The sequence below is a fragment of the Diorhabda carinulata genome, chromosome 11, assembly GCF_026250575.1.
Source record: "Diorhabda carinulata isolate Delta chromosome 11, icDioCari1.1, whole genome shotgun sequence".
Classification (NCBI taxonomy): Eukaryota; Metazoa; Arthropoda; class Insecta; order Coleoptera; family Chrysomelidae; genus Diorhabda; species Diorhabda carinulata.
The window spans coordinates 17,474-89,562 of NC_079470.1; the positions used below are offsets into that span (position 1 = coordinate 17,474).

The window sequence follows — 72,089 nt, forward strand, 5'->3', positions numbered from 1 at the left end:
TATCAGAATGGCTAAAGCGAATATGCAAATTTACGTCAATATTTTTGATATTAAAACTTAAGGCAAAAAATGGATCTCTATAATATTTAAAGAAAGAAAAGAATTTTCAATTCATGCATACATTGTAGTACAAGCCTAAAATTATGAGAATATCAGATTCGTTATCGTCTGAACCTATGAATTTGTAATTTACTGTATGAAGAGAGTGCCTACATGATTTCATAGTTCGTTAGTTTCGAATAAAACTGACTCTCGATATATATCCACCAGTATTGAAACGCTGTCAAATATATTTATTTTTCCTTATTAATGGGAAGTAAATTAACAAACATAAAATGACTGTCGTATCCACTTAGATTTTGAATTGGAATTTAAATTGCACGCTTGGTGCGCAAAACCTTTAAAATGACCGGTAAAATGATCATGATCTCTAACAAATGCATTTGTGGCTGAAAAGTCTTTTTCACAAATATGACATTTTGTTTTGTCACAAGTAGAAGAAGAAGAAGAAGACTTTTGAGCCATTGGTACATACGTTTTAATTTGAGAATGAATGAATTTAGAAATTTTAGCCATTTCATCAGCACACCAATCCATCTTTTCTATAGCTATTAAAGTACGATATATTATCATCATATGAATATTTTACGTAGTAGCCTACACTAAACGGTACATGCTTTTGATATTTTATTGTTTTTTAATGGTTTTAATTCATGAAATTGGACATGCTCTCGGCTTGGGACATAGCAGTGTCAAAACAACCCTCATGCATCCTTGTTATCAAGTAGATACTGGATAAAAACGATGAAAACGCTATGATAGCTTTGTATAGGAAGCAGAGAAAATAATAAAAATTACCTACTTTGATTACTACGGCGGCGGTGACGACTACAGGAAAATCAACGTTAGCACCTACAATACAAAAGTTGGATTTGGACGATATACATATTCCAAAAACCTCAGAATCAATTGTCGATTACCTACCTAAAGAATTGAAACACTCAAATGTCTCTCACGTGTTCCCAAACTTTGTGGGGGATTTAGTTACGTTCAACAAAAATCAATATTATACACACACACACACACACACACACACACACACACACACACACACTTTCCCGTGAGACGAGCCCGTCACTCTAGGCATCCACCCCCGGATAAATCCACGAGTGAGTGCGAAGAAGAACATTCCACCACCCCCTGTCATTTCGACAGGTCCTCATCCTCTTTCGCGTCGCAGTTTCGCGCGTAGACTCCTTCCTCTCCCCTGAGGTCTATGGGAGATTCTGGGATGTCTTATCTTTTTGTTAAGAGATTAGCCTGTTGGCTATACACTCTTGGCTTCTTGGTCTAGACGTCTTCATGTGTGTGTGTGTGTGTGTTTCGCTGCCTCGGGTAAACCTCTTCCTACCTCCTACCGGTAGGAAAAGATCTAATCCGAGTGGTCCTTCGCCTTCTCTATAGCTGTCCCCGATGTATAACTCTACATTTGCTTATGAAATGCAGAGTTACCGTGTCGGGTAATTTCATACCATATCCTTTGTATGGTGTTGAAATCTGCAAGAAGTGGTTGCAAAAGCGGTAGAAACTCACCTTTTTTAGGTGATCGAATTATACATTTTTTCTTGTACCATTTTAGGTTTGCCTTTCATAATATTTCCAAGCATCTACTTTTGCGTCCTTGGAATTGTTCAGCTTTCTAAAATTTTATTAGTAGCGTTGGCTTTTGGAATATGTTATATCGTTTTCTTGCGTGTCTAAGCGATTGATCTGGATGTAGCTCAAGAGGTAATTCATCAATGAATTCTTCTTTGGTGTTACGTTCTCTTTCAATTGACCATAGTCTGCCATTTATATATATATATATATATATATATATATATATATATATATATATATATATATAAATTATGACTAAGATTTATAATATTGAAATTATTAGAAATAATCCGTCCCGGAACATTAGCAATTATAATTGCTGGTCATCTATTAATAACCTTATTAGGAAATACTGGACCAATTAGAACAATTACTTTAGTGAATTTATTAATTATTCTCTCTCTAGGGGAATCAAAACCTTGTCGTTGGTGAGAGGGCTCAGCAACCTTATATCCAGGGAACGATGCCGGCGGTAGCGTAGCTACCGGTGGGGCCACCCATGCCAGTAAGGTCTCGAAGTGATGAAGATGAAGCTAAGAAGATTCTCACGCAGCGTCTGACCCAGAGTGGGAGGCTGCAAACAGCCCAACAGAACCACATGGATACATTCGAATCAAAATTTTCCGGAGTTTTAAATAGTCCCCCGATCGGATCTCCGGGGGGGACTGACTTGAATGTTTCAGAAGAAAGACTTAACTTACGTATAACTCTAAAAATTGAAACTTGGAACATCCAAAGCCTTTTCGAAGCTTGGAAATTGGCAAATCTCGTGCAGGAAATGAGCAGGCCCAAGATAGATATTCTAGGAGTTGCAGAAACTTGACCCGACTCTGGAATATGTCCTGTCGAAAATGGTGTCTTTTATTATTCAGGAAACCAGGACAGAAATCATAGAAAAGGGGTAGGAATGATAATATCAAAAAACCTGATAAAATCTGTCTTAGACTTCGTCCCTTACTCCGATCGTACTGTTTTAATAAAACTTAGAGCTAAACCTGTCGACCTAAATATAATTCAGCTGTATGCACCAACAGCCGACTCAAATGACCAAGACATAGAAGAATTTTACAATGATGTGAAGGGTCTTCTAAAATTAACTAAAAAACATGAAGTTAATATAGTCATGGGCGACCTGAATGCCAAGCTAGGAAATGGCAAATACGAAAACATCGTTGGGCCCTTTGGTCTGGGAATAAGAAATGAAAGAGGGGATCGTCTCTTGCAGTTCTGTCAAGAAGAACATATGATAGTAACCAACACATGGTTCCAACATCACCCTCGCCGCCTATATACCTGAAAATCAACCAGGGAACGTTACCCGTAACCAGATAGATTACATCCTTATAAACTCCATATTTGCTTCTTCAGTAAAAACGACATGCACATATCCTGGAGCTGATATACCCACAGACCATGTACTACTATCGACCGTCATAAAAATATCCCTTTCAAAGGCTAAAAAGGAAGCACCAAGACGTACAATAGCACTATGTAAACTGTTTAGTCCAACCATTAAATCCGTATTAACCAACCGATTAAACTCTTAGATACAGAAGAGGGCGACCCGTCAAAATCATGGGTAGAAATAGCAAGTGTTTTAAGAAATACCTCACAAAGTGTTCTAGGATTCAAATCTAGAAATAAAAAACAAAAAATGGATGACCGATGAAATTTTGCTCTTAATGGATGAGCGCAGAAAACTATTAAAGGACATAAATAAGTACAGAACTTACAGAGACTCATAAGAGCAAAAATTAGAGTTACAAAAAATGAATGGCTTAAAAACGAGTGCAACGAAATAGAACAACTGCAACGAAGACACGATGATTTCAACCTCCATAAAAGATTAAAGGAAGTCGCTGGTATATTTAAAAAACGAAGTCTAGGTATAATAACCAACCAGGACAACCAGATAGTTATGGAAGATCAGGAGAAATACAGGATATGGGAAGACTATGTAGAAAAATTTTTTACGTCAATACACCAGACCAGACCAGAGAACTCGATGCAGAAGAATGTCTAACTGGACCTTCTATTACCAAAGAAGAGGTAGAAAAGGCTGTACTAGTCGCTAAAAACAATAAAGCAGCTGGTCCAGATGAAATACCATCAGAAATACTGAAACCACTGGACGAAAGGGGCATTAGAGTGCTTCACAAGCTGTTCAACAAGATACATATATAATACTGGTCATTAACCTGAAGAGTGGCTATCTTCAGTTTTTATTCCTATCCCAAAAAAATCGAAAGCAAGAAAATGTGAAGATCATAGGCTAATTAGCCTTATGAGCCACTCCCTAAAAATATTCCTAATATTGCATTAAAAGAAGAAGATTAATTATTGTTGCAATTATTCAATCTCATGTTTTTGCTATTTGAAGAACTTTATATCTTAGAGAAGTAAATTAATCTCGATACATAAAAATCACCCATTTCATTAAGTTGATATTAGTCCATGACCTTTATCAGGAGCATTAGGAGCTATAACAACAATAAAAGGATTAATTAAATGATTTCATTTATATAACAATAACCTACTCATAATTGGTTTATTAATTATAATAATTATTATACAGTGCTTTTCAGATAAAAGTATCCACCTTTAATAACTTTTGTAATACTGGTATTTAGAAAAAATCCAAAAACACGTCAATTTATGTTGGAAGGGGCAAGCATTATGGCTTATTTAAACTTACTGGAAAAGCCACCCCCTCACCCCTAGCAGCATCTCCTTTATTTTTTTAAATTACTTTTCATATTTTTTATGTAAAATTTGGATACTCCTCTTTGAGCTGATTTCAAAAATGTATAATACTTGTAGGTTAAAGTGGTTAGTTTATGAGATAAAACAATTTTTCTTTTAAGAGCACAAATTTTACTTATTATTTACTTTCACCTTATTTGCCTGTACTAAAATGGGTTGTACAACAGTTCAAACTCTTTTTAACTGTGCTATTTATTATGAAGTTACAATAAGTTTTCAAAATGAGTACCATTCACTTCCATACAATGGTATAATCTATTTTGAAATGCCTCTCTGACATTGCTTAATACGGCTGGATTTAATTGTCGACATTCATTTTCTATCCTCTCTCGTAAATCATCCAGAGATTCTGGTTGGGTAGCATAAACTTTTGTTTTTAAATACCCCCATAAAAAGAAGTCTAGGGGTGTTAAATCCGGTGACCTAGGTGGCCACTCCATCATCTGCCCCCTTCTACCTATCCAACGAGCGGGGAATGTTTCGTTTAAAAATTGTCGGACAGGCATAGCATAGTGTGGGGGAGCTCCGTCTTGTTGAAATACCAGTAAATCTTCGGAAAGGTTTTCATCATTTTCTATTATTGTTGTAATACGTGGGTCAACCCCTTCCCTGAGTAACTCAAGATATGATTCACCATTTAAATTTCCGTTGATGAAGAAAGGTCCGACAAAGTGGTCACCTAGGATACCACACCAAACGTTTAACTTTTGGGGATGTTGTGTATGGAATTCACGCATAATATGTGGATCACTTTCAGCCCAATACCTACAATTATGCCTACTTACTAAGCCATTTAATGACCATGAGCATTCATCAGAAAAGCAAATATTGTTTAACAATTGTGGATTGTTATTGATAATTTGCGTCATTGATTTGCAAAACTCTAGACGACGATCAAAATCATCTTCATTCAACTCGTGCACCAACTTAACTTTGTATGGGTGGTACTTGAATTTATGTAGAACTCGGAAAACTGTAGAAGATGAAACACCGATCGCTCTACTTGTTGTACAACCCATTTTAGTACAGGCAAATAAGGTGAAAGTAAATAATAAGTAAAATTTGTGCTCTTAAAAGAAAAATTGTTTATCTCATAAACTAACCACTTTAACCTACAAGTATTATACATTTTTGAAATCAGCTCAAAGAGGAGTATCCAAATTTTACATAAAAAATATGAAAAGTAATTTAAAAAAATAAAGGGGATGCTGCTAGCGGTGAGGGGGTGGCTTTTCCAGTAAGTTTAAATAAGCCATAATGCTTGCCCCTTCCAACATAAATTGACGTGTTTTTGGATTTTTTCTAAATACCAGTATTACAAAAGTTATTAAAGGTGGATACTTTTATCTGAAAAGCACTGTATATCAATGATGACGAGACATCGTTCGAGAAGAAACCTATCGAGGATTACATACTTTCTTCGTTACAAAAGGTCATCGTTGAGGAATAATTTTATTTATTACATCAGAAGTATTTCGTTATTTCCATTTAATCAAATTGAAATTCCCCTTCTAAATACTTTAATTTTACTAACATCAGGATTAACAGTAACATGAGCTCATCATAGGTTAATAGAGAATAATTTTACACAAGGATTCCAGGAATTAATTTTTACAGTTATTTTAGGAATTTATTTTACAATTCTACAGGGGTATGAATACATTGAAGCCCCTTTCTCAATTGAAAATTCTGTTTACGGATCTTCTTTTTTTATAGCAACAGGTTTCCCTGGATTACATGTTATTATTGGTACATTTTTATTAATTCGTACCATTCGTCAATTTTTAAATCATTTCTCCTCTATTCTTCTAATCAAAAAATCTAGATTCTAGTAAATTATATGTTAAAACTTCGAATTTGGATTTTTAAAAACAAAAATCACAATTACAATATATGTTTATTAAGTAAAGTTAGAACAGAGAATGAATTATTAACAGAAATGCAGTTTTTATTATCTTCCACGTTTCCGCGAAGTCATCACATTTATTATATGTTATCAGCTGTTACTTCATATGTAACTCCTCCCCTCTAAGATGAGAACAATACGGAGTGGTGTTCGATTTTGGACTCTTCTGGGTACTCTTCTATTGAATTTTCTTTCTTTTTCTGGTTTTTGCAGCATTTTTGCAGGGTTTTCTTGATTTTCTTCTTAAAAATCCATCCCAGTATAAATAAAATTATGGCTAGTAAAGATAAGCTACCAGAAATTTTGGGATAGTGGTTGGATATTGGGATTTTTAGTGGTATAAGTTGATTCGTCATCCTGCTTATTTCTTGAATGTCTTCTAAATTGATTTTTTCCATTTTGGGTGTTTCGTATTCTGCAATCGTATCGTATTCTTCCGTAATTGGTTTGGGAAGAAGTAATGGTTTTCCTAGTTGTATTTTGACGTCGTTGAAGAATTTTTTCGCGTTGATTTCTATTTGACATGACTTTGGTATTTTTATTAGTGTAGGTTTTTTTACTTCTAGATATTTGTCTGTGTTGCATTTGGAAAAAACTTTTTCCGTTTTTGCTGGAATGATAATTATCTCGTCTTGTGTGATTTGTTCAGTAAGTGATTCTTCTAATTTTGAATTTATTTTTTGGCAACCTTTAGTCGACTGGTTTTCGAGGAGCTGCAGGGTGCAATTGTCATTAGGAGAGTGGTCTTCGATGCAGAAATATACATTTTCTAGTAGTGGACAAATTTCTTCTATAAATTGATTATTTCAGTTGTTTCGTGCCAGATAGGAGTATTTTAGGGAGAATATTTGATTGTTTTGAATGATGGGGAAGAGGTGATATAATTTAAGGCTTTGATAATTGGTATATGTATAGCAAAAATTAATTTATTTTTAGCAACCGAAACTTGAGTGCCTAAAAATTGGTAGTATGTTAGAATGTTTTTAAATTTTGTAATTTGGTTGTCAGGGTAAATTTTCCTTAAATATTCTAGTGTTTTTTGTAACTCTTGACTAGGGATAATAGAAGGATGAAGTGTATTTAGTTTTGCGAAAGCTATGGAGTCTTCCAAATTATCTAAGAATGTGATAATATTTTGACAGTCTAAATTTATTTGTGAAATGATTGCTTGAAAGGTTAAATACTCGTATGATTCAGTGATTGATTTTTGCACGCTGATTTGAAATTTTTCGAGAGAAGTAGCAAATTTTTCTTGATTTTTTGATAAGGTGTGAATTGTTACATTGTAATTTCTTATAAGATTCTTGGAATGTGAACTTTGTAAGTTTATTTCCGTAATCATGTTTTGTTGGTTTGTTTCTAGAATTTTTATTGCGTTATCATATTTATTACCGTCATCGGTATCAAGTGTTCCAAACAACCATTTTTGTAGTTGACCGACCCCGTCAAATAAACTTCTTTTATTACGTATATGAGGTTGTAAATTATCAAGTTTCGTACGTGTAATTTTGATGAGAAATTCTGTTCTCAACAACATGTCTTGAGATAAGGCATGATATGAGATTTCATTAGTTGCATTTCTTACTTCTAAATTATTTTTTATAATGTAAAAATGTTTTTCAATGTTGAACAATTGCTTAATAATAGGTTCTAAAATTAAATAATGTATAAAGGTATGTTTACTATATATGAGACGGGAGTCTCCTAATTGTATCGGTAGTAAAGGATTATCGATAGTAGTTTGGTCTATGTCTTCCGTAGCGTTACTCTTGTGCAGTTTTTGTATTGCCAGAAGTGCTAGGAATATTATTTTCATCTGCCCCATCTTCCTGAAAAATTTGTTTTTTATTAGTTTTGGGTTTTCTTGCACTTGCTTTGTGATAAATGTTTTTATCTGTTATTAATTTATTTTTTGTCTGAGCTAATATTTTCAATTTTTCGAATTTTGGAAGTTTTTTTTTTCTTGTTTTTGTACGAATATAGGCTACTTTTTCGTTTTTGTAGTCAGGGGCTTCGGTGCGCTTTTCGTTCCTATCATTAATAATCTTTTCTTTTATGGTTTTATTAGTCTCTGTTATGTTTTCGTAAAGTCTTGTGGTTGCTTGTTTATGAGCTTGTACATAGTCTGATATTATTATGTGATCATTAAGGTCAAAAGGGTTTGTTTCATTTATGTGTCCCTTTATTACCTCGAACGGTGTATATTTGGTGACACTATGAATTGAGTTGTTATACCCAAGTATGGCCCGTTTTATCAATTGATCTGATGTGAGACTTCGATTTTGTTCTCTTAAACATCGTACATGTTCAATAAGTGTGGAATGAAACCTCTCCACGGGGCTATTTGAATTGCTGTTTCTAGCGGTTGTGAAGTGAAGTTCAATTTTGTAAAGTTCACAAAAGTTTTCAAGATCTTTATTTTTAAATTCCGTACCGGAATCTGCTGTTATTTTTATGGGCAATCCATGGTGTGTTATAAAATTAAATAGGCATTCTACTATAGATATTCCGTTTACAGCTGATAAAGGGTAGGCTTGGCCGTATCGAGAAAATGTATCTATTACTGTTAAGTAAGTGTTTCCTGAAATTTGAAAACAGTCAATATGGATATGTTGAAAAGGACGTGAAGTGTTTGGTGTTAGGTTGAATTTTACTACTGGTGGGTTTCGATCGTATTTGTTTTTTTGACAAATTTCGCAATTATTCACGTATTCTACAATGTCATCGGACATTTTTGGCCAATAAAATCGTTTACCAAGTGCTATTTTCATTTCGTTACTACCGCGGTGGCAAGTTTTAGTTTCATGATAAAATTTGAGTTTCTCTACTTGTGCTTCTTTAGTTTGTAAATCCTCTAAAACGGTGTTACTTTGTATAATTTTAAAAGCAGAATTTTTGAAGTACGATTGCATCGTAGTCGTGAATATTCTAGGTAAATCGCGGTGTTTGAAATAAATAGCGTATCTTTTGTTTGGGGCGGATGTGTTCTTTTACGAAATTTATTATATGAAAGGAAGAAATGTTTGAAGGTAGTGTAACATATAATCTAGTATTGTCGAAAATTTTGGCAGTTTTACATTTGATCGATTCTATTTCTCCGTTTGTTATGAATATTTGGTTCTTGTATGTGTTTAACACTCTCTCGGTAATTGGAATAGAAAAGATAGGATTCTCTCTTGATGTATGTTGAGTTTCAATGTCAGATTCTGAGTTTGAATCTTGAGGTCTATCTGATTCTTTTTGTATGTCTCGAACTATATTTGTTTCTTGATTTACGGTGTCAGTGGGTCTTATATTATTCAGTATTTCCTCGAGGTCAAGGCTAGAGAGTGGAGGAATTTCGTCAGGATTTTGTAGGAAGTTTTCTATTATTTCGTCCGCATCTCCTACGTTATTTATTATTGATTCATTATCCATAGCATTCAATTCTATGTATGGATTTCTACTTAGGGCATCTGCGGCTGTGTTCGACGATCCTTTTTTATATTTGATGACGTAGTCGTACTCTTCTAATTTCAATCTCCATCTGACTAGCATAGAATTTGGGTCTTTCATGGAGAAGAGCCATTGCAGTGGCTTGTGGTCTGAATATATTGTGAATTTCCGGCCGAAAAGGTATGGGCGAAAGTATTTGCAGCTCCATACTATTGCTAGGAGTTCTTTCTGAATCGTTGAATAGTTTTTTTCGGCTGGATTGAGAGTCCTTGATGCATAGCATATAGGGTGGTTATTTTGTGAAAGAACTGCGCCTATTGCGTAGTTGGAACTATCTGTAGTTACTTCAAATTCTTTATCGAAATCCGGATAAATTAAAACTGGTTCAGACGTTAAGATATTTTTACATGTTTCAAAACAATCTATAAATTCTTTTGTATGTATTACTTTTTCGTTTTTCTTCAGGCATTTAGCCATGGATTTTGTGATTTTAGCAAAATTTTTTATAAATTTACGGTAGTATCCTAATAATCCTAGAAAGGATTTTATTTCTTTTTGTGTTTTTGGTAAGGGAAAGTTCTTAATAGCTGATATTTTTTTTGGGTTGGGTTTTATCCCGTCTGTTGTTACTATATGACCTAGAAATTCTACATCTTTTCGTAGGAATTCTGATTTGTCTAATTGAATTTTAAGTTTCGCTTCGCGTAGTTTCGAAAAAACAAGTTTTAAATTTTGAAGGTGTTCTTGAAGTCCGGTACTGAATATTATTATGTCGTCCATATAGACCATACACACTTTATTTTGGAGATACTTTAAAATTTCATCCATAACACGTTGAAAAGTGGATGGCGAGTTTCTTAACCCAAACGGCATTCTAAGAAACTCATAATGGCCGTTATCGACAGTAAAAGCTGTTTTTGGTATGGAATTTTTGTCCATTTGGATTTGATGAAAACCAGCCCAAAGGTCAATAGTTGAAAAATAGTTTGATCTTCCCAGTTTATCGAGAATCGAATTAATATTTGGTATCGGATATCGATCTGGGATCGTTTTTTCGTTGAGTTTCCGATAATCGATTACTAGACGATATTTTTGTTTCCCCGATTGGTCTTCTTTTTTATTGACTATCCAAATAGGGGATGACCATGGTGAAGTTGAGGGCCTTATTATGCCTTTATCCAGCATTTCATCTATCTGGTTATTTATTTCTTGTTTATGAATATAGGGATATCTGTACGATTTACAATGTATAGGAATTTCGTCGGTCGTTTTAATTTCGTGTTTTGTTCTTGGCGTGAAGGATAATTTATCACCCGGTTTAAAGAAGATGTCTGAAAATTTTCGAATAAGCTTTAAGATTTCAGCTTTTTCTTCCGCGTTCATGTGGTTTGTCCTAATTAATTGTGATATATCGATATTTTTTTTTGATTTATTATTGTCTTCGTTATTTAAATTTAGAAACGAATTAACATTAAAGGTATCATAACTAGTTTTTTCAAATGACTCTACTTCTAAAGGTTCTTTAAGATTAACTGAAATTTTTTGTTGTGGTTCTACTGAGAATAATATATTTGAGTTTTCTTTCCGTTTATATCTGAGAGGTATCTCAGTATTTGGTCCTATTAATTTGTTATTTATAAGATCAATATTAAAGTTCATATTTCTTAAATCATTTAGTCCTATAATACCATCGAAATATTCGGGGAAATCAAATAATAGAAAGGAGATGAAATAGTTTGGATTCTGAAATTCAGGAAATGCTCTAAGTGTTGATTGATATACAATATCTCGACTACCCAAAGCTGTCTTAATTTGTGCATTGATTCGATCAACGGAATTTGGATAAGTTTTTTCTATAATATCAGGTTTAATAATTGAACGTGAACTACCGGTATCTATAAGTAATTTTAATTTGGGATTATTAATTTCTATGTAAGGTAATGCGTTTTCTGTTGAGATGTTAATTTCTACTAAGGTATTCCTTGTTGTTGGCTCGTTTGGATAAAATTTTCATTTTCTGTCTTGTCATAGTTATAGTACATTTGATTTTGGTCATTATCGTCCGTATTTTGGTTCTGATAGTAATGTTGTTCGTCTGATTGGTCGTAATCGTTTGTGAATAGCTCTTCGGAAGTAAAATTTGAATTCTGTCCAGAATTTCGAAATTGTTGATTTCGATTATAATTGTTATTATTTGGCCATCTTTGTCTTTGTGATAATGTGGAAGAATTTCTTGAAGTCGTTGACATAGGTGTTGGTTTAGGAAGTTGGTGCATGGGTTTTTGGTTTGGTCTGAAAACGTTTTGTAGAGGTCCGAATACTTGTTTGTTCGTCGGGTATTGTCTGGGGGGCATTTGTCTAGGTTGGATGTTAATAGGTTGACTGGGGAATTGATTAACTGGTTTATTATTGTCAACGGAATGATAGGGTTGTTGGAAAGAGGGTTGTGTTTGGTTTTCAGGATAGTATCTTGGTTGTGAATAAGGTTGTCGATAATTACTATTAAATCTGGACGTCGTTGCTCGGTTATTGTCATTTAGATTGCCATATAATTTTTCAAAGTTTTCAAATTCGTTCAGATAGGCCATTGCATCTTCCAGTGAGGCTGGATTTTTAAGATGCAAGTTATTTCTTAAGGTACCACTACAACCTGCTATAAAAGTACTAAGTGCAGTTTTATCATAATGGTTTATTTGGCACACTTTTTCCGCGTTAGTTATGTTAGGATTATTACTAATTTTCTGTGCTATACTACTTCTTAATAATTGAATTCGACTTCCAAAGTTCATCAATGGTTCGTTCCTAAATGGTTTCATTCTAGTGAGTTCTTGTACTAAACAGTCAATATTTCTACGATCAGCGAAACACTGAATCAGGGCTTCTTTCAATCTCGGCCAATCTGTTAACTCAGCACGATTACCTACTAATATTTCTGCTTTATCTATAAGTTTTTCTTGAACTGATTGGAATATGTGTTTAGATAATTGTGCATCATTAAATTGCCGATAATCATTAATAAGGTCTTCACACCTAATTAGAAATTTATTTAACGTGTTACTGTTACCGTCATACGGTTTAATATTATCAATTCTAGACTTTAAAAGATCCCAGTTCATCTCAGGCATATTTAAAGTTGAATTTATTGATTTGAAAGAATTAGTGAATTGTTTATTAATATTCCGTTGAGTGTTAATATTATTTTTGTTGTCTAATCCTATATTTGAAATTCCGTTAATTATTTCATCAATATCGCTCATGAAAATAAATTAAAATTAATTATTATAATAAGCAATTTATTCGCAATGAACAAAATTTAACTATCTTTACCAAAATCCTTATACAGAGGGGTTTGGAAAGGTAAAAAGGAAAAGGCACTTACAGATTGTTCGTCGATTCGAGCGCTCTGCTTTCCTGCTCCTTTTCTTGATTCCCTGCTCCTGTTGCCACAACTTCGAAAGTTTTTAAGTTCGTAATACGCACTTAAGGTGTAGAAACTTCAAGGTCCCGAATTTCACTTCCGGCACAATGCGAAACTGTTCACTTCCGAAACCCGTGCGTATCCTTCTGACTGCGCCAATTATATGTTAAAACTAAAATCACAATTACAATATATGTTTATTAAGTAAAGTTAGAACAGAGAATGAATTATTAACAGAAATGCAGTTTTTATTATCTTCCACGTTTCCGCGAAGTCATCACATTTATTATTTGTTATCAGCTGTTACTTCATATGTAACTAGTATAAATAATTAAAATTTAAATTAGATTAATAACAATAATTTGTTTAATTTTTATATTATTAACAATTAAAGTTAATTTAGAGTAAAAAGAAGATCATTTGATTGTGGATTTGATCCAAAAAATTCAGCTCGTTTACATTTTTCTTAATTGCAATTATTTTTTTAATTTTTGATGTTGAAATTACCTTACTTTTACCATTAATTATTACAATAAAAATTTCTAATATCCTAAACTATTCAATCATTTTAATTATTTTTATTTTCATTTTATTATGAGGATTATACCATGAATGAAATCAGGGAGCCTTAAATTGAATTAATTAGGATAATAATTAATTATAACATTTAAGTTGCATTTAAAAATTATTAAATTATTCAATTTATCTTAAATAAGAAGCAAAATATTGTATTTAGTTTCGACCTAAAAGTTTGATTTATAAAATGCTTATTTTTAATTCTCCAATTAAAGAAATAAGAAATTCAAGAATAAGCTTCTAACTTAATTCTTAAGCAGTGAAATTTTGTTTTTATTTCTATTCATATAGTTTAAAAAAACATTACATTTTCATTGTAACATTAGATTTTTCTTACAAATACTTAAAAGTCTTTGACTTCCTAATTACAAAGAATTAATTATAATAAATAAATTTTTAAATGATTAATTGAAAATAATTTTATAAAAGTCAAATGTTTTCAAATTTTTTGCTATTTGTTGACCCCCATAATATTCTAATCAACCCTGATCAAATAATTTTAAATATACTTTTCCCATATATAATGGCAAATAATTTACCCCTAATGTAGATAAATAAGGCTTATTTCATATTATTCTTATAAATAATCTTGAAGTTAAAAAATTTAGGGTCAATAACTTAAAAGCTTAAATTTATCGAATTTATAAACCAACCCCCCCTCTCCAATAATAATTACAAATAAAGTTAATACTTTATAAAAAATATAAGACAAATAAAATAAGTGGTAGAAGAAATTAATCATGAAAATATTCTCCCACTAAAAATTACAAATCAAATTGAGATCCTTATTACTTTTAATATAATTATTCTTCTCTCGTGAATCACACGTGAAGATAGAAAATGAAAAGAACCAATAATAAGTTAAACGTAATCTATAAGACACTGTTAATCCAGTAGAAATATAAAATGAAATTGAATAAATAAAAATATTTAATTAATTTATTCCTCCTTTAATCCTTAGAATAAAACCCTGAAATAAAAGGTAAACCACATAAAGATAAATTACAAATATTAAAATAAGTACATGTTAAAGGCAAATGCTTAACTAAATTTCCTATTGAAGGAATATCTTGGCAATTAAATAAATTATGAATAATATTACCAGCACATAAATAATAAAGCTTTAAATAAGGCAAGAATTAATGAATGAAAAAATGCTGATTTATATTCTCCTAATGCTGAAATAAATATTATTAAACCTAATTGCCTCAATGTTGATAAAGCAATAATTTTTTTCATATCAAATTCAAAAATAAAAACGAATAATAAATCTTCGGCAGTAAACTAAAGTAGGAGAATGAACTAAAGAAGAAACCGGAGTTGGAGCAGCTATTGGTGTAGGCAATCAAGAAGAAAAAGGAATTTGAGCCTTTTTGTAATTGCTGCTAAAACAACTGAATAACTAATTAATTGTGTAATATAGTCTTCTTTTATAATTTCTAAATAATTTCAACTACCAAAATTTAATATTAAAGCAATCGATTTTAATAATGCTACATCACCAATTGGATTTCCAGTTCTGAATTTTTTTAAATTTTGATGATAAATTACTAAACAATGAGAAACTAAACCTAAAATACAAATATTACAACCAATAAAATAAACCGATATATATATATATATATATATATATATATATATATATATATATATATATATATATATATATATATATATATATATATGGAAGAAACAAATAAAACAAAACTTATAAATAGTAAAGATATTCCATCTAACAAAATAAATATTACTAGAATTTATTATTAAAAAATTAAATTCTAGAATATAGGTTAAATTAATAATTAATAAATATAATGAGAACCTTAATAATACTAATCTTAAATATAAAAGTAATATAAATATAAAATAGATAAAATAGATAAATAAATATAAAATAGATTGAATGCATTGAACTAAAAACTCTATTTTTATAAGAAATAGATTTGAAGGTAATCAATTTAAAATTATTAATAAATATTCACAAACTAGCCCACTATTAAATATATATAAACCAGAATAATATTGACCCTGCTGGGTATAAGAATATAAAAATAAAGAATAAAGAGCCCTAAAAATATAATTCTAAATAAACTAAAAGCTGAAATTCTATTAATTAATATAATTTCTCCTGTTAAATTTAACAAAGGAGGCGCAGCTATATTAGAAGAAAATGAAAATCAAATTAATCTCAAATTAGGTATAATATTCAATAAACATTCATTTAATTATAAAATTCTACTATGAATACGCTCATAAGAAATATTAGCTCAACAAAATAAACCTGAAGAACATGAGCCATGAGCCCATATTATTAATAGAAACTCGGACCATCCCCAATAATTTAAAGTTATATATCCAGTTAAAACTGAACTTATATAAGAAACAGAAGAATAAGCAATTAAAGATTCTATATCACTTTGACGAATACAAATTAATGAAACAATAAAACCCCCTAATAGACGAATAATTATAAAAAAAATATTAAAATTTTTAAAAAATTGTTTAAAAATAAGTATAAATTGTAAAAGTCCATAGCCCCCTAATTTTGAAGTAATTCTCGCCAAATTATTGAACCAGAAATTGGAGCTTCAGCACGAGCCTTAGGAAGTCATAACTGTAAAAAAATATTGGAATTTTAACAAAAAAATTAAATTAATACATAAAAATGTAAAAAAAGAAGTTGAATTTTGATGCATACAAATCAATATAGTTAAATAATATTTTTCTCTTAAATAAAAAATCATAATTAATATAGGTAATAATATTAATAAGTATGAAATGATAAATAGATATCAGCCTCTAAACGCTCAGGTTGATATCCTCAACCAATAATCAACATTAACGTAGGAATTAAACTAATTTCAAAATAGAAATAAAAAATTCATAAATTAAGAGAAAAAAATGTCAAATATGAGCTTAATAATAAAATAATTAAAATTATTATAACTAAATGATAATATTCATCATTAGTATACAATTTTACTCTAGCTGAAATTATTAAACCACAAATTCAAAAACCTAGAAAAATTAAACTATAAGATAATATATCGTAACCCTAAAAAAAATATTAAACATTGAAAAGCTGAAAAAATCCCCTATTATTAAAAATAAATATGAAAAATAAGATAAAAAAAAATTACTGTATTAACCAACAGCTCTTAAAACTTGAAGGAATCAATATTAATTATCACAATAAATATATCATCATAAAAAAGAAGAAGTTGGAACATAATCATTGACCTGAGCACGAACCATTAAAATCAATTGATAATCCGAATGCCCCCTCACATACTCTTATTGTTAAATAAATTATAGAAAAAAAATATTCATGTTATACTTCTCAAATATAAAAATAGCCCAAAATACAAAGAAATAACAATAATTTCTAATCTTAATAATATTATTGATAAATGCTTACGATTTAAAACAAATATTAATCTCCTACACAAAATATTATCTTTGAAAAATATATTGACATTGAAGTTTTAATAATCTAAATAAAATATTGGTCTTGTAAACCAAAAACAAGGTTTTTTTTAAAACTTCAGATATAAATACTATTCATCTTTAATCTCCAAAATTAATATTTTATTTAAACCAATATCTGATATAATTATATTTTTCCCTGTATTATTTATACTATCTTTAATATTCATTTTCATAAGTCACTCAAGTATTCAAAACACATTATCTAATTATTACCCCATTATCTGATTATTTGAAAAATATTTTGAAAAAAATGTGGTGAATTATAATTTTCGGTTTTCGAAAATTATTTTTAAAAACTTTATTTTACACAAAATTAAATGAATACAATTAATCTCAAGAGCGAACTAACTATAAACATTGAATGAACAATATATTCAAGAATGATACATATTTTCATTGCCAAGTTGTTTACAACAATCCATATTTATAAAATAAATGCTGATGAAGTGTTTACAATATTTAATACAATTGCGTTTTATAAAATGTCCTTCAAGAATTTTCTGCATGTAACTGGTGTCTTTATAAAAATATTCCTATTACTATTGTAAAAAATATATTGATTAAAAAAATGGGACAAAATTAAAGAATATACAGAAATAACTCAAAAAGAATTTATAGAAGCTATAGAACTCACACTTACAACAACGTACTTCAAATATGAAAATGAAATATACATAAAAATTGATGGTTGTGCTATGGAGCTTCCATTTCAAGTGCTATAACACAATTAATAATGGAAGATTTCGAGGAAACTGTCCTTGTTGATGAATATAAAACATTGTTTGTAAAAGCGGCAATAGTGCTTAGAAATAAAAGTTCAGTTTACCACAAATGATCAGCGAAGTAGAGTGTTGTACCGGAGAATTATATTTTATGTTAAACATAAAGTGTTACAGACCACTGAAGTATATAAGTTTTCTCTTAATCAATTAAATTGTCCCCCAACATATTTTGGTCTAATCGATAGGATTGTGATTAATCTCCAAACATAAAAATCCCATTGAAGAATGGCATCAAAGTGAGGTTAAAGAAGATACATAAAGGCGGGAACTCATCTCCATCATTAGCAGAGACGAGAAGAAGGTGAAGAGTCCGTTCCTTTCATTAATCATATTCTTTATTGCTTATTTCATTCAAGTTATTAGTTTAAATACTTCATTTGAATAATCATAGTGCAGGTATTAAACTCCGAAAATGGTTGAGCAACAGTACTGATATTTTGAGCAAAGGTGAAGCTAAGTGAAGGTCTAGATCTCAATATTTGCAACTTAGCGGAAACAAGTCAAACAAAACTAAGAATTTTATGGAATGCACAATCAGACTCCATAATGTATGCAGCAACCAATATTGAGTCGAACATTAGTCAGGGCAAAAATCATGATGCAAGAGTTGTGGTTAATGAAAATATCGTGGGATGAACCCATACCTCCGCATTTAGAGAAGTTGTGGTTAGAGTTCAAAAAGGAGATGTTAATTTTAAATGATAAAACCAGTCCTCATCACGTTTTGTATAACGATAGCGTCACGATAGAACTTCATGCATTTTCCGATGCATCCGAAAAGGCATACGGCTCGTGTTTGTTTAAATGATGTGTCAAACCAGACGGACGAATTTATTCCAATCTATTATGCGCGAAATCTCGTGTAGCACCAACCAAAAAATTGACCCTACTCCGTCTGGACTAATGTGCGGCGCAAGTAACTGCACAGCTCGTGAACAAAATAAATAATACAATAAATTTTAAGTTTGATAATTATTTCTTTTACACTGATTCGACTGTTACATTAGCTTGGATAAAATGAGAACCTTACGAGTGGAAAACATTAGTCGCGAATAGAGTTTCTGAAATTAATTCAGACCTCAACAAATAGTTCTCATTGGTATCATGTATCGTCAAATGACAATGCTGCTGACATTTTATCGCGCGGATGCTCATTAAAAACTCTAAAAAACCAATATTCTATGGTGGTACGCACCACATTGGTTCTTAAACAATAGCAGTACTTGGAATTTGAGGGGTGACTACGAAATTTCGAAAGGCAAAACAAAATCCACGAATGTAATTCAAAATGAATTAGTTACAATCATTCGGAAAGAAACTTTAACTTATCTCAAATACGCCGACTATCGACCCACTCACTCCAAAAGAACTTTAAATCACGGAATTATTCATTATATAAAAAATTCAGAAGGTATACTTTGCAAATGAATATTATTGTTTAACAAATAGCAGATCAATGCTAAAAGGGTGTCCGATTCTATCACCAAACCCATTCCTAAAGGATAGAGTTATTCGTATTGGCGGTATATAAATTTCCAATTATTCTACCCAAATCTCATGTTGTGACTGATATTATTCCAACTCATCTCCATAGAAAATCTCTTCATTGTGGAACACAACAATTATTATATACAGTCAGAGAAAAATATTGGCCTATTTCGTCTAGAAATGCCTGTAGAAAAATTACTAGAAATATGTAATTTGCACTGAAGCCCAACCTAAAGGTTTACAATATTTGATGGGTGATCTTCTGGATGTTAGAATAAATGTTTATTCTCCATTTTTAAATGTTGGGGTAGATTTTGCTGATCCTTTTTTACTGGAAGATTGAAAAATGCAATCTCTTAAGTTGATTAGAAGTTCATAATCAGGAAAAGGATAAACAGATACTACAATCAATTAAAAAACAAAACAGAAACCAAACATCAAAATATAAAACATTTTTCCTTACCATAAGTAGGTATAAGGACTTTCCCAAAAACTATCAAAGTATTTTCATAAATATGATATTAGTATAAGTCAAAAAGAACATAATACGTTATCCAAATATTTCACTAAATTTAAATCTAAAATACCAAATAACAAAAGAAATAATATTATGTATATATCAAGTGCCTTGTACTAATTGTGAGGCTGTCTATATAGGATAGACATTTCAGTAATAAATAAAAAAAATAAAACTGCATTAACGAACATGGAATATACAAAAACATAAATCCAATTATAAAGATTCAAAAATTCTTGAAACAGAATCTAATACACGAAAAAGAATATTTTTAGAAATGCTTCACATTCATAAGAACGAAAAAGCTATTAATGATAAAAAAGACCTTAATAATTTAAGTAAAATTTATATCTCTATTTTGTAAATTCTAATAAAACTACAAATAATTAATTTAATTACTGCTATTAGAACAAAGCTCTAATTTGATTTTTTTTTATTTTGATATTCATGATAAAGGTAATCTATAGATCAATATAAATACGCAAATTGTCAGTGTCAATATCATATTTTGATAAAGACTTAAAGAAAAGCCGAAACGTCAAATTTATTTTTATTATCTTTCAAATTGAATAAAAACCAATTTTGAAACAGAAGATACCTAAAATCAAGAACATTTAAAAGAATAGACATATATCAAAGGTCCAAGAAATAAATATATATATATATATATATATATATATATATATATATATATATATATATATATATATATATATATATATATATATATATATATATATATATATATATATATATATATATATATACTAGCTGACCCGACAGACTTCGTCCTGTCAAAAAGATTTGTAATGTGGCAGTTTTTGTGCCTACGTATTTTAAAAAATTCTCCTGAACAGAACCGTCACCCTGGTGATAGGGCGTTGTGAATAAAAAATAATTAAATAAAACATATATAAGGATTTAAAAGTAAGTAATCGCTTTATTGTTAATCATGTGAATCATAAATAATTATTATTATTATCATTGTAGTGCTTTGTGGTATACGATGTTTTTTGTTTGATTACCTGGCGCATAGATAAACAAATCTGATGGTTTTCCAACACGGGAACAGGCAACATACAATTGACCATGTGAGAAACATGGGTTTTCTAGATTAATACCACAAACACTTAATGATTGCCCCTGGGACTTGTTTATAGTCATAGCAAAAGCAAGCCGCACTGGAAACTGTAGTCGTTTAAACTCAAATGGCACATCAGTCGGAATCATTGGGATGCGCGGTATGAGAACATCTTCTCCTTTACACTTTCCTTTGAGTATAGTTGCTTCTATCACATTGTTTAGTAATTTTTTTATCGCTAACCGTGTACCGTTGCAAAGACGCGGTTGGTTGATATTTCGCAACATTATAACCACCGATCCGACCTTTAATTGAAGATTGTGAGGTGGCAATCCTGGCAAATCCAGCGAGTTTAAAAATTCCGGTGGATAGTTGACTACATCATCTTGATTAGTAGCCGAATCAACTGATTTATATATCCTCAATTCGCCTGTAATTTGTTCTTGAATTTTGAAATTTAATTCATTTACATCTATGTTTTTTGCAGCCAGTATAGCTCGTTCGCTCAACCAATCATGGTTTCTGTAATTTTGAGAAACATCTGGAAACACCTTCTGAATAAGTTCATCTTTTGATTGAGTTAACTGACAAAAACTTTGAGGAAAGTTAATGCAGCCAGTCAACAAGTCTATAGGTAATTTGCCATTACCAATGTCAATGAGTTGTTTAGAGAATATGTTTCCAGATTGGTCATTTTGCAACTCGACACGCATATTCTTGCTTAAATGAAGTACTTTGACATGTTTCCACAAATTGGAGGACTTTAGACATGCATTGAGTTCATCAGCTGGCGTTGATCGTGGAATCACTGGCAATGTTTGACGAAAATCTCCTGCTAATAAAATCATTGCACCACCAAATCGGTTATTATTGCTCCGTAGATCTTTTAAGGTTCTGTCTAAAGCCTCCAAAGATTTTTTATGTGCCATCGTGCATTCATCCCAAACAATCAATTTACATTGCTGCAAAACCTTTGCCATTGCAGAGTTCTTCGAAACGTTACAGGTTGGAGTTTTATTGCTTTGCATATTTAATGGCAATTTTAGTGCTGAATGGGCTGTTCGACCACCTTCAAGCAAAGTTGCTGCGATTCCCGACGAAGCGAGTGCAAGTGCAATTTTATTTTGTGAGCGAATTGTTGCTAATATTAATGAAATCAAAAAAGTTTTTCCTGTACCACCAGGTGCATCTAAGAAGTAAATCCCTCCAGTTCCATCATTTGTTACTTTCATAAGAGTTTCAAATACATACTTCTGTTGTTCATTTAACAGTGGAAGATTTGTTTGAATTAATTCTTTCAAAGCGTTGAGATCATACAGTCTTTCTCGATGCAACTCTTGGTTAAAAGCGTCATGCATTGGACGATTGGGCGCGGTCAGGCCTAATTGAATTAATAGTTTGTTTGACATTATCAAGCACATGTCCTCAATTGAAATCAATGCTTCATTGTAAATTTCTTCACTGATTTGTATATTTGGATTTCCCATTCTATTCCGTATTTGATACAAAATATCATCACACATATAATCTTTGTACTTGATCCACAAATCAATTGGGTTTGATGGGAAGCATGTAGATATGATTATAGAAAACAATGTTCGTATTTGATGAGCGTGTGATGATATTATAGCATCATTGAGAGTTTGATCCCAATGAGCGTCATTTTCAAGTAATTGCAAACGTTGACAGGCTTCTCTGTAGGATCCACACAATTCACCATCAACAGTTCGTAACTGTTGGAATGATGTTGCGCCACGTACATTGACTAATAGCAGTCGTAAATAAAAACATTCATCATTGCTTGGATGTACTGAATAAATCCGGCCAATCGCATCGGTGGAATATACATCTGTATATCCTGGAACTGGTTTTCCTTGTTTCCGTCGTATAAATCTCCTTGAGGATTGATTCCAGGTATAATATTTTGGCATTTCAGAATATAGCAATGTTTGTGCGAAATCATCGTTTTGGCATGTCTCAAAAAAACTGGTTAATGTAGTAGATGGTGGCTGAGCAGCTCTTTGTACTGCGATCTGTGTTGTAAAATACACTCTTTGTCCATTTTCTAAATGCACAGCTAAGTGAACAACAGAAGGGTGTCTCTCATGAATAGGAAAAGAAAATATTCGCCAAACTGCTTCATTACTACTGACATAGCGGCCCATTTGGTATTGGGTAACTTCATCATTGGAATTCTCTGCACCAATTCCAATCACAGCCATATCACTCCCTTTGGTTACATATTTGCAAATGTATTTAATTGATTTCACTGAATGGCAAGATTCAACGTTGATGTGTGCTTTGAATGTCTTTGATAAAATGGGTGAATATGGAACAATTCAACGATTATCTATTTCAATATCTTGTTGATTTTCCATTGTCTGCTGTCGATCTGCGACGATACAATGGATAACCATTACCAGTAATTGTTTCCGATATTAATGTCCGTGGATATCTTTTTGAACATTTACCATCCATCATACACGGTGAATTTTGATTAAGAGTTCCACAGGGACCATGTATCATGTGTTTGATAACTACCTCATGTAATCCAGGATCTACTTGTACATCAGGGATTTCAGCTGATATCACTGCATCAACTTCATTTGGCCTTATCTTTTCAACCAACCAAATCAAAATGTGTGCATGTGGCAATCCTCGTTTCTGCCACTCCACAGAATACATCCAGCAGCGTGTCTCACCAAACACATTATGTTTTACGATGAAATCCATTAATGATTTCAACTTTTGTCTAAAGACTCTGGCTGTAATATCATGACGATCAATGGGTGATTGCCCAGAGAATAACTCCTGCTTGATTTCTATCCATTGCGGATTGCATGTAAATGTGATAAACAAATCTGCTGTACCATAATGACGAACATACGACATGGCATCTTGAGCATATTCGTGCATATGCCGAGGGCTTCCGATGTATGTTGCTGGAAGAATAGTCATCCGACCGACATTCTGTGCATTTCCATCAGTATTAATCGCATCTCGAAGGTGAATATACTCTTCAGATCGGAGTTTGGTTTGATTCAACCTGATGAATGTTAATCTCTCCGTTTCAATTTTAACATACATGTCAACAACATATTTGTGATATAATCGCCGACATTTCAATATGTGATTATTTTCATTTTCCCGAATCATTAGGCGGTATGAATAATAGTTCATTGAACTGACTTTTTTGTTGGTTTCAGAACCTGTAAATAGATTTTGTTTTAATAACATTCAAATATAAAATTAAAATACATAATATAATGACTGAAATATTATCGCCATAGCAAAACTAATATTTTAGTTACCTGTAATGGGATTTATCATTTTTGTTGAGAAATCGTAGCCATCTTCACCTTGCCAAAATATAATGGGATATTGCAGTGCATCATATGAGCGGGTGTTTCCTTTATACGTTGTAATTGATCATTCCGACGATGTAAAACAATATCACGGGATTCCAAGTTTTCTCCAACTACAACGATAGCAACTTCATCAATAGTTGGTGCATTAAAACGTCTTGTATGTTGACCTGCAGGTGTTTTATCAGCTCTGATTACAATTTTGTGAATATCGGATGGCATCAGATCCAGGGCAGTTTTAAACAATATAATCAATTGATTGTGTTGATGAAATAAAGTTTGTAATTGTTCTATAATAGACCTCTTTACTAAATTGTTATGTGCACAACGCAGATCAATTTCTTGTGGTGAATTGCCCATAAAATAAATTTGCAGGAATTTGTTGTCGCTATCTGACACTGGTAACAGTGAACCTGATCTGTGATATATTTGCCCTTGTATCTGTAAATAAGAAAAATATTATGGTGTGGTATAAATTAATGGATTGTCAGTGACCAAACTTAAATAATATTTGATCTTAAAAAGTATATATTTAGTTTTAACTAATATCTATCAAATATATAAAATATAATAAAAGTGTCACTGAAACTGAATCACCATATAATATGGTGACTAAGTGATATATTTCGTAATGATTAAGAAATTGAAGATAAGTGACACATCTTAACTTTCGTGACAGAAAATTTTGTTCGCTAAAATAATTATGAGTAACTGCTATAATACATACCTTGAAAGTTGGCATAAAATTTTCCCGAACTACATTTGTTGCCCCAAATGAAGTCATTTGAAAGCAATTGTTATATTGTTGGATATGTGTCAAAAAGTGTATAGAATCTGTTCCTATTCCTGAAACCAATGAGTACAATGGTTCTGGTGGTGGATCCAATGGTATCAATTTCACTTTACCATTTGCGCAACACAATCCATTGGCTTCGTTTTTGTATTTTAATGCCTTACAGTGTGAGCAAACCGAGTTCATAGAACCAATAACAACACATTGGTAGTTACTGTAGTCAATTGACACATCGTAACTGAAAGCAGCTCGATTCAAACTTGCGCGATTATTAGTTGAATGTCGCGCTCGCGCTTCACGCGTTTGTGATATCCGAATTCTTTCACGTTCATTTCCGTCGTCACGTTCTTGTGCAGTACGATTAGATCGGTAATTAGCTTGGTTTGTAGCATTTCTGGTTCTTCTACCTAAATTGCTTCGTCTTATAGGAGGCATATCAAATATACATTATTTTTTCACTAATCACGAACTAACCAAACACTAACTAACTAAACACTCTGCAAAAAACACGATATACGAATTTGTTTCGTGTATCAGTTGACAAAAGCAAACTCAGTAGATTAGGTAACAGACAACTTTTTTTTTTTTTAATTTGATATGACTTGAAGTCAAATCCTTTTAAGCCGTACGAATTGTTTTTTTTAGCCATACGAATTGTTTTTGTTTGGATATTAAAAATAATAAAACACTGTTGCTAACGCGATTTTTGTTTGACTGATGTAATGACGTGGAAACTGCTGCATTTTATCTCGCGTGCCGAAACTAATACAAAAGAAACGCGAGTTTCGGAACGCGACATTAAACTCCTCCAACTATGTATTCTGTGCTCCAACGCACACACACACATTGTTTTGATAGATATGATCTTTGACGTTAGGAACACACCTTAAAAAAGAAACGCGAGTTTCGGAACGCGACATTAAACTCCTCCAACTATGTATTCTGTGCTCCAACGCACACACACACACATTGTTTTGATAGATATGATCTTTGACGTTAGGAACACACCTACATTGCTTAGACAACAGTGAGTGCTCAAATTGACTACGTTTTAGTTACAAATCATTTGTATGGGAAAAAGAAAAGAGCTATTTTTAGGGTTTTTCCAGCAATAATTCTAATTTTTCTCGCCGTAAAAACCATCCTTGAACTTCAACGAACATTTTAAAAAAAGATTTGGCCAAATTGATCCAGGCGTTGTTGAGTTATGCGCTTACCAACACATTTTGCGATTCATTTTTATATTATAGATAATATAAGAAATATATATGTATGTATATAAATGTATTAAAATAATTAATATTTTACTTACAATAATTAATTAAGATTTTTGGTGGTTTTGAATTGTATTAATTGTTGTAAAAATTTTAAATTCATAGGTTTCAAAATTCAATATTCAAAATCACGTTGATAGAAATATTCCATATATTTATACACCTTTACCATATATAAAATCAGTTACTCCTAAACTTTCTGGAATCTTTAAATAACAAAATATTAGAATAGCTTACAGTCAAACCCTTAATATTCTATCTATTTCTACTAATTGAATTATAAAACACCAATCTATAAATTGCCTAATATAGTATATGAAATAGCTTGATAGATCTATCTAACTATCAGATCCTGAATTTAGATGCTTAGCTATGAAGGATGAAATTGTAATCTTTCAATTGAAGGATTTATTCTTAATGAATTAATTCTTTTTCGTTGTATAGAGAAAGCTTCTCAAAAAATAAATAATAAAAAAAATTTCTCTAATAAGGGAAATTAAAGATCCAATTGATGAAACAATATTTCATAGAGTAAAAATATCAGGATAATCGGAGTATCGTTGTGGTATTCCTATTAAACCTAAAAAATGTTATGAAGAGAAAGTTAAATTTACTCCAATAAATATATTAAAAAAATGAATTTTTCAATAAAAATTATTTAAAGTTAAACCTATAAATAAAGGGAATCATTGAACAATACCTGCTAAAATAGCAAATACAGCTTCTATAGAAAGAACATAATGAAAATGAGCTGAAACATAATAAGTATCATTTAAAACAATATCGATTGAAGAGTTAGCTATGACAACTCCTGTCAATCCTCTAACTGTAAATAAAAAAATAAAGCCTAATGCTCATAATGTTGCTTTTAATCCATGAAATGTTGCTAATAATATAAAAACTTTAATTCCACTAGGAGCTACAATAATTATAGTAGATGATGTGAAATAAGCTCGGGTGTCAACATCTATACCAACTGTAAATATATGATGAGCTCATACAATGAATCCTAGTAGTCCAATTGCTATTATGGTATAAATTAAACCTAATGTACCAAAAGCTTTTTTTTCTTCTTTGTTGTCTAACAATATGAGAAATTAATACAAAACCAGGAATAATTAAAATATAAATTTTAGTATGTTCAAAAAATCAAAATAAATGTTGGTATAAAATTGGGTCCCCTCCTCCGGCAATATCAAAAAAAGATATATTCAAATTTCGATCAGTTAATAATATAATAATAGCCCCAGCTAAAACTGGTAGCGATAATAATAGAAGAATTGCTGTAATAACTACTAACAACTACTCAAACAAATAAAGGTATACGGTCTAATGTCATATCTTTAGGTCGTATATTAATTACTGTATTAATAAAATTAATTGCTCCTAAAATAATTGAAGATATACCAGCTAAATGTAAACTAAAAATAGCTAAGTCTATTGAAGATCCACCATGTGCGATATTAGATGAAAGAAGGGGATAAACCGTTCATCCTGTACCTGCACCTCAAAAACTTATATAATTTATTCGGGGATATGCTATTTATGGAGCACCGATTATTAAGGGAACTAATCAGTTTCCAAATCCACCAATTATAATTGGTATTACTATAAAAAAATTATGATAAATGCATGAGCAGCTACGATAACATTGTAAATTTGATCATTTCCAATTAAAGTTCCGGGATTTCCTAATTCTGTAAGTACTAGTACTCTAATGGAGGTACCAACTATTCCAGCTCAAATCCCAAAAATAAAATATAATGTTCCAATATCTTTATGATTTGTTGAAAACAACCATTTATTCAGTAAAATGACTGAGTTCGGGCGATAAATTGTAAATTTATTTATTAATATTAATATTCTTTTACCAAGCCTTATATGTATATGTAAGTATGATATTAAATTGCAAATATAAAGGTAAATAATTTTTAAGGCTTAGATCAAATATAATATCAACTTTGAAGGTTGATAATTTAACTTAACTAAAATCCTTATAAGATATTTAAGATCCTAGTACAAAGGCATAAGCTAAGTAAAGTAAATGCATTTAAGAGTAGAAAAATGAAATTGTTAAATTTTGTTGCTTTAACCAGATTTTCACTATTAAAATAGTTAGAGAGGAAAATGTTAATCGAATATAAAAGTATAGTGCAATTAATAATTAAGATTACTCTTAAAGTGTATATTTGACTTAAAATTAAGTTATTGATCACAATTCATTTTGGTAGGAATCCTAAAAATGGTGGTAAACCTCCTAAAGATAGAAAATTTAAAATAAAAAATTGTTTAAATAATTTATTTGCATTTAATGCATTAAAAAGTTGATTTAGGTTAAATAAATTTAATTTTATAAAAAAATAACGATATTTAAAGTAATTAAAAAATAAATAATAAAGTATACTTACCAAATTAACTTAGAATTTAATATTCCAGCAAGTATTCAACCAATATGATTAATTGAAGAATAAGCTATAATTTTTCTCAGGCTTGTTTGATTTAGTCCTTCTATTATTACAGGAAACCAGGAGTGAAAGGAGGCATCTCCTAATTTTGTTAATATTGCTGAATTAAGAATTATTATTAATCAAGTGTCAGAATTATTGGGGATATAATCAGAGGAGATTAATGATATAATTACAGTAAATAAGATAATAGTAGAGGCTAAGGCTTGAGTAATAAAGTATTTTAAGGATGCTTCTGCAGGATAAATATTTTTATTTGATTTTATTAAAGGAATAATTTGGATTAATCATTTTATAGCTTGCATTAAGGGGTGCAGGTCAATCTAGTTTATGGGGGTAAACTAGACTGAAAAATTTGAATCAATCATTTTATAGCTTGCATTAAGGGATGTAGGTCAATCTAGTTTATGGGGATAAATTAGACTGAAAAATTTGAATTAATCATTTTATGACTTGCATTCAGGGATGCGGGTCAATCTAGTTTATGGGGATAAATTAGACTGAAAAATTTTAATTAATCATTTTATAGCTTACATTAAGGGTGTAGGTCAATCTAGTTTATGGGGATAAGCTAGATTATTTAATGAAGGTTAATTGTTAAAAATTTTAAAATGTATATAATTTATATTTTTGGTTATAAATTATTATTTGGTTCTCATATATGAAGGTAATTTTATTATTAGTCGTATAATTGTAAATTAAAATATTAGGTTAAAATTTAAAAAATAAATTTTGGAATTAATTTGTTTTTAATTTTAGTCAGTTGGAAAAGTGAATATTTTTTAAAAGTTTTATTTTAACTTACAAATTAGGTGTTATTTTTTATTATATGTGAATTATTTTACAGAAGAATTTAACAGTGATTAAAATTATATATTAAAGAAATTTAAATTTGAAAGTAATAAGTATTATTAACAAAATTTGTGCCAGCAGTTGCGGTTATACAAATAATATAATTTAATTATATTAATAAAAATTAATTGTAAGAAATAATTTTAATATAAAATTTAATAAGTGAAATTTTAAATTTTATTTATAAATTTAATACTAAATTAGTAATAGTAATGTTCTTGAAAATTAAAAATTTTGGCGGTATTTTAGTCTTTTCAGAGGAACCTGTTCTGTAAATGATAATCCACGATTTAATTTACTTATATTATTAGTTTGTATATCATCGTAATTGAATATTTTATTAAAATTATAAATATTTAGAATTTAATATTATAAAATTTATCAGATCAAGGTGCAATTTATATATAAGAAGTATTGCGTTACAATAAAAATATTTTTGGATAATTTCTATTATTAAAAATTTATATTTGAATTTGATAGTAATTTTAACAAATTAATTGAAATGATTTTACCTCTAAAATATGCACATATCGCCCGTCATTTTAATTTAATATGGAATAAGTCGTAACAAAGTAGATTTACTGGAAAGTGAGTCTAGAATACAAATTAGAGCTTGATTAAAAAGTATTTTAGTTACATTAAAGAGTTAATTGTGAGATTCAATTTAATTTGAAATAAGAATTTTATTATTTTTTTAAGTTAAAAGTTTTAATTAAGTAAAATTTATTTTATTATTAAAAAAGAAAAAAATTATTCAATTATAGTAAATTGTATTGTGAAAGAAAATTTTATTATTAAAAAAAGAAAAATTAATTTTTTGTACCTTGTGTATTAGGGTTTATTGAATAATATTTATATGTTTAATTTTTTCGAATTTAAAAGAGCTAAAAAATTAAAATTTTCATTGTGGAATAAATAATTTTAAATATTTTTTTGTAATGAAATGTTATTCGTTTTTAAACACATCTAGTTTTTTAAGAAAAAAATTTAATTTATTTATTAATTAATATAAATATTTTTTAATATTTTTATATTATTAATAATTAATATATTTTTGGTTTCAAAGCTAGAATGAAGGGTTGAATGAAAAAAATACTGTCTCTATTTAATTTTTGTGAAATTTTATTCAAGTTCAAAAGCTTAAATAATATTAAAACACGAGAAGATCCTATAGAGTTTTATAATTTGTTTTATAAATGATTTAGAATCAATTTTTTTATATTTAAAAACTATTTAATTGGGGTGATAAAAAAATTTAATAAACATTTTTTCTATTTTTATATTAATTAATAAATAATTGATCCAAATATTTGGATTATAAGATAAAATTACCTTAGGGATACGAGCGTAATTTTATTAGAGAGTTCAATCGATAATAAAGATTGCGACCTCGATGTTGGATTAAAATTTATAATTGGTGCAGAAGCTAATTAATTAAGTCTGTTCGACTTTTAAAATCTTACATGATTTGAGTTAAAGCCGGTTTAAGCCAGGTTGGTTTCTATCTTTAATTAAATTCAACTTTTTAGTACAAAAGGACCAAATGAAAAAAATAATTTTTATATTTTGAATTAAAATAATTATTTTGGCAGATTAGTGCAATGGATTTAGAATCTTTAAATGTTATTTATATTACAAATTGTAATACTTGATATTAAAAGATTTTTTAATAATTATAATTTCAAGATTAATTTTAATTATTTGTGTATTAATTAGGATTGCTTTTTTAACATTATTAGAACAAAAAGTTTTAGGGTATATTCAGATTCGTAAAAGCCCAAACAAAGTAGGATTTATTGATTTAATTCAACCTTTTAGAAATGCTATTAAATTATTTAGTAAAGAGCAAACTTATCCTTTTATAGCAAATTTTAATTTATATTATTTATCGCCTATTTTCATTTTATTATTATCTTTATTTATATGAATATGTATACCATTTATTAGAATTAATATTAGGTTTAATTTAACAATTTTATTTTTTTTTAGCTGTTTCAAGTTTAAGTGTTTATACAATTATATTAGCTGGCTGGTCTTCAAATTCTAATTATTCATTATTAGGCAGACTTCGTTCAGTAGCACAAAGAAGTTCTTATGAAGTAAGACTAGCTTCAATTTTAATATCTTTTTTATTTTTAATTTTAAGTGTAAATTTAATTGATTTAATTAAATATCAAGAATTTATTTGATTTATATATTTATTATTACCATTATGTTTTATATGATTAGTTTCAAGTTTAGCTGAAACTAATCGTACTCCTTTTGATTTTGCTGAAGGGGAATCAGAGTTAGTTTCAGGATTTAATGTTGAATATTAAAGGAGAGGGTTTGCTATAATTTTTTTAGCAGAATATGGAAATATTTTGTTTATAAGAATAATATGTGTTTTTTTATTTATAGGGGCAAATTTAATAAGCTATATATATTTTTTTAAATTTATCTTTTTTATCTTTTTTTTGACTTTGAATTCGGGGGACTTTACCTCTTTATCGTTATGATAAATTAATATATTTAGCTTGAAAGGGTTATTTACCTATTTCAATAAATTATTTAATTTTTTTTTGTAGAATAAGAATATTTTTTTTTATTCTTATAATTTAGTTAATTATTTTTAGTATAAGTTAATAGAGAATTTTAATCTCTTTTTTATATTTTCAAAATATAAACTTATACAAGTTCATTAACTATTTAAAAATAATAGAATCTTAAAAGTATGAAGTAATTGGGTTAATTAAATAATAAAGAAAATAAACTATTGTAAGAATTTGACCTGTTAAGATATAAGAGTCTTCAACTGGCCGAGCTCCAATTCACGTTAATAAAATAATAATAGATACTAATGTTCAAAATAAAAATTTATTTAGTGGATAAAATTGTGATCTTAAAAATTTTTTATTATTAATAAATGGAAGTAAATATAGGATAGCAATTGATATAATTAATGCAATTACTCCTCCTAATTTATTAGGGATTGAACGTAAAATAGCATAAGCCAAAAAAAATATCATTCAGGTTGAATATGGACAGGAGTTACTAAAGGGTTAGCAGGAGTAAAATTGTCAGGATCTCCTAATAAGTAAGGATTTCTCTAAGTTAAAAAGATTAATAAAAAAATTATAATTAGAGCTCATAAAATATCTTTAAAGATAAAATAAGGATGAAAAGGAATTTTGTCAATATTACTATTAGTACCAATTGGATTTCTAGATCCTAATTGGTGTAGGTATAATAAGTGGATAATTATAAAAGCAAAGATAATGAATGGTAAAATGAAATGAAATATAAAAAATCGTGTTAAAGTTGCATAATCAACTGCAAAACCCCCCAAATTCATTGTACTAGTATATTTCCTAAGTAAGGAATTGCAGATATTAGATTAGTAATAACAGTAGCACCTCAAAAAGATATTTGTCCTCAAGGTAAAACATATCCTAAAAAGGCAGTTGCTATTGTAAAAAAAAATTGTTACACCAATTATTCATGTTTCTAATATGTTATATGATCTATAGTAGATTCCTCGTCCAATATGAATATATAAACAAATAAAAAAAGAAGCTCCATTTGCGTGTAAAGTTCGTAATAATCATCCATAATTTACATCACTACAAATGTGAGCAACTCTATTGAAAGCTAATTCAAAATTATGTCAATAATGTATTGCTAAAAATAATCCTGTAAAAATTTGAATTATTAAACAAATTCTTAGTAGGGAGCCAAAATTTCATATATATGAAATATTTGATGGAGTTGGAAATGTGATTAATGAGTTATCAATAATTTTTAATAATGGGTTTCTTTTTCGTAAGGGTATTTTCATTAGATTATTTGTCGTAGTGGCCCATATAAAAAGTTTGTAATTTTTACAGTAGCAATTAGAGTAATGAATAAATAAATTATTATTATAATTATAATTAAATAATTAGGAACATTAAAATATTTTATTATAGATTAATTTAGGTTTTTATTTAAATTTAATGGTTTTGTTTCAATTGTTTGTATTATAATATTTATATAATAATGATCTAGAAATATTAAAATGGTCAATAAAATTATTGTTAATGTAATAATCAATAATAATTTGAAATTAAATTTAAATTTTTCATTAGAGGCAATTCTTGTTAAATAAATAAATGAAATTAATATTCCTCCAACTCTAATTAAAAATAAAATATAAGAATATAGGCTGAGGAGGCTACTAGTAATAGCAATTGTTAAAGTTTGTAATAAAAGTATTAATCCACAAGTTAAGGGATGACTTATAAAAATGAATATTAAAGATAGTATAAATAATACAGAGAAAAATATAATTATATCAGATATTAGTTTAAATAAAATATTAATTTTGGAGATTAAAGATGAATATTATTTATATCTGAAGTTTTAAAAGAAACCTTGTTTTTGGTTTACAAGACCAATATTTTATTTAAATAATTAAAATTTTAATGTGAATACATTTATTAATAATTATATTTTTTTCTGGTGGTTTGATATTTGTTTTAAATCGAAAACATTTGTTAATAATATTGTTAAGGTTAGAATTTATTGTTATTTCTTTATATTTTAGATTATTTTTATATTTAAGAAATATAACTTATGAGTATTTTTTCTCTATAATTTATTTAACAATAAGAGTATGTGAAGGCGCATTAGGATTATCTATATTAATTTTAATAGTTCGTGTTCATGGTAATGATTATATTACAACTTTTTCTTTTTTATGATAATATATTTATTAGGGTTATTAATATTGATTCCTTTAAGTTTTAAGAATTTTTGATTAATACAATTATTTTTTTTATTTCATCTTTTAGATTCATTTTTAATTATAGAGGGTTTTTTCAACTTTTTAGTATTTCGTATTTTTTAGGGTTGGATATATTATCTTATAGTTTAATTTTACTGAGTTTTTGAATTTGTAGTTCAATAATTTTAGCAAGGGTAAAATTGTATTTTAATAATGAATATTATAATTTATTTTAAATAATTTTAGTTATTTTGTTATTAAGTCTTTATTTAACATTTTCTTCATTAAATTTATTCATTTTTTATTTATTTTTTGAGATTAGGTTAATTCCTACATTAATTTTAATTATAGGTTGAAGTTATCAGCGTGAGCGTTTAGAGGCTGGTATTTATTTATTATTTTATACTTTATTAATATCATTGCCTATGTTAATTATATTTTTTTATTTAAGAGAAAAATATTATTTAACTATATTTGTTTGTATAAATCTAGAATTATCATATTTTTTATATTTTTATGCATTAATATGGTTTTTTTTGTTAAAATTCCAATATTTTTTTTTACATTCATGACTTCCTAAGGCGCATGTTAAAGCCCCTATTTCTGGTTCAATAATTTTAGCGGCAATTATATTAAAATTAGGAGGTTTTGGACTTTTACGGTTTATACTTATTTTTAAACAATTTTTAATAAATTTTAATATTTTTTTATAATAATTTGTTTATTAGGGGGTTTTAATGTTTCTTTAATTTGTATTCGTCAAAGTGATATAAAATCTTCAATTGCTTATTCTTCTGTTTCTCATATAAGTTTAGTTTTAGCTGGGGTTATAACTTTGAATTATTGGGTATTATGGGGGGCTTTATTAATAATATTAGCCCATGGTTTATGTTCTTCAGGTTTATTTTGTTTAGCTTATATTTCGTATGAGCGAATACATAGTCGCAGACTATATTTAAATAAAGGTTTATTAAATATTTAACCTAATTTAAGGTTAATTTGATTTTTATCAGTTTCTTCTAATATAGCTGCTCCACCCTCATTAAATTTAATAAGAGAAATTATAATAATCAATAGAATTTTAGCTTTTAGTTTATTTAGTATATTATTTTTATCTTTAATATCATTTTTTAGAGCTGTCTTTTCATTATTTTTGTATTCATATACTCAATATGGTCAATATTATCCAGGATTATATATATTTAATAGAGGTTTGATTCGTTTTATTTATTATATTTATTTCGTAATATTTTTATATTTGAGAATAATATTATTAGGCTCTTCATTATATTTATTGATTATAAATTTATCTTATATTCTAGAGTTTAATTTTATAATATTAAATTCTACTAATATTTATTTTGTTGTTTTAATAGATTGGATATCTTTATTATTTATAAGCTTCGTTTTATTTATTTCTTCTATAGTAATTTTCTATAGAGAAAAATATATAGCCGTGGATATTTATACAAATCGATTTATTTTATTGGTTGTAATATTTGTTTTATCTATAATATTATTAATTATTTCACCAAATTTAATTTCTATTTTAATAGGTTGAGATGGTTTAGGCTTAGTTTCTTATTGTTTAGTTAGTTATTATCAAAATTTAAAAAGTTTTAGGGCTGGTATATTAACAGCTTTAAGGAATCGAATTGGTGATGTAGCATTGCTAATATCAATTGCTTGAATATTAAATTTTGGAAGATGAAATTTTATTTTTTTTTAGAAATTAAAAAAGGGGATTATATTATACAATTAATTAGGTATTTAGTAGTTTTAGCTGCAATAACAAAAAGAGCCCAAATTTCTTTTTCTTGGTTACCAGCAGCTATAGCTGCACCTACTCCTGTTTCTTCTTTAGTTCATTCTTCTACATTAGTTACTGCTGGTGTTTATTTATTAATTCGCTTTAATTTTTCATTTAGTAATAATTTAATAATAATTTTATTATTTATTTCATCAATAACAATATTTATGTCAGGATTAGGGCTAATTTTGAGTTTGATTTAAAAAAAATATTGCTTTATCAACTTTAAGACAATTAGGTTTAATTGTATCTATTTTAGCAGAATTTTAGAATATAAATTTTAGAATATAAATTAGCACTTTTTCATTTATTAATTCATGCTTTATTTAAAGCTTTATTATTTATATGTGCAGGCAATATTATTCATAACTTATTTAATTGTCAAGATATTCGTTTTATAGGTGGTTTAGTAAAACATTTACCTTTAACATGTACTTATTTGAATATTTCTAATTTATCTTTATGTGGATTACCTTTTATATCAGGGTTTTATTCTAAAGATTTAGTGGTTGAATTTATATCAAAAAATTATTTAAATATTTATATTTATTTAATTTTTTTATATTTCAATTGGATTAATAGTTTCTTATAGATTTCGTTTAACTTATTATTCAATAATTGGTACTTTTAATTTTATATCTTTACATATGATTCAAGAAGGAAGAATAATTATATTAAAAGGAATGAGAGGATTAATTTTATTTGTAGTTTTTAGTGGAAGACTATTTTCATGGTTACTTTTTTCTACCCCTTATTTTATTTTTCTAGCTTTTTTATAAAAATATTAACTTTATTTGTAATTACGATTGGAAGATGGTTAGGCTATGAATTGGCTAAATTTAAACTTTCTTATCAGTTATTAACATTAAAATTTTTAATTTCAAGGTTGTTTATAAGAATAATATGAAATATGCCTTATTTGTCTACATTAGGGGTAAATTATTTACCATTATTTATAGGAAAATTATATACAAAAATTTTTGATCAGGGCTGATTAGAATATTATGGAGGTCAACAAATAGCAAAAAATTTAAAAATGTTAACTTTTATACAATTATTTTCAATTAATCATTTAAAAATTTATTTATTATTATTAATTTTTGATTAATGTTTTTATTATTAAATATTTACTTAAATAGCTTATAAAGAGTGTAATTTTGAAGAAATTAAGGAAGTCAAAGACTTTTAAGTATTTATAAGAAAAATCTAATTTTACAATGAAAATGTAATGTTTTTTTAAACTATATAAACAGAAATAAAAACAAAATTTCATTGCTTAAGAATTAAGTTAGAAGCTTATTCTTGAATTTCTTATTTCTTTAATTGGAGAATTAAAAATAAGCATTTTATAAATCAAACTTTTAGGTCGAAACTAAATACAATATTTTGCTTCTTATTTAAGATAAATTGAATAATTCAATAATTTTTAAATGCAACTTAAATGTTATAATTAACTATTATCCTAATTAATTCAATTTAAGGCTCCTTCGTTTCATTCATGATATAGCCCTCATAATAAAATAAAAATAAAGATGATTAAAATTATTGAATATTTCATAATACTAGAAATTTTTATTGTTATAATTAATGGTAAAAGTAAAGTAATTTTAACATCGAAAAAAAAATAATTGCATCAAAAAAAATGTAGAGAGAAGGGAAGACGAGCTAAAGTTTTGGGGTCAAATCCACATCAAAAGGACTTCTGTTTTCTCGGTCATAATATCTTTTTTTAGAAATTAAATTTAAAACAATTGTTAGTAATATTAAAATTAAATTATTATTATTAATCTTATTAAAATTTTAATTATTTATACTAGATTCTAGATTTTTTGATTGGAAGTCAAATATAATTTTTATATTATATAAATTATCTACCTCATCAATAGATAGAAATGTATAAGAATAATCATACTACATCAACAAAAATGGTTTAAAAATTGACGAATTGTACAAATTAATAACAATGTTGTTCCAATGATAATGAGTAATCCATGAAATGCTGTTGCTATAAAAAAAGAAGGAATCAGCAATTGAAAAAGAGGCTTTGATATACTCATAACCTTGTAGAATTGTAAAAAAGATTCCTAAAATAACTGTAAAAAATTAGTCCTTGAAGTCCTTGTGTGAAATTATTTTCTATTAATCTGTGATGAGTTTATATTACTGTTAGGCCTGATGTTAATAAAATTAAAGTGTTAAACAGAGGAATTTCAATTGGATTAAATGTTTGGATACCTTTAGGAGGTCATAATAGTTCTAATTCAATTCTAGGTGCTAATGATCTATGAAAAAATCCACAAGAAAAGAAATAAAAAAAAATACTTCAGATGTAATAAATAAAATTATCCCTCAACGTAATCCTTTAGTAACTAAAAAGGTATGTGGTCCTTGATAGGTTCCTTCTCGAACAATATCTCGTCATCATTGGTATATAATAAGTATTGTAATTAATAAACCAATTATTAATAGGTTATTGTTATAATAAGCACCCTCTAAATATCGCACTTTAATAATTGGATGTACCCATAAATTCCTTTGCTTGCATCGTTTTTTGCGCCTCAAATATAATATATATAGTAAATGAAATTTGTTGAGTCCTGCCATTATGAACGACACACAATAATTGCATGTACCGTGTCGTTGAATGTGTAAATCAACTGTCGAATATCGTGTCGGCATTGTTGTCGTTGTCGTGTCGCCTAATGTGGAAGCGTCCATACTCGGCCATCCTGTTTTCCCGCGCGTCCTCGCGAAGATCGGGTCGTTACTTCCTCTTAGTGCTGAAAAAAAACCATTTTTTTTAATGTTTTTTTTAAGTCGATAAATGTGTACTATATATTTAACAATTATTTTTCGTGCGTTATGGTGTTCCATTATGTGGTGATCCACTTTCACTTTAATACCTTTGTTTTATTGTTTTTTTTTTCTTTTATGTGGTATGGTGTTCCATTTTTAGGTTAATTAATTAAGACTCCAATAAATCAATTAACTCATCCGTTAATTTGTATTCTCTTATTGCATCTGCAGCTACAACTGCAGTGTATCGTTGGTAACCTTTCATTCCTTTTAGAGCCACAATTTCGTATCGATCGTTTCCTAGAACTTTCGTTACTTTGTAGGGCCCTCCGTATTTGTCACCTGTCTTGCGACTGACATCTTTAGTGTCTTTTTTATATCCTTGCTATAGAACCAAGCTTCCTACACTGTATTTAGTGTTTTCTTTCCTTTTCTTGTTAAACTGCTTCTGCATTTTTTTTGCTTTGTAAGTCCATTCTTGTTTTGGCTTTTTCTGCGATTGCTTGCCTATTTTCGGTGTGGATATCTTTTTCATCTAAATTTCCGTGACGATATTTATCAAAACCAAACATTAATGTGTGTGGGGTGTACCCTGTACTTCCATTAATGGTATTGTTCATTCCCCAGACAACATCTGGCAGTTTGTCGTGCCATTCGTTTTCATTCTGTACACTCTTATTTATGCCATCTAGAGGGTACGGTTGTAGCGTTAGACTTGTCCATTTGAACGGGGCGAAGCTACTGCATTTAAAACCAATTTAATTTTCCTTTCGTCGCAAAACTATTTAAATGTTTTAGACTTAAAGGCCTTGCCACGATTTGCGATAATACGTTTGGGTATCACAAACTTACAAAATAAATCTTTTAAACAATATGTTACTTCATTTGAGTTTGTTGTTTTAGTCGGTCTTGCAAACAAGTACTTTGAAAACGAATCCACGATCATAAAAATGTATGCGTTTTGTTTTACAAAAGGGTTCTATGTGGTTAATATGCCATGTACTAAGGGGTTCCTTTGGTTTAGCTATAGGGTGAAGGAAACCTTTTTTGCCTTATTGACTTTTCTTATATGCACAATCAATACATGCATTAACATACTTTTTTATGAACCGTGTCATTTTTGGGAACCAAAATTTACTTTTTAGTAAAGTTTCGCATCGTTTTAAACCAATATGACCTATTTCATCATGATATTTTCTCATTATATTAAACCTATATATTTTCGGAATTACCAGTCTTAATTCGCCATTTAAAATTTTCCTGTAAACTCTATCGTTTTTAAGACAATACGTGTTTTTTATTTCTCTAACCGCTGTGCTCGATTTTAGTTTTTCGCGAATTATTCGAATTTGTTCGTTTTGTATTTGTACTGTTAGTGCCCAGTAGTCAATTTCAAGTCCTAAAACATTTTCCGTGTTTCAGCTTAGGGCATCTACATGCGACATTTTGCACCTTGGCCTGTAATAAGCTACGGGCTTTAGTCTGCTGCTTGTTTTTTAGAAAAGGATACCGGCAATGCCTTTCGAGCTAGCATCAGTATGTAGTTATTTTTTTGAATCTAGGGTTGTATATCGTTAAAACAGGTTCATTTATAAGAATTGATTTTATTTTTGAGACTGCTTTATTTTTGACTTTGACTTTAACCCCAATCCCATTTTACGTTTTTTCTTAGGAATTTCTTTAATGTGACTATTTCGGCATGATTTTTAATAAATTTCCTGAAAAATGAACTTAGGGGGTTTTTAAATGTTTTTATTGCTTCTACCTTTTTTGAAACCGGGTTTGATTTCGTTTTCACTAATTTCGTATCCCAAAAAATCAATTTTAGTTTTGAAAAAATAACATTTTCCCAAGTTTAATTTTAAGTTGCTTTTTTCGCATATCTCTAAAATAGTTTTAAGTTTTTCCATTCCCTGAAATATCGATTTTGATGGAATCAAAATATCGTCAAGGTAAACTAATATTTCCGAATGACGTAATGGACCCATAATATTATTCACCCATCGCTGAAAAGACGCGGTAGCGTTACATAAGCCAAATGGGACCCTGAGGAACTCGTATTGGCCGACTGGAGTTATAAAGGCTGTTTTATCTATAGAATCTTTTGTTAAAGGAATTTGGTAATAACCTTCTTCCATATCCAAGCTACAAAAATATTTATTTCCGCCTAATTGTTTATAAGGTCCTCAATATTTGGTAATGGGTAATGATCTTTTACAGTAATAGCATTAAGCTTTCTATAATCAATGCATAGTCTATAATCTCCATTTGGTTTTTTTACCAAAATTGCGGGGCTGGCATATGACGAATTAGAGGTTTGTACAATACCTGCTGATAATAGTTCATTTATTTGCTCTCGCATTATTGTTTTTTCTTTTTCTGGCAATCTATACGGTTGATAGTATATTGTTTGTTTTGAATTTAAGGTTATGGAAAATTCAGTATTATTTATTTTGACCAGCTCGGCAGGAGATCGTGCAAAGCAAGATTGTTTTAAATTTAGTAAACGAAATAGATCATCCAGTTCGCCATCCGCCAAATCACCTCGTTTTATTACACAAGACTCAATGTTATTTTACTTTTTGACTTGAATACTATTTTTATTTTCACCTTCATATTTTGATAAAGTTACTTGATTGGGTTTTATTTTCAACATGATATTCGGTTGACTTAATATAGGCTGTCCTATAATAATATCAATATCATTCATTGTTGTATTTACTATTAGGATTTCTGTAGAAAAATCTATTTTATTTATTGAAACATCGGTTTTAATTAGGCCCTTTGGAATCACAAATGACCCACCAAAACCTCTAATAACCGTAGTAGAGGGCATCAATTGTAATTTTGTTTGATTTAGAACCTTTATATTTGCCACATTTATTGAACTACCAATATCTAAATACCCTCTAAACGGAATATTATTTATTATAACAACCAATTTATATAAATCATTTTGTGCTTGCCCTAAAGTGTTGACCTCCTCAAAATTTTGCAAAAATCGCATCGCTTTACGTCCTGCCTTTGTTTGAAACTAGCTTGTCGTTTAAAGCAATCCTTGGTACCGTGGTTTGTAAGACGGCATACTGAACATCGCGATGTTTCTGGTCCACCCTGTTTTGAAGTAGACGGTTTAGTGTCCTAACTTCCCACAAACGTAGCACTCAATTTTAGATCTCTTTTCTGAGGGAGGCTGTATTGCGCTTTTTTGGGGGCTTTGATAATTGTCCATAGGGAAAATAAAGCCTGCGTACAGCTTATCTGGAGTGATACATTGAAGTGCGCGAGCGTTTGGCTGCAACTCATCAGGGAGTCCTCGAATTATACAGGATATTGTAGCTTCATTGTCTAGTCGGCATTGTTGCGTAAGATTCAGTTTCGCATGATAGTAGTGAGTCATGAGTAGTGAGTCGGGACTTTTTTTTCGTGCGACTAGTTCGTCGTGGCGTAGAGAGAGTGGTAAGAGAGTGGCGTAATCAACACATCTGGAAAATAAATGCCCTGGATAACGATGTTTTCCACTCAGCCCAAGTTCTGTCATAGTTGTACAAACCATTCACGCGCTGCATCCCTTAACTTCATTTGCATGTATCCAGTTTTCTCATAATCGGTCCATCCGTGAATCTGGGAAAGTTGTTCAATTTTATTTAGCCATGAAATCACAGTGTGATAGCGATCATCGGGATCGAACGGCGGAATAATGTCACCTTTTACTGTTAGTTTTCCAGAGCTGGTATCCGTGGCTGTTACGGCGTCAATGTTTAAATCTTCTGAAGTCGCTAAAAGTCCTGGGTTTGAGTCAAATTTTCTTTTTAGAGCAGCTGTAATTTGTTTTTGAATAACTTTTTCAATTAAATTGTAACCGGTAAAATCGAAACAAAAATAAAGTTGATTTAAGATCCCACTTCTGAATTATTACACGAAGTTGAAAGGAAACGCATTTATTTGGAAACCACAGTTTTATTGCCACTAAATTCAACTATTTAACATCCGCATCAGCCGTTTGCTGAGAACATAATAATAATGACTGATATAATTATAAGTTTAAATATTAGGTTAAAATTTACAAAATAAATTTTAAAAATTATTTGTTTTTAATTTTAGTCAGTGGGAAAAATTTTACAGGAAGTTTATTTTGTGTTTATTTTATTCTATTTATATTAAAAATTTTTTTTTAACTTAAAAATTAGATGTTATTATATATAAATTATTATATAGAAGAATTGAACAGTGATTAAAATTATATATTGAAGAAATTTAGATTTGGAAATAATAAGTATTATTAACAAAAATTGTGCTAGCAGTTGTGGCTAGACAATAATATAATTTAATTTTATTAATAGTAATTAATTGTTTAGAACAATTTAAATTTAAAATTTAATAAGTGAAATTTCAAATTTTAATGATAAATTTAAATGAATTAAAGTATTTAATATTTATTTAATTTATATGTTTTATAAATCTATATGTGATTCTCTTTGGATTCTCTCTGGAATTTTCAATGAAAGTCTTTAATATATATATATATATATATATATATATATATATATATATATATATATATATATATATATATATATATATATATATTGTTATGGTATGAATATATCCAAAATAAATTATTAAATAATAATAAGATATAAATAAAGCAATAAGTTCAGTTCTGTTATTCGGTTACTTAGAGCAGTTTATAACAATAAAATAAATAACATTCTTTATATTAAGTTTTGGCCAACACTATATTCTAAATTATTATTTAATTTTGACAAATCCTGTATAATCAAAGAATTTAATCCATAAATTGACAGATAAAAACAGGAGCACCAACTTCAAAAATTTGTGTGACATACCAACATAAATTTTAAGGTTATAAATGATAAAATATAAAAATTTTGACAACTGCAATGATAAAATTAATAACATAGGAATGAAATAAATACAACAAAGAAATTATAGAATAATATAATTTGAATAAAGTCACAATAATTTAAAAATTTAGAAATGACAATTTAGTAACTAACTTTTAAAATAAATATCATTGGTTAAAAAAAAAAAGAAGGAAGAAGAAAATCAACAACGAAAAAAAATTTTTTTTTGCAAGAGAAAAAAGAGTAAAATAATTTTAATTGAAATTTAAAAAAAAATTAAAATCTTGATAAAAAAGGCATAAAATATTCAAAGGATTGATAATTAATAATTGTATAAGTGTAGTAATAAGAAATTAGTGAAAACAATTGAATAAAGTGAAATAAGTGAGAATACTCACAAAGGGACAATTTCCAAGATAAAGAAGTTGTGAAAAGGAAAAGAACAGGAGTGGAACTACAGCGGAGTATCTGTTTATTCTGCAAGGCCGTAACAATTTCCAATTAAAAAAAAAACACTTAAGGTACTGTTCTATTAAGTTTAAGTATTTCTTTTAGTATATAATATTTGAGTTCACATTTCCATATAATTTAGTTTTATGAGTGTAATTATGAGTATGAATGAATGAATCATTGTTTGTAAAATAAAATAATTGTAATAGCTAGTTAAGAAATTGTATATTTTGAATATTTTATTCATTATAAAAAACAGACCCGGTCTTAAAACTATTATAATCTGACCTTATAACCATAACAATTTATCGCAATAAAATTTTTTAATTTGACCTCACAATATAATACCCTGAGAATAAAAAAAATAATAATAACATAATAAAATAAAGAAATTCAAATAATTATTAATGGCGCCCAAATTAAAATCTGATTTTATTTAAAATAAAATTTATAAAAATAACTATAATACCATAACAATTTGGCGCCCAACGTGGGGCATATATAAAAATTGGGCATAAAAAAAAATTGGTCATAACAAAATTTGGCATTGAAGAGTTTACAGTAATAACAAATTTAAACAAGAAAAATGGAAAAAGGAATGACACTCAGAGATGGGAAACAAATAAGAGCAGAAGGAGAATCAGATGAAGAAGAAAGGAGACATGGAATGGGTGATTTCCAAGTACATTATATGGAACAAGACCATAATGAAGAAACAGAGAGAACTGAAACAGAAGAAATGATAGAAAATCAAACAGCAGAAAATTCACAGAAAAAGAAAGAGAGGATGGATATAATGAGTATGTTCCAGATTATGATAAAAAAAAATGGATGAATCTAAAGAAGAAATAAAACGAGAAATGAATACAAATAGTCAAAGAATGGAAGAGAAAATAGAAGATATTAGAAAACAATTGGAAGAAGTAAGAAGCTATGCCGAAAACAAAATACAAGAGACAAAACAAGAAATTCGAGATGAAATGTTAGGAAGATTAATGGAAGTGGAAGAAATACAATCTAGAGAAATGGAAAATATTAAGAAAAATGAAAATGAATTTAAAACGGAAATAGGTGGGAATAGTAAGAAAATAGAAATAAATACTGAGAAGATAAAGAAATTAGATAGAGAAATAATGAAAACGAATAAAAATATACAAGATATGGAGGAAGAGATGAACAATGAAATAAAGAACATACAAGGAAAAATAGAACAAATTGAGAAAAAAGGAATGAGTATGGAATATGTTGGAGGAGTAAAAACAATTTATGGAGCAACTAGTCAAAAATTTGACGGAAATATTAAAAAACTGCATCCAAAAATATTCATAAGAATTTTGAAAAATCGAATAAGAGGAATAAATAATATTGAAGACATAAAGGAAATAATAAGAGATCATTTAGAAAATCATGCGTTAATATGGTTTTTTGCCAGGGAAAAAGATATGTCGGAATTTCAAGATTTTGAAACGGCATTTTTACAATATTTCTGGGGGGAAAATACTCAATCAACCATCAGGGAACAATTATATTTCGGAAAGTTTGATGAAAATAGAAGCCATAGTTTAAACAATTATGCAATCCAACTACATGCGATGACACAATATCTGGAACCACCAATCCCTGAGGAGGAAATCGTTATGTTCATAGCAAGGCATTTCAAGGCAGAATTGGCTGAGACCATTGCAATACAAAATATAAGAAAATTGGATCAATTATCTATGTATCTACAAAGAGTAGAGAGAAATTTGATCAGACATGAAAATTCACAACAAAATATAAGAACAAATTATAGAAACAATGAAAATAATCAGAGAAACAACAATCAAAATAACAATTGGACAAATAATAGATTTAATAATAATAGAAATTATAATAATAATGCACAAATTAACAATAACAATAATTATAATAACAATAATTACAATAACAGAAACTAAAATACTAATACTAACAATAGAAACAACAATGATTCATACAGACAAAATAATTATAATGACAGGAACAATAGACAATATAGAGGACTGGAGATTAGAAATTCTGAAGGAAATATGCAAAGAGGAAATGGAGATCAAGAGACAAGAAGAGTAAATTTTCAAAGAATCAATCAAGATAGAAGAAATAGATCAGAAAGCAGAGATGATGATGTAACAAATATAAATGAGACAAGATTACATACAGCACAAATATATAGGGAAAATACAAGACAGACAACTGAACAAATAAATGACAATGAAAATTTTTAAATACGCACACATCAAATAAACAAAATCTATATATTTGTAAATATGAAAATCCAAATGAATTTATAAAAATAAATGAAAATATAGACACAGATGGAAATAATAGTTTAATTATTATAAATGGACTAATTAACAATTTAGAAGCTAAATTACTTATTGATACTGGATCAGAAGCATCAATGATTAATAAAAATTTTGTTGATAAATTAAATATTCCTATAAATAAAATTATTAAAATCCCAAAAATAAATTTAATAGGTGCTAATTCAAAGAAAATATGTGAAATTAATAGATTAATAAATATAAACGCTAATATTAAGGGAAAAGAATTTAATTTACAAGTATTAATTGCTCCAGATATTGAGACAGAAATAATAATAGGATATGATGAGCTAGAAAAACATAAAGCCATAATAGATATTGAAGAAAGAAGATTAAAATTGGATGGAACATGGATTAACTTTGAAATAATAGCTTTGAAGGAAGAAGGTAAAGTAGTTAATAATATGTACAAGGAAGAATTGAATAAAAATTATGATGATGAAGAAGAAGGGGAAGATGAAGTTATAATGGATTGTCCAGAGGACAGAAAAGAAGAAATAAAAATGTTAATGAATAAATATAATAATTTATTTTCAAAGGAAAATAGAATTGCGAAAGATTATGTATATAAAATAGAAGTCAATGAAGATATTAAGAATTTCAAAGCTAAAACTTATCCTATTCCATACAAGTATAAAGATCAAGTGAGAAAATGCATAAAAGAACTATTGGAAAATAAAATAATAGAAAGAAGCAACTCACAATACATTAATCCTATTGTTGTGGTATTAAAAAAGAATGGAGAATTGAGACTTTGTTTAGATGCAAGAAATATAAATAAATTTTCAAAACCTCAATATGAAGCACCTATGTCAGTTGAATCTATTTTGGGACGTATAACAAGAACATCTATATTTTCAAGACTAGACTTAAACATAGTTTTTGGTTGATTCCTTTACATGAGGATAGTCGGGATTTTACAGCTTTTTCCATAGACGGAGAAATCTATAGATTTTGTGTTGTGCCATTTGGTGTACAAAGTGCATGTAGTTCATTAGTAAGGGCACTAAATAAAAAATTATAACTGGGAATTTATCACAAAATAATTATTGGAATAAAAGACAATAACTGAGAACAACTTATAAAGAAGAATTAAAATTTGGTTTTCTTATTTCTTTTATAAATAAAATAAATCAAGAAAACAAATTTTGGGAATGTTGTTATGGTATAAATATATCCAAAATAAATTATTAAATAATAATAAGATATAAATAAAGCAATAAGTTCAGTTCTGTTATTCGGTTACTTAGAGCAGTTTATCACAAAAAAATAAATAACATTCTTTATATTAAGTTTTGGCCAACACTATATTCTAAATTATTATTTAATTTTGACAAATCCTGTATAATCAAAGAATTTAATCCATAAATTGACAGATAAAAACAGGAGCACCAACTTCAAAAATTTGTGTGACATACCAACATAAATTTTAAGGTTATAAATGATAAAATATAAAAATTTTGACAACTGCAATGATAAAATTAATAACATAGGAATGAAATAAATACAACAAAGAAATTATAGAATAATATCATTTGAATAAAGTCACAATAATTTAAAAATTTAGAAATGACAATTTAGTAACTAACTTTTAAAATAAATATCATTGGTTAAAAAAAAAAAGAAGGAAGAAGAAAATCAACAACGAAAAAAATTTTTTTTTTGCAAGAGAAAAAAGAGTAAAATAATTTTAATTGAAATTTAAAAAAAAATTAAAATCTTGATAAAAAAGGCATAAAAGATTCAAAGGATTGATAATTAATAATTGTATAAGTGTAGTAATAAGAAATTAGTGAAAACAATTGAATAAAGTGAAATAAGTGAGAATACTCACAAAGGGACAATTTCCAAGATAAAGAAGTTGTGAAAAGGAAAAGAACAGGAGTGGAACTACAGCGGAGTATCTGTTTATTTTGCAAGGCCGTAACAATTTCCAATTTAAAAAAAAAACACTTAAGGTACTGTTCTATTAAGTTTAAGTATTTCTTTTAGTATATAATATTTGAGTTCACATTTCCATATAATTTAGTTTTATGAGTGTAATTATGAGTATGAATGAATGAATGAATGTTTGTAAAATAAGATAATTGTAATAGCTAGTTAAGAAATTGTATATTTTGAATATTTTATTTATTATAAAAAACAGACCCGGTCTTAAAACTATTATAATCTGACCTTATAACCATAACAATTTATCGCAATAAAATTTTTTAATTTGACCTCACAATATAATACCCTGAGAATAAAAAAAATAATAATAACATAATAAAATAAAGAAATTCAAATAATTATTAATGGCGCCCAAATTAAAATCTGATTTTATTTAAAATAAAATTTATAAAAATAAACATTACACACTATAATACCATAACAATATATATATATATATATATATATATATATATATATATATATATATATATATATATATATATATATATATATATATATATATATATATAGTTACTAGAAACTATTAACATTATTGAAAACTTCATATTAAAGATAATATTCTTGGGTGATATACACATTTCTATTATTTTAATCTATTAAATGTTTATATCGGAAAAACCCATATGTTTAAAATTTCCATGATTGATTAGCATTTACTGTTAGTGTAAAAAAATTTACGAAAAATTGCACAAAATTCTGTTGCAAAAAGTGTGCAGAAAATGCGGCAAAATTGCACAAAAATGAACATTTTTTTAATAAAAAATTTTTCTTTCTCTTATTAATATCTTAGGTAATTTTAAATTCCATGTTTAATTAGAAACTCTTTTATTAAAAAAATGATGTGCCTGAAAAAAGGGTAATTTTGATAGAATTAATTATATGTAATCCACCTTCGTTAACCCCCACCCCTGTCCCCCAAAAAATTACACTTAATAGATAAAACTATTTATTTTAACATCAAAAGTTAATATACATCTTATATTAAAGTGTAAAAAAGGTAAGCTAAGCTCAAGCTACGAGGCTCATACCCCATTTATAAAGGTTTCTTTCCTGTTTAATAATAAAATCATATTTTTTACTTCAATAATAATTGGAACTTTAATTTCAATTTCAGTTTATTCCTGATTTAATATATGAATTGGTCTAGAAATTAACCTTTTAAGAATCATCCCCTTAATAACAAAAAAAAATATTTTTCTCACAGAAGCGTAATTATTTCATTAATTTCTTCCCAATTATGTCCCCAATAATTCTGATACTTGGTTCCCAGAAGTAATAAAAGGTTTAAATTGAATAAATAACCTTATCTTATTAACATGACAAAAACTAGCCCCAATAATTTCAATTATATATAATTTAAGAATAATAATTTTCAACATTCGTAATTATTACTTCTTCTATCGTAAGAGGAATTTAACGGTTAAATCAAACAAGATTACGAAAAATTATAGCATATTCTTCAATTAACCATATCGGTTGAATGCTGGCAGGAATATTAAATTCCAAATTAATTTGATTAGTATATTTCATTATTAAATTTTTTTTTTTACTTTAAATATTGTTATTTTTTATAAAATTGAACTTATCAACTTAAACCAACTTTTTAGTTCATTAAATGCGAAAAAATTAATTAAATTATTCTTTATTTTAAATTTCTTATCTTTAGGGGGCTTACCCTCAGTTTTAGGATTTTTACCGAAATGAATTGTAATTGACAATTTGATTTTAAGCCAAATATATACTTTGAGGGTAATTTTAATTATTACAATCTTAATTACTTTATACTTTTATATACGATTAACATTCTCATGTCTCACAATTTTAATAGTAGAAAACTTGATTAAGCACAAAATTCAACAATTTTGTCTTTTTGTTTTTAAATGTGTTTACTCCACTTAGCTTATGCCTTTGTATTAGGATCTTAAATATCTTATAAGGATTTTAGTTAAGTTAAATTATCAACCTTCAAAGTTGATATTATATTTGATCTAAGCCCTAAAAATTATTTACCTTTATATTTGCAATTTAATATCATACTTACATATACATATAAGGCTTGGTAAAAGAATATTAATATTAATAAATAAATTTACAATTTATCGCCCGAACTCAGTCATTTTACTGAATAAATGGTTGTTTTCAACAAATCATTAAGATATTGGAACATTATATTTTATTTTTGAGATTTGAGCTGGAATAGTTGGTACCTCTCTTAGAGTACTAGTACTTACAGAATTAGGAAATCCCGGAACTTTAATTGGAAATGATCAAATTTACAATGTTATCGTAGCTGCTCATGCATTTATCATAATTTTTTTATAGTAATACCAATTATAATTGGTGGATTTGGAAACTGATTAGTTCCCTTAATAATCGGTGCTCCATAAATAGCATATCCCCGAATAAATTATATAAGTTTTTGAGGTGCAGGTACAGGATGAACGGTTTATCCCCTTCTTTCATCTAATATCGCACATGGTGGATCTTCAGTAGACTTAACTATTTTTAGTTTACATTTAGCTGGTATATCTTCAATTATTTTAGGAGCAATTAATTTTATTAATACAGTAATTAATATACGACCTAAAGATATGACATTAGACCGTATACCTTTATTTGTTTGAGTAGTTGTTAGTAGTTATTACAGCAATTCTTCTATTATTATCTCTACCAGTTTTAGACCAGGAGATGGTGACAGAAAATGGTCTCCCATTTTCTCCTGAATGCCTTTTTATGAATTGATAACTAACCCTAAAATATAAAAGATAGAGGGGTTACGAGCCCTTGCGCGCTTGCACGTCGTAAAGAAAATGGCTTCTCTTTGTGTAACGAATTTTAGTATTATTCCGTGACTTTATATTGCATGCATTTGTAATAAAAAGTAGTTGGAACAAATTTAAGCTATAATCATCGATGGCATGCAATTCGCAACAGCCGACGGGCTCAAATAGCACCTCTCGTATGACCAAGGGTGGGAAATATTAGGAAAATGTTGTGAAAATTCAATACGACTTTTCCATGATTTTTAAACTGCATGCCATTTGAACAATACTTGATTTTTATAATTTATTGACGTTAGCAAATTTGGCATGCACAACAGGAAATTGTAAAAAACGCTGTTGTAACTTCCGTGACTTTATTCTGCATGCCATTCAATATTTCATTAAAAAACATTATTTTAAGTTGATAAAAAAATGGCATGCGTATTATACAAGCCTGGCATAAAAAACTTGTGCAAAAATAAAATTAAAAAAATTTTTTCAACAAATTTAAAAATAAGGAACTTTTCCCTGTTTTTTTTGCATGCCTTTTTGTACATTGTCTGTAAATATTATTTTAAAGTTCAATAACAAATGGCATGCATGTTTATTGATGAAAAATTACTTAAATAAACAAAAAAGCCGCTGCTAACACATTGGTACGTGGCTTTCTTCCAAAAACTTTTTATTTGCAAAACTGTACACTTGTATTAAAACGGAAGATGAATCAGTGTGTAATAATACTGATTCATCTTCCGTAGTTTCTCCAATGTCGGATTCACAATCACTGTCATCGTCATCAGTTTCATCCTCGAAATCTTCAAAATTAGTTGTTCTTACTAATTCATTATCCGTATCTGTTTCTTCTGGATCTATCAAAATTAAATAAACATTTGATTTTCAATTATCAATTTGAACAATTTTATCAATGGGAGAAATACCTCAAGTTCTCTAGCGCGGCTCGCGAGCGCTAAATTCTATTATTTTCAACTCACGGAATTTTTCTACGAATATTTTCATACCATCAGCGCGAGTTGAAAACAACAGAATTTAGCGCTCGCGCGCCGCGCTAGGAGAGTTGACGTATTTTCCCCCTATTTGTTATGAAAGTATGAATAAATAAATGAAATACCTTCAGTTATTTCTTGAATATTTGAAGGTACATCCTCGCCCTCGAACCACTGGAAGGAATACATGTCATCTTCGAGTTTCCAGCCGAATTCCAGAATATTTAGAGTTTCATTGGGCACTGGAGAAAAGGTATTTTTCCACATGTGTCCAATGTATGAAGCTCGAAGTAATTGTTGCTTGAGTTCACGCTTACAAGGTGGTAATGTGCAAGCGTCAAAGTCTTTTAATTTTTGTTTGAACTCGTCCGTGGGCTCGATGTTAGTAGTATATGTCGAGGAGAATATTTTTAATCGAGCTTCATCGACATTCGAGCAATTTTTTACCCCATATTTTACTGTAGCGTACATTTTGCAGACAAAATCTTCGAGCGTGTCAAAAGCATTTTCATAATTGCCGTTTCGTGGATCTTGTAAAGCTGTAAATGCTTTTTGATATTGTTCATTTTCTGAGTACAGCGCCCACGGTTTTCTTTTCCCCTTTTGATGAAAAGCTGGGTCGTAATCACAGCCCGTTAATGCGTGGAACGCTGGTAAACTAGAGCATTTGACGCTTCCCAATGTGTCATAAATTTTATTAATATTTATGTACCGCCGATTGTTGCCCGTACCATACAACATCCAAATCGTGAGGGGCGCTGACAATTGAGATCGATAACGCCCAGTAACCAAAGACCAATTTATTGACAAATTCAAGTAATCAAATGTCTTCGAGTAAGTGGAAACTTTCCATTTGTTGTCGAGTAATTATTAATGTTTTCATCATTTATTGTTTAGTCTTTTCCTCCTTATGTCAATTATTTCAATTGATATACTCATTTTGTGCCTCCTTCTACTTATTTCAATAATTGTTTGTGGAGTATTTGAGTTCCATGTTCCGTTTTTTTATAATATAGGCATTTCTGTTTTGCGCATATATTGCGAGAACGATTTGAAAACAAAAAAATTATCATAGACAAACATGTAGAAGAATTATTTAACATGCCAGTAATTACTAAGGAATCAGCTCCTTTTTTAAGAAATTTAACTGACACGTTCAAACAACTAATTACTTCACTCAAAGCTCTAGGTAAACCAACTGATTCGTGGGATCGCCTATTAATTCAACTATTAAAAATTAAACTAGACGCACGCACTAGGGAACGTTGGCATGAACATTTACATTTACAAAATAAAAGAGAACCTCCACCATTGTCAGAATTTCTCGACTTTTTAGTAAATCGTTGTGAATATTTAGAAAACTGATAATCAGCAAACCATGTTAAAATCTAACTATTATAATCACACGCACAAAAATGCAAATAACAGTATAATTCTAAATATCCCTCACGGGGTGAAGGTCAAACAATCACATGTGCCGTCACGCAGGCGCAATGCGCTTATTGCAAAGATCAAGATCATTACATTTATTCATGTAAAAAATTCCTTAAGTTACCAAGTTCAACGCGACAAAACGAGGTAATTAAACTAAAATTATGCTTTAATTGTCTCAGAGGTGATCATAGGTCAGATTCTTGCACTCGTGGAACCTGCAAGGTTTGTCAAAAGAAACATAACACACTAATTCATCGAGACAATATTCAACATCATGATACACAAAACCAACTAGCTAAACATGACAACATTCAAACACAAAATCACAGCAATCCTTCATTAGCCACAAACACACATTTGGCAATTGAAAATAAACAAAACACAGACGAACCTCAAGAAACTATCCAACTCTCATCAATCACACATCATCTAAATAATAAAAAACAAAATGTTCTTCTTAGCACAGCGGCTGTATTCCTCAAAGACAAATCAGGCAATTTAATCAAAGCACGTGCATTGTTAGACTCGGGCTCTCAATCAAATCTAATAACCTCTGACCTTGCGCGAAAATTAAATATCGGTACTACCAAAATAAACTTACCAGTGATCGGTGTTAATCAGGTTACTACTAATATCACAGAGCAATTAAATATTGATATAATTTCAAGAGAAAACAATTCTTTTCAACAAAATGCTACATTTTTAGTTATAAACCAAATAGCGGGTAATATTCCAAACTTCAAATCGATTGTCAACATTTAAATATACCGAAACACATTACTCTTGCGGATCCTGAATTCGATAAATCCGCCAAACTGGATATTCTCTTAGGCGCAGGTGTCTTTTGGGATATTTTAGCGGATGGGCAATTTAAGCTCGGCGACGGTAAACCGATACTTCAGAAAACATTATTTGGATGGGTCATATCGGGACCCATATATCAAAATTATTCAATTCAAAATAACGGTAGTAATACCATATCATGTAATTTAATCACAACTACGCTTGAAAACGCAATTGAGAAATTTTGGAAAATCGAGGAATACCAAGACGATAACAAAACCAAACGGACGATTGAAGAAAAACAATGCGAAGAACATTTCCTAAAAACAATTCAGCGGACCGAAACTGGCAGATTTCGTGCGACGTTGCCAGTTCGCGAAGGTGTAGGCGATTTGGGGAATTCGAAGATGAATGCGATTAAAAGGTTTCACAAATTAGAAAGTAAACTGATCAATGACACAGTCATACGTCAACAATATTCGGAGTTCATGAGGGAATATGAAAAACTCGGGCACATGACCAAGGTGCCGACGTGGGCAACGGAAGTGGATGGAAAGGGAGTTTTTTACCTACCACATCATGGTGTCGTGAAGGATAGTGCAACCACTAAACTACGAGTGGTGTTCGATGCATCCGCCAAAACAGGAAACGGTATTTCGTTGAATAATACGCTCATGGTGGGTCCTACAATACAGGAAGATCTTTTTGCTATCATCATTCGTTTTAGACAACACAATGTAGCAATGGTAGCGGACATAGAGAAGATGTACCGACAGGTGGAAATTGTAGAAGAGCAACGTGATTTACAGCGAATTATGTGGCGTTCGGATCCAAACCTGCCTCTAGAAGTCTACACATTAAACACCGTAACATACGGCACAGCTCCAGCTTCATTCATTGCTATATGATGCTTGCACCAACTCGCTTTAGAAAACAGTAAAAAGTACCCAGTAGTATCACAAGTAATAACTCGCGATTTTCATGTTGATGACCTCATCACTGGTACAGACACCATTGAAAATGCACAAATTTTGAGGCAAAACATCACCAACATTTTAGAAAGTGGATCCTTTCCTCTTCGGAAGTGGAAAACTAACAAACCAAACATTTTCAACGATATTAACAACATTTCAGATCTACCAGATCATTATCTATCAACCGATGACCAATCAAAAACTTTAGGGCTTGTCTAGAACTCTCAATCAGACACGCTACATTTCAGCACAGATTCAATACAAATTGAAAATAACAATTTCACAAAACGCGAAATACTCTCCGTAATTGCTCAGTTATTCGATCCATTGGGCTTGGTCGGTCCAGTAATTGTTAAAACCAAAGTTATCATGCAAAAACTTTGGCAGCACAAAGTAGATTGGGATCAAATTGCTCCTTCACCAATAATTTCAGAGTTTATTCATTTACAAAAGGAATTACCTATTTTGGCTACAATTAAAATTCCTAGACAAATAACAGTTCCCAAAGCCAATGTTATTGAAATTCACACTTTCAGCGATGCATCTACTATCGCGTATGGTGCGTGTTCATACCTACGAACTGTAGATAACTCCGGACAATGCTCTGTACGTTTAATTTGTGCTAAATCAAGAGTAGCACCTTTAAAGGTTGTCACGTTGCCACGCTTGGAGCTAAACGCAGCTTTATTAGCAACGAATCTGACAGCTAAGCTCATGGAGGCTTTTACTTGTCGTATATCTAACATTTTTTATTATACTGATTCAACCATCGTTTTATCGTGGTTAAATACGGAACCCGCACTTTTAAAAACATTTGTAGCAAACCGCGTAGCGGACATACAAGGAAAATCCAAAATCGAAAATTGGCAACATGTAAAATCCGAACATAACGCGGCTGACATCATCTCGAGAAGATCACTACCCAGTCAGCTGCTCGAATGCGACATGTGGTGGAACGGGCCATTCTTTCTAAGCAATCCTAATCAACCGGTCACGAATAATAATTTTTTACCACTCAATGAATTACCAGAGGTAAAAAATTCCGCGTTAACACAAAATGTAATTATAGCTGATAGTACGATATTCGAGAGATATTCTAATTTCGACAAATTAAACAGAATCATAGCGTGGATTTTACGATTTAAAGGTAACACATTACGTGCAAAACATGATAGAATATACGGTACAAAACTCACAGTGCACGAATTAAAACTGGCAAAACAAAGTATTATAAGGGCAACGCAATCAGTGCATTTTACGGAAGAAATAAAATGTTTAATTAAAAATAAACCGCTAAACGCTCATTCAAAATTGTTATCTTTAAACCCATTTTTAGATAGCGATCATTTATTGCGGGTAGGGGGGAGAATTGTCAATTCAAACTTTTCATTTGACAAAAAATTCCCTTACGTCCTACCTCATAATGATCACGTCACGCGCCTTCTAATCGAAAGAGAGCATACATTATTATTACACGCTGGTGCTCAAGCAACTTTGGCCTCTTTCTGAAACAACTTTTGGCTATTGCGGGGTAAACAAATTGTCAAAAAGATTTTGCATCAATGTATAACTTGCTTTCAAGTAAAGCCTCGCTCTTACAATGGAAAAATGGGAAACTTACCTAGCGTACGCTTCGCACAAGCTAGACCGTTTTTAAGCAGTGGCGTCGATTACGCGGGGCCATTTTCGGTCAAGGAAGTTAAGCACAGAAATAGAAAATTTATAAAGGCATATTTGTGTATTTTTATTTGCATGACTACCAAGGCTGTGCATGTAGAGGTAGCAACTGATTTAACTGCAAATTCGTTTCTAAACGTCCTCAAAAGATTTGTTTCACGGCGCGGTCTATGCAGTGATATATATTCTGACAATGGGGGATGTTTCGTTGGAGCAAACAATGATTTGCGATTGTTCCTAAAAACATTAGAACAAGACAATTCATTTTCTACATTTTGTGACACACAAGGAATTCGGTGGCATTTTAACCCTGCGAACAGCCCGCATATGGGTGGTTTGTGGGAATCGGCTGTGAAATCGGCCAAATATCATCTAAAAAGAGTGATGGGTCAAAACTGCTTGTCTTTGGAAGATTTTACCACCCTATGCATTCAGGTGGAGGCCACTCTTAATTCTAGACCTCTCATCCCATTAACCGATGATCCCAACGACCTTTGTCCTTTAACTCCCAGTCACTTTTTAATTGGCGACGTGTTGAAGGCCATACCTCAATCAAACGTTCAGCAAATACCAGTTAACAGGCTATCAACGTATCATGCACTGCAGCAAATGTATCAACATTATTGGCGACGTTGGTCTTCCGAATACGTCTCAACTTTGCAGCAACGTGTAAAGTGGAAAACTGCAAGTAAAGAACTTCTGAATATAGGAGCTCTCGCCTTATTGAAGGATAAGAATTCGCCGCCATTGTGTTGGGCTTTAGCTCGCATTGTTAAGCTGCATCCAGGCAGCGATGGCATCACTAGAGTAGTTACCCTCCGTGCGAAGAATGGAATCCTGAAGAGGGCGGTGTCAGAAATTTGCGTCCTACCCATAGACGTTTAAAAAGTGTTTCTTAGTGATTGACATTTATTTTGACATTTTACTTTTAAGTTATTTGAAAACACATATAAATTTCATAATTTTTTATATTATTTGTCGTTTGAAAGTCGAGCCTTTCAAGGAGGCCGGTATGTTTAACCATTTAATGTATATATTTAAATTATGTTGAGTGCGCTACTGAACTTGGCACATGCGCCTACCTAGAGTAACCGGGCTTGCGCAGAAGAAGACAGACATCAATCATCAAGGAGCCACGAGGCCAACAGCGTTTTTTGTTCAGGCTCACAAAGCATTTGTACAATAAAGTGAAAATCGAAACAAATCGTTTTATTGTGCTTCTCACATTGTATACAGTCCACTTTAAACATTTTCAATCAAGATATCCAACCATGTACAACTGAAAACAATCTACTTCCCGAAGAAAAGAAAAATAAATTAATGGAAGATTTGAGGATTTTCGTCCGATTGCAAGTGAGTAGGGCCAGAAAATATTACAAATCTGATATCGATTGCTTCCAGAAAATGGAACCATACGTTTCTGACGAAATAGAAATGACCAGAGGTTATAATCGTATAATTATAAAAAATGAATCGAACTTCAATTTACGGAAGATATCACCAAGAAGATTCATTCGAATTTTTAGAACTCTGTACCTGGCAGTGAGAAGGCGGGAGTATAATTTTATAATTCGTTTTTATGTTATTTATTATTTAATTTGACGAAGCTCTGTGAAAGATACATAATGCTGACAATTTGAACATTTGAAAATATTTGAAAAATTGTAATACTTTTTATAAATGTACCAATTATCAGTCATTATATTTGATCGACAAGAATAATGAAAAGATCCTTAAGAATATTGTCACTCAGTTATAATCGATATAAATGTAAGTCACGACACCATACTCTTGATGTATATTTAGTATGTTTGAGATAAATGCATAAAAGCAGTAATTGGTTTATCACATATTTATTTATTATACTTATTATTATTTAAAGTTAATATGATAAATTGAGCTCCTGAAAGCTCCGAAACAATGATACAAAGATTATAACGGACACCGATGGGAAATAAAAAACTGTTTAATAGTATTAAATTTACCAAAAGGTGTATAACAGAAAATTTTAAACGTTAAACATATTATTGAGAAACTATATGTACCTAGATAATTAGAAATATAATATTTTTAAACTAAGTAAATATTAATTTTTGTTTTCTGTCCAGTCTGTTCAGACACCACCCTGATATTTCAAGTATATTTAAGGAGTAATCTTCAGTATTTCTAAATTACTAAATAACAGTGTAAGGGACAGTCGCGCGCAACAAAAGTGAGGCGAACATCTGTATTTCAGTTAAAAGTGTCTCTACGTCGTCTCATGTCTTTAGCTACACAACGCTCATTTACACTATAGAGCGGTATCTCTTTCCGAACTTTCGTTGTGCAGTCGATGAAAATATTCGTCGGCCGTACATTACCACCTTAATTAGCATGCAGCAAAATACAGTCGGTGAAAATTCATGTCGAAGTATCAGAAAAATCCTCATACCACGTAGAAAAGTGATAATTGAACCGAAAATTCCTTTGATACATTTTGCGAAAATCACCTGAAAATGATTTTACTTAGAATCATTTGTATTAGGTCCAATTATTTTTATTTTATATTATTTTCTTGTTGGCAATAAAATATTCAATATACAACGATTTTATTTTGATCCTTTCCTTCCTTAGTCCTTACATTTTCCCACTATGTATATACTTGATACGTGAAATACAACATGGATGTTGGGAATTTTGGAAGTTTTAAATTTTCTAGGACAATCATGTTGATAAGTGGAATGGGAACATCGGAATATTTTTCAAAAAGAACGTTGTGAGAAGGGGACAGTTATTTATCTTTCGGGATTTGAGGAGGAACAGTTTGAAGATTTCTTCTAAATCCATGTCAAAAATAATTTGATCTGTGGTTTTTCGAATTCCAGTTGTACAACTGAATTATCTGGGAAAAGAACTAGTGATCTCTTAGAGAAATGGTGAATGTAGAAAAACCGGGGTTCAATGGGAGAGAATCGGAATTGTTCGGTTGTAGTTTTGAGATGTTGAGTATGTTGAGAAAGGTAATACTTTATAAAAAAAATTAATTTGTACCTATTTTATCAGTGGCCTCATTTAGTATTTTAGTATAATAAAAATGATATTGTAAAAAAAAGGAGCAAAAGAATATTTTTCGTAACCTTAGCGAGTTGAGAAATGGAAGAATAAATGTTCTAAAAAACTATGTGGATTCTGATTGAAATTAAACAAATATAAAAATACAAACATAGAAAAATAACATAAAAATTAAGAGAGTAGTGGCGGCTTATAGGGTGGTTTCGGGTAGATAATTGAGTAGAAGTTGTTGTATATCAGTTTTTTTTAAAGTAGGGTGAAGAATTGTTCTGGATCTAGAGGATGATCTAATTAATCTAGAGTTATGTAACTTTGCACATCATACAAGGAATGTACTTTTGCTGTTTGTGGGAGAGTTTCGGCCCATTCTTTATAAAGCAGCTCTCTGAAATTGTTTTTACGTGAAAATGAACCTTCTACATTGCTTTATGGCACCCTCTTCTATTCCTTGCAAACACCAACCCGGAGAAGATGTTTTGGATCGAATAGAGATCACTCTTCCTCTTCGGAATAGCAATGTTAACAGATCTCGTTAGGCTCGCGCAGGCGTATGATCTTAGTTTGATATTAGTTGTTTTCGTCGTCCTCGACCCTAAGACTATAGCGCCCATATGTTCTTCTCTCCTCCTATCCTTCCTAGTTAGAAGTTACTGCCCAAACTGATCTTTTTTTGTTTTTAGATCCCATTTTGTTGTATAGCATCTTCGAATATAAAAAAATGTATTTGAAGAAAAACATGATAGACACTCTCATCCAATTTTTTGAATATCTCACGGAAGCAAGAAGCTTTATGAATTTTTCTAAACTGCGGCCAAACTTTCAGTATTCTTAGTAGAACTGCGTCTCCCTAACAAATAAATAACTAGAATGAGGCGTTTTGTTTGATCTTTGTCCTTGTTTTATTTCAAATATGTTACATAATTTATTATCTAATATTAACAAAATGTTCTATTCTATTTTGTTAACTTCCCTTTTCAACGTTTCTGTCGTTGGTACAGATTCATCTAGTTTATTTAATCCTGTTATTTTCTCTTCTTCATTTTCAATGCCTTTTATATGCCATTTTCAAAACTAGGTATCTACTTGTATTTTAACTTTATTGTCTCCTCAGTAACTTCCCAATTTGTTCTCATTTTTTCTCTTTCATCACACAGGTCTTTTGCATGTTACAACGACGTTAACTTTATCTTCCCCATATCACTTCAATTTTTGCTGTCTATGTAATCAATTTATAATTTTCATTTTATATCCAATTTTTATTCACTTAATTTCTCAAGTTCTACAGCATATACGATACTGTCGGTAAGTTTTTCGTTAGTCTAACCAAATTTCAATTAAACGAAGGTCTATCTTCAAAGTTGACTTGAACGAAATCGCCAATTTTAAAGTCACAGCAAGTTTGCTCCACTTTGGTCCGCGGTGGAATTGTTTAATATAATCAATAGATCATTAATGCGGAAATAACTGTTGTTTGAGTAGTTTTTTGAATTAATAAGAACTGATTGAATGTCTTGACAAGCGTCGATCAACCGTAAGATTTTGAGGAAACCGAACATAGGAAATACAGTGCTGCCATTTAAACTCTATGTTAAATTTGGGTCAGCTATTGAGCACTGCCGACTTTCGACCCTTTCGGACCTTGTTTGTAATTGCAACAGTAGTTAAAAGCAGGTACACCGAAGGTCCGAAAAGGGTCGGGCGTTGGGGGACTACTGGATTCACCAGTAGGGGTAGCTGACCCAAATTCAACATAAAGCTTAAATGGCAGCATGATGTTTCCTATGTTCTGTTTCCTCAAAATCTTACAGTAAACTATTCGTTGTCTATTTCAATGAAATGATTACTTACACTTTTTTTCCATTCTTCTGAGTTAATCTTAGAAAACTCAAATTCAACCAATTTCAATTGAGAAACAGATTTTTCATCCCATGTTATAGAGTGAAAATCTGGAAAAGAACTTATTTTAAATTTTTTTTCATAGGCTACCACTGAAAAACAATAAATGAATGCAGCAGCTCGTTTAGATCGTCAGAGCACGCCTTCATTGTAATGGCGACGATGGCGGGGCGTAAAACAGGGCGTGCCTTTAATGGTGCAGGGGAGAGGGAGCAAATATTTCTAAGTACGGCCATGATGAAATTTTTGAAGATGTCTTCCGGATCGGAGGTCTATACCGCGTAGGCTATACGTACGTAAATGTTTTGGTTGGAATTTTAGCTTTGCCCAAGAAATTTTTTAATAAAACACTTTAAAGAATTTCGACAGTTAATAATAGATAATACCTAGTACCTAATAATAAAATGGCTTATCTTGGCTCTACCAGCACACAATTTGTACTGGTGACTGTTGACTGAAAAAAATAAAGTAGTTGAAAATGATAGTTAAATTATTAACAATCAATACGCCCTGCAATTTTACAGAAAAAATATTGTGAAATTGATTTTCAGTCTTTTTTTACTTTTTTTGCACATTGGCCTTATCAAGGCTAGAGGTTCTAAATAAGGCCGATAATAAAAAGCACGTTTGGTGTTTATTTAAGTTGAAAAATAAAATAAAACTGATTGCAAATAAAAGTTCAATTAATTCTACCTGTATTTTGAAAATCAAACAATATAATTTTGAATCATGTCAAACGAAATTTTCGGTGGGTTTGAATTGTATTAATTCTTGCAACTAACCTCACCTAACCTATAAATTTCAACTTCACCTAAGTATAACCTAATCTATAAAATTTATTGTCATTCATATTCTAACCAATAAATATTCAGCTACACTCATAATAGAGCTAGCTATATAATTTATTTAAATTATTCAGGTCTTTTTTATCATTTATAGCTTTTTCGTTCTTATGAATTTGCACTATTTCTAAAAATTCCTTTTTTGTGTATTAGATTCCGTTTCAAGAATTTTCTTGATACTGTGATGTCTGTCCTATGTAGACAGCGTCCAAATTAGTACAAGTCACTTGATATATAATATTATTTCTTTTGGTTTTTGGTGTTTTAGATTTCGATTAAGTGAAATAAGTATTTGCATGAAGTAATTCGTTCTTTAAGACTTTTACCTACTAATATCATATTTATTGAAATATAGATAATTGTGGGGAGAGTCCTCATACTTATGGTTAGGTTGTAGGTAGATCTGTCAGCCACACTCTGTTCTTATGTTATTGTCAATTTTATATAATGTGACATGAAAAAAATTGATTTTATTTTTTTATTCGATTTCGATTGTGATTTGAAATTTTTTATGATAAGAATTTCATTTATTTTCAATTTGATTCTTTGGTACAACAGTAATGCAATCATGTATATATCGGAAAAATAATGAAATATTTATATGAAGTTTGCTTAGGACAGTTTTTACCAATTGTGCTATAACACTTGAAATGTAAGCCCCCATAGCACAACCATTAATTTGTTTGTATATTTCATTTTCATATTTGAAATATGTGGTTGTAAGTGTGAGTTCTATAGCTTCTATAAATTCTTTTTGAGTTATTTCTGTATATTCTTTAATGCTGTCCCATTTTTTTATTAATATATCTTTCAAAATAGAAATAGGAATATTTGTTTATGAAGAAACCATATCTAACGAAATAAATACATATTCATTAGGAATTTTTATAATTTTAATTTCCTCTTTGGAATCCCATGTGTTTTCGATATGGTATTTTATATACCTATTTATATTTTTTTCAATATATTATTCAAATAATTAGATAATGAGGTAAGAGGAATTTGAATACTTGAAAAAATCGGTCGAAGGGGAATGTCAGGCTTGTGCAGCTTTGGTAAACCATATATTTCAGGGGGAAGGCTTTGTGAATTTTCATTTTTTTTTGCACCTGATGGCGAAATAAAAAGTTGTTTTTCCATTTTATATGGTATATTATTTTGATTTAAAAATATAGAGAATAGAAATTGAATTTAAAATGTAGAAATTTCAAATAATTATAAATGGTTTATAGTTTATCAAAGCTGCACAAGCCTAACATTCCCCTTTGTCCTTTCCCCTTTGACCGATTGTTCCAAGTAATCAAACTCCACTCCCGCCATTATCTAATTATTTGAAAGATATTTTGAAAAAAATTTATATCAAAACAAATACTACCTATATAGGTACAAAGAACAGTGAGAAAATGTAAGGACTAAGAAAGGAAAGGATCAAAATAAAGTCGATGTATATTAAATATTTTATTGCCAACAAGAAAATAATATAAAATAAACACAATTGGACATACTTAATTTAAATTATTCTAAGAATAATCATTATCAGGTGATTTTCTTTTAATTATCACTTTTCTACGTGGTAGGTATGACGATTTTTCTAGTACTACGACATGTATTTTCACCACTGTATTTTACTGCATGCTAATTAAATTATAGGTACTCTTTTATCATTATTTCAGAGCTTTAAGAAACTTAATATCCTAAGTATCATATTAACTTTAACTATAATAATATAATAAATAAATAAATATGTAATAAATCGAATACGGTTTTTATGTTTTGATCTTATATATATACTAAATAAGTACCAAATATAATGTTGATTGATAATTGGTAAATTTATAAAAAGTACCCATTAAAATCTTTTGATTATTCAAATAAGACAAAATAATAACTGCGTCAAATTGAATAATAAATGACATTAAAACGAATTAAAAAATTATACTCCCGCCTTGTCCCTCCAAAGAACAGAGTTCTAAAAATTCGAATGAATCTTCTTGGTGATATCTGCCGTAAATTGAAGTTCGATTCATTTTTTATAATTATACGATTATAATCTCTGGTCATTTCTATTTCAAAATAAGTTTTCGTCAGAAACGTATGGTTCCATTTTCTGGAACCAATCGATATTAGATTTGTAATATTTTCTGGCCCTACTCACTTGCATTCGGACGAAAATCCTCAGATCTTCCATTATTTTATTTTTCTTTTCTTCGGGCAGTAGATTGTTTTCAGTTGTACATATCGGTGAAGAATCGGACTTCTGATGATGCTGGTCATCGTCGCTATACGGATACAAATTCGTTTTACGGAAAGTACAATTAAAAAAATGTGTTGAAACCTATCGATTACATGCAGTTAGTAACAAAATTTCAATTCCAGGAACATGGAAAAATATGTAGTAAAAAACAGAAAAAATCGAAACATGGAACTCAAATACAACCAATTATTGAAATATTTAGGAGGCAGAAAATGAGTATATCAATTCAAATAATTGACATAAGGGGGAAAAACTGAACAATAAATGATGAAAACATTAATAATAACAAGACAAATAGTGCGGGATGCAGATTTAGTAAAATTCAACAGGATATTGTGATAGTGAAAAATTAGGACAGTATATAGGTCGCGGTGGATGAAGTTGGTACGTTTGCCGTCAGAATTTGGTAATAATAGAATTTTAAAAAAATATCAACAATTTATTATAACAAAACCAAAAGTATGCACGTTCAAATTTTGTCTTGCTCCAGAATAGTACATTTTATATCCTCTCATATATCATCCAATCTTTTGGCTTTGTTATAATAAATTTTTCTATTCAACTGAATTATTAGAATTTTGGGAGGGGTTCAGCTAGGGCCCTCACGAGGCTAGCCACACTGCCTCGTGGGGACCTCATGATGCTGCCTCATAGGGCGCACAAAGGGTATATAACGCCTTGCCTCATTCGTGCATCATTATGTATACCGCATGTGGACCTCATAAGGAAAATTAACTGTTACCCTATTTGAAAATTTTCAGGGAAATTAACCGAATTTCATTGGCAACATTAAAAATAATGTATTTTAAAATATATATAGATATATCAATTACAAACAATACATTCATAGTCATTACAATCTTAAAATACAATAAGTAATAAAGAACTATTTTTTAAATCAAACTTTCAGAATACAATATAATGCACGGGATAAACTACATAATGTATATTTTACTTTATATAAAAAAGTTACGCAATTAAGAATACTAATCTGAAATACTAGTCTAAATGCTCATTGTCTATTTCACTATTAGCTTCAGCAGGTTTCTTGGAACGAGCAGTTCGTCCACCGTCCCAGTCTTTACAATTATGTAGAGCTGAAGCCATAGCATCAAGAATATTTTGGTCTGGGACATCTTCGCCTGGTTTCGAAAAAACTTTTCTGAGCGTCGCTAAAAAGAAAACATTAATTTAGGACAATTATAAATATTAAATACAATATTTATTAATTATTTGTATTCATTTTGTGAAACTTGAACATTAATTTCACTAACCTTTTATAACTTTAAAAAGACATGTATCCTTGAATACATGTGATTTTTTTTTTGAAGTCTTAACTGGAGCGAACATGAGACCTACATCGCGAGATATACAATATCTTAATAATTCGCCAAAATTCCTAGTTATGGGTAAGCGTCTATTGACTTTTTGAAGTAATTTCCGAACCTAAACGTATAATTCAATATTCGGTAAGTATTCAAATCGTTAATATTATAATAAAAACTTTTTTTAAACATGAATACTTACGAATTTTTTTTGAAAATTCTTATCTTTTTCAAGTTTTTCATCGAACTGATCAAAATCTATTTTTGTTTTACATGGAAGTTTTATTTCAGCATTTTCATCATCACTATCGACTTCAATATCTGTGTTATTGATATTATTCTTTGTTAATTGATGCTGAATCTCAATAATTTTTCCACTTAACTGTCCAATTTGTAAAGATAATGAATTATATTGACTATTGAGTTTAGTGAATTTCTCCGATATTTCATTTGAAAAAGTCTTAAAGCGGGCATCAATCATACGATATAACTTTTCTGTAACATAAGAAAAGAATATACTTCGTTTCCCAAATGTTGATAATTATAATTAATAATGCGGTTTCTATTCATCTTTCAATACCTACCAAATTGGTCACCTTCGATTTTTTCAATTGAATGTTGGTTTGTTGACGAGCATAATAATACTGGTTGACAATTCTTATCTAGCTTTTCCATTACATTAGGTGTTTGTGGATTATTTTCATCAATTTTTAAATTCGAATCAGATGTACTGGACGAAGATATGCGAGATCTTTTGATATTTTTTCTGGTAATGATTTTCTTTTTTTTTGATCTAGATGCATCGTAACAATGTTCTTCGTCTGAGTCTGTGGAAGAATAATATCTATCTTGTTTATCTTCTTCTGTTGGTAACTTTTGCGATGATGGCTGAGCTAAAAATTTAAAATATATCATCACCTTTTCGTACTTACAAATATATGTTTTCCAAGTAACAAAATCTATATTTTCATCATAAATTACCTCTATTCACACGTGTTTTTTCACCTAAATCGATGTTGATTTCATTTAACATCTTCAAAGATTCATCTCTGAATGTTTTTCTATTTTTAAAAAAATGCACATCATTAGCAGCCTTTACTTTAGCTGTCTCTTCATTTTGTGTAGAATAAGCAAATGGCTTATATTCCAATTGGATAGCCAATTCATTAGCTTCTTCAAACGTTCCTGAATATTAGAATAATGTACTTAATAAAAAAAATCAATAAAAAATGATAACTGAAAAAAATAGAATTTTAGAACAAAGGAGTTTTTTTGTAATTGTTGCGAAAAAGTTTTTTTTCATTTAAATAATAATTACAGTATTGAAAACTATTTTTTATCACTAAAAATAATATAGTAATCATAATATCATGTTAGACATTGACATTAAAAGTTTTTTTAAGCTAGAAATATTTTTTTAATTGAGGTTGTTAGAAAAATGAATCCAACACAAGAAACATACCTTTGTTCTATTTATCTTATTTTCTCAGAGTATATAAATTCGAGATGAAATTAATCAATCGAATAATTTCACAACTTACGAGCTCTTCCTCGGATGTCTACTGAATAAACTGGCCAATCATTTATCGGTTGTTCACAATTCTGTACCATTTTTGATAACGTATCCGATCGCTTTACATCGTATGGTGGAGGCATAAATTTGCACTTGATTGTGTCTGTTTTTTCATCATAAAAAATCCAAGACGATGGCACTATGTCAATATCTTTTTTTTTTTTCTTACCAACAAAAACAACTAGTCTATACTTATAATCTGCAACCACTTCTGATACATCATCATTTGATGTACTATTATCAGTACTCATGGTGATTATTTTTCGAGAATATATCAACTATTTTAATTATATCACTATTTATTAACCTACAATAATTATATGGTTAAGAGTATACACGAACGACTGAACACGATTCAGAAATTAAACTGATTCTTACTGTTGACGCGTAGAAAAGATTTCTATACTGATTACCATCCACTTGAAAATATAAACATAAACAATACTCTTCGTAGAATAGATGTTTGTATAAGATTATGAGACTTAAAGTTTAAAGCCGTCAATACAAACGGCAGATTGTACCATATAAAACATTCTTATTTTTCACTTTTACATATGAAGTAGTGGTATCACATATATTTTTTCTTTATGTTCATCACTTAAATTTAGACAAACCATTTTTTTATCCACATCTATAATTTTACACGTCACAATATTCTCATTATTTGCAGAGACATTAAACATTTGTAGAAATTTAGCATTACATGGATATGTAAAAAGAGGTTTTCTTTTTCTTAGGATTTTACCACACATTTCAATAGTACTTATATCACCACGTGGAGGAATGTATATATCATTTATTTGTAAAATTTTTTGATTTGTCAGTAATATGGTGTTATTTGGCTCTTTTGTAGTTAGTAACACTCCTTTAAATTCAAGCTGTTTTATGGTAGTTCGACCTGATGAATCTGGTTTCAGTTGTCTTTTTATAACAACATTCGGAGGTATACCTGTTGGTTTATTCCAAACGTAAAAAATTTCATTGAATCTCCGACACAACTGTGAAAGAGGATTATTGCCATTTCTAATAAGTTTTTTCATTTTACCTAGAGCATTTTCAAATGGATACGAAGATATTTCATATAGAGGACAATTAAAATATGCTACATCATCGGCTAAATGATAAAGATTATGAACATTTCCTATAACAAATTCAGGTTTATATATAGCTGGTGCTATAGTGACAAATAATGTTAGAAAATGTTTTGCGGATGGCCATTGCACCATAGCTAACTGTTTAGAAAATAGAATTCTGCATGCTACATGTAATAACATGAAATGTTTAAATACTTCATCTTTTAAAACTTTTTTAAAAATGACTGGCCCTGCATATAGCAATAAAAATTGAAATTCGGTGGCTTTGAATTTATGAAATTCTGTTAAAGATCTCGTAGCCCTCTGGAATTCATTAGGCACTTTTATTTTCGATAACATATCAGTCAATAGTGACTTAAACCTGCTACTAAGTTTAAGTTCTCTGACGTCACCGTCTATCCAACATCCCAACAATTTTTTCATTATTCCAAGGAAAAGCAGATGCATGGAATCTAATGGAAATTGCTTGACTAAATCAATTTCCGGGTATATACGAAGTAGAGGTGATACACCTTGATGATGACCTGGAGTAGATTGATTCCTGAAAGACTCATTTGTTCTTAATTCCCCACATATTGGATAAATTCTTCTATTCATGTATTGTTGACCTTTTATTAAGCATCTTTCACACGCCCAGTATCCACCATGACCTACGATGCACTTTAAAAAAGAGCGAGCAGGAGTATCACAAATAAATGCTTTTACAGATACAATGAATTTGCGATTATCTATAATAATTCCTGTTTGCATTAAACTATTGAGTTCTTCTATAAATTTATCTAAATATCTCTGAACACTTTGTGGCTTCTGATCTCCACAATATACAGCAACAGGAAATGGTTTGTAAATGTTTGGATCATGATGGATTTTACAGAGTATTGGCCATAGCTGTTTTTTACTGGACTTAAACAAAGGTAAACCATCAACATTGAAAATCAGTTCTATGTTATTTAGCTCATGAATACTTGGGTTTAATTGAATTCTTATAGTTTTCTCTATGCCAAAGTATACAAACTTGCCAATATTATCAAAAACTTCAATATTATAATTTTCTGACGTAGTATACAAGAAAGTTTTTGCACATCTTGGTAGAGTAGGATAAGATCTTCTTCTTAAAATAGCTAATAATGATTCTAAACGACTATGAGGTATAGGCGGATTCATTAAAGCCCACTTGCGAATGTCTTCTACATCATAAACCGATTGATCAGTATCATCTACTTCTTCATCTATTGCATCATGAGTCTCGTTTTCTAGTTCATCGTCTGAGCTAACATCATGAAATAATAACAAATCGTCAAATTCTTCATGATTAACATCATCTCTATCATGACTTTCTTCATTCATCTCTTCTTCTACCACAGCTGATATTTCATCACTTATTGCTTCTTGCTCATAATTTTGCACTAATTCCAATTCCACTTCAGCATTTGAATTGGAAGCACTATGATCTTCTAGATTGGAATTCAAACTATTATCACTTGCTGTATTGTTGAATGACTCATTAATATCTGGTAATTGATTCTCAATGTTTTCTAAAACGTCTTCATTGCCAGAAGGCATCAAATTTTCTTGGTTGGAATTTGCTGACAGTAATTCTTGTCGAATTCGCCTGAATCTTTCTGCTCTCAAACGCCTAAGCTCGCGTTGTCTAAAATAATTATTCATGATGTTATGTCAATATTTACTTCAATAAATAATAATTTTCAACAATAATCAAACTGAAATTATTTACACTGGTAAAGATTAATGTAAATTTGTAACTGCTTATGAAAATATATATTTGTCTATATGTACTATGTACACTATGTGTACCTGAGCATGCGCAATACGATGTACATAAACGATATACTTTATGCAATACGTTCTAAAATATTGCAATTTCGTAAGGTAAATCCGATAAGACAACGATTAACAATTATTACAATTCATGAACAATTGTACTATTAACAATTAGTAGTAGTAGTAGTAGTAGTAAAGTAACAATTGTGACAAGTTTAATTTTACCAAAAATAGTATATTTGATATTTGTCAAATCGAGCCCTCATGGGGTAGACGAGGGGATTGCCCATCTCTTTAAAATACCATATATGTGTTAGGTTTACCCTATAATATCCTTATGGGAAACTCATACGGCATACCTCACTTCAATATTTATAATTTTTTCCGTGAGGTGCTCATGAGGAAGTTGCGGGGAAATCCCTCAATCGGCATGCCCCCCATTTGCCACATGAGGCCCACACGCTATATAAGGCATGCCCCCTCATAAATTCTAGTCGGTTCCATTTTCTGGAACCAATCGATATTAGATTTGTAATATTTTCTGGCCCTACTCACTTGCATTCGGACGAAAATCCTCAGATCTTCCATTATTTTATTTTTCTTTTCTTCGGGCAGTAGATTGTTTTCAGTTGTACATATCGGTGAAGAATCGGACTTCTGATGATGCTGGTCATCGTCGCTATACGGATACAAATTCGTTTTACGGAAAGTACAATTAAAAAAATGTGTTGAAACCTATCGATTACATGCAGTTAGTAACAAAATTTCAATTCCAGGAACATGGAAAAATATGTAGTAAAAAACAGAAAAAA

The 72,089-nt window shown here is 29.6% G+C and overlaps 2 protein-coding genes and 4 pseudogenes across 2 annotated transcripts; 2 read left to right on the top strand and 4 right to left on the bottom strand.

Moving 5' to 3' along the window:
• Nucleotides 1–14,236: 14,236 nt before the first annotated feature.
• Nucleotides 14,237–15,626, bottom strand: LOC130899603 (NADH-ubiquinone oxidoreductase chain 5-like; annotated as a pseudogene).
• An 11,290-nt stretch (nucleotides 15,627–26,916) lies between these two features.
• Nucleotides 26,917–27,680, bottom strand: LOC130899604 (cytochrome c oxidase subunit 1-like; annotated as a pseudogene).
• Nucleotides 27,681–32,867: 5,187 nt separating this feature from the next.
• Nucleotides 32,868–33,680, bottom strand: LOC130899605 (cytochrome b-like; annotated as a pseudogene).
• A 1,779-nt stretch (nucleotides 33,681–35,459) lies between these two features.
• LOC130899606 (NADH-ubiquinone oxidoreductase chain 5-like) lies at nucleotides 35,460–37,285 on the top strand (annotated as a pseudogene).
• Nucleotides 37,286–55,216: 17,931 nt separating this feature from the next.
• Nucleotides 55,217–55,717, top strand: LOC130899607 (uncharacterized). The gene has a single exon (XM_057809668.1). It carries the CDS (start codon nucleotides 55,217–55,219, stop codon nucleotides 55,715–55,717), a length of 501 nt encoding a protein of 166 aa, XP_057665651.1.
• Nucleotides 55,718–66,342: 10,625 nt separating this feature from the next.
• Nucleotides 66,343–68,870, bottom strand: LOC130899558 (uncharacterized). Its single transcript, XM_057809574.1, has 6 exons — nucleotides 68,370–68,870; nucleotides 67,810–68,013; nucleotides 67,413–67,721; nucleotides 67,031–67,323; nucleotides 66,778–66,949; nucleotides 66,343–66,675 (listed from the first exon to the last, which is right to left on the bottom strand). The coding sequence occupies exons 1-6, from the start codon at nucleotides 68,650–68,652 to the stop codon at nucleotides 66,503–66,505; spliced, it is 1,434 nt and encodes a 477-aa protein (XP_057665557.1). The 5' UTR covers nucleotides 68,653–68,870; the 3' UTR covers nucleotides 66,343–66,502.
• Nucleotides 68,871–72,089: the final 3,219 nt, after the last annotated feature.

Bases quoted from the DNA above. Each gene is read 5' to 3' on its own strand.
- LOC130899607 (XM_057809668.1), top strand. From the start codon at position 55,217: ATGAATGCGATTAAAAGGTTTCACAAATTAGAAAGTAAACTGATCAAT.
- LOC130899558 (XM_057809574.1), bottom strand. From the start codon at position 68,652: ATGAGTACTGATAATAGTACATCAAATGATGATGTATCAGAAGTGGTT. The intron at 67,324-67,412 runs GTAGGTATTGAA...CTTATGTTACAG, and splicing joins AATCGAAGGTGACCAATTTG to AAAAGTTATATCGTATGATT. The intron at 66,676-66,777 runs GTTAGTGAAATT...TTTTCTTTTTAG, and splicing joins TCTTTTTAAAGTTATAAAAG to CGACGCTCAGAAAAGTTTTT.